The sequence below is a fragment of the Dipteris shenzhenensis genome, chromosome 6 (genome assembly GCF_047967505.1).
Source record: "Dipteris shenzhenensis isolate YYH24624 ecotype China chromosome 6, Dip_SZ_1.0, whole genome shotgun sequence".
Classification (NCBI taxonomy): Eukaryota; Viridiplantae; Streptophyta; class Polypodiopsida; order Gleicheniales; family Dipteridaceae; genus Dipteris; species Dipteris shenzhenensis.
In genome coordinates, this window is record NC_141601.1 from 34,583,060 (window position 1) to 34,655,148 (window position 72,089).

A 72,089-nucleotide genomic window follows, 5' to 3' on the forward strand; every position below is an offset into this window, starting at 1 on the left:
TGTCTAGGTGAGAGAGCAAGATTCTTGATTGTCACTGGAGGGGTGCTTGAAAATTTCTATGGGTTTGTGAAGCCGTCGATGAAATCAAGTAGGTGATTTTCAACATAAAAAAGGGAAGGGAGTAAGTTCTGTAGTATAAGGTAGGCTTGCGCAGTGAGTGAAACTTCATTTGAATGGGGATTGTATAATAATTACATTGAGAAAATCAACCAATTGGTTCGCGGATTTGCATGACAAGTTAGGCTTGCCAAATGAGGGGAACTTTTGCTTTGAATACGAATTGATTTGTGGAGAGGTGGTGATCTTTGTCTTGCACACATGGGGTGAATGTGTCGATGCACACAAATCTATGCATAAGCATAGATATGCATGTGTTTTGCATCATAACATGTGAGATTTCTTATGTCTTACTAGAAGCAACTTAACGAATAACATGCAAGGGAAAGGCTTGTGGTCTGAATTGTACTTGGGCTATTGTTCCTTAAACCCAGCGAAATGGGGGGCACGTCGGATTCGAGCTTAGGCCCTTTACAAACCACTCATGCCTGCCCAATCACTCCCCAATGTTGGGGCACCCCTATGACAGGAGCTTGGGCGGGGGTCTTTATAGACTGCCTAATGCGCATCAACAAAAAAGTATTAGAAAAGAAACTAATAAATTAATATGATTGGTGGAGGAGGAGGTGCCCAACCTTGGCTGTCTAAGAATTTCATTTTGATAGGTGTATAGCCAGTGGCATTTAAGCTAGGCAGTTTGTAAACACACTCTACCCGCCATCTTGCTCCTTACGCGCTCATTGGTTGTTGTTGAGCAGCGTCGAAACTTGTGCGCTTCAATCTGTAAGCAACCTTGGCACCTTTGCCTCTCTCGGTTTATAGATATTAAACCTCCTGCCCGGGTGCATGCTCATTGTCCATATCTCATGCTTTTATCTCTAGCTATCATGAAGATAGGCGCGCGGAGATGCTCACGTGGCCGCAAGCCTTCCCGAGTCACATGCAAAGAGGTGTATGTGTGCGCATGCATAATTTCACGTTCTCGAATAGTAAGATATGATTAACACGCGTACACAAGGATCGACATGAGCAAGTGTGGTCGAGGATGCTAGTGTGTGGCTTGCTACTCAAAAGCATAGCTTATGATGTGAGGCAATCAAAAGACTTTAACAAGTAAGGAGCCATGATCTTGGAAAAAGCTGATGGAGGGGACTTTCCCGCGCTTAAGATGAAACGTATAATTTAGAAAAAGGGCGTTGAAAGGGGGGGGAAGGGGGGAGGTCCGAGGCCACTTTCGAAGACGCAAAGCAAGGGTGGTGGGGTGACGTGGCGGGCCAAGGGAAGCTAGCGTGGCAGGGTGCTGAGTAAAAGGGTGGCGTGGCAGACCGGGGGAAGGGCGGTGGGCTGATGTGGCATTGAAACAATGGGGAAAGGGGAGGGTGGTGGGCTGGGCTGGCATCGAGGGCAGGAAAGGGCGCGTCCACGTGGACCTCGAGAGTGTGCCACGGGGGCGACAGGTAGCGCCACGTGGCGGTGGCGAGGGGGGCCAAAAAGGGTGATCGGGCAAGAGGGGAAGGGGCGAGGAGGCCACGTGGAGGGGACGCCCCTGTAAGGGCCAACAACAAAAGCACCTCTTTTAACAAACACCTACTTACCTGTCTTCTGCCAAAAAGGCCCTTTCGTTATCCTCCTCCTCGTTCTTTTTCGTCGTCTTTTTTCTTCTTAACAACACAACAAAAGCTCTGCGAGCTCCTGGCTATGGCGGACCTTCCTTTCATTGTCTTCTTCACAACTAAACCTTGCAAGCTCCTGGCTATGGCGGACCTCCCCCTCCCCCCTCACCAGCCTTAGCTTCGACCTCTCACCTCCCCCCCCCCCCCCTCTTCCATCTCTCCCTCCCTCTGTGCTTCCCTCCCTGCTTCGATCTTCCTTCTCCTCCTCTTCCGCACCCCGTTTCGCTCGATCCATGGACCTCCCCCCCGATCGCACCGATTTCCCCTCCTTCCAGGTCCATCAGCTCGATTCCCAGCCGGAGGAGCTCGAGGACGACGCCGCGGAGGACGGGGAGGAGCACCACGCGCTGGTGGAGAACGGGGACGAGCTCCCGCTCCACCACTGGCAGCGCCTGCCGGTGCAGCAGCAGCACGACGAGGAGGAGGGGGAGGAGGAGGAGGAGGGGGAGGAGTATGGCGCAGAGGAAGAGCAGCAGGAGTGGGACGGGGAGAATGCACATGATTCGCTGGAGCTGGAGGATGATGATGCTGCTGCTGCTGCACGCAATGGCGATGGCTATGGCGATGCAGAAGAGCACGCTTTTGATGATCACTTTGCTTCGTCGGAGAGCAACGAGCAGGGCGCGATCGAGTCCCCGTCGGAGGATCATCACACAAACGAAGCACCTCCTGTTACAGATGCTCCTCCTCTCCAGCAGCCTCTTGTGCCTCCTGTTGCTGTTGCTGCTGCTGCTGTGCCTTCGGCTATGGCGGGAGGAAGCAGCAATGGGAGCACCAGGAAGTCCGTTTCGACGAAGACAGTCGTCTCTCCCCCCGTTCGCGTTGCCAAGCCTGCAGTCAGCTACAAGCTCGCAGCTGCTCCTCCCAACAAACATGTCTCGCCATGCTCCGGGGAGCACTCGCACTCGCACTCGCACTCGCACTCGCACTCACATTCGCACTCTCACACCGGATCTCCAGCCTCCGTCAATCGCACTGGTTTCCTCAAATCGTCTTCCCCTGCAGCTCTCGCCAGAAGAATGGAAGCTGACAATGGCGATGGCTCCCCTTCCAGCAGCTCCATTTCCAAGCCTTCTCCCGTCCAAAAACGTCGCAACAGCATAGGCACTCCAGGGACCTCTTCTCCTTCCACTTCTTCCTCTCTCACCAGTCGGCGAGCCTCTCTCGATCCCAAGGCATTCAGCTCAGCTAAGGCAACACCCTCTCCTGGTGTTGATTCGCGAAGAGCCTCCATTTCTGGCTCTTTGTCGTCACCTCTCTCAAGGTCAGTTTCATCCGCATCCGAGCTTCACAGATGGAATGGATCACCATCGGCGTCGTCTTCTCTCAAAGGACCTTCCTTTGGAAAACCTTCCACTCTAACGTTGCAATCTCCCAGGTCTTCTTCGCGGCCTGCAACTCCTGATGGCTCGAAGCGCAGCAGTCCGTCTGGATCAGCTACCAGGCCTTCGGCAAAGTCTGCTTTATCATCGCCGAGGACCCCTAACGTTTCTACTTCGTCTCCGAGGGGCAGGATTTCTCCTTCAAACGGAGCCAGCGCAGCAATTGTCAACCGCAAGAAAATTAGTCCCGTGGGTACTGGTAGCATCAAGCGAAATTCAAATTCCTTGGAGAGTCCCAAAACCACGTCGAACAGGCAGTCCCCCACTTCGTCCAGCTCTTCAAGCAACATCGCCAAGCGCTCATCGTCGCCCTTGTCAGTTGATCGAGTCTCCGGAAACCTCGCCCGGAGGAAATCTTTAACGTTGGAAAGCCGAGACTCGCGGTTTATTGCTCTTCCTTCAGTGGATGTGAAGGCGGGAGACGACGTGGTATGGTTTCAGAATGAGCTAAGCGCTATCTTTTCGCAGGGGTCTTGAATTTGTAGGAGCGTTGCCAGGGAGAATTCCTGTTCATCTGAGTTGTCGTTACCCTTTAGCCGTCACCTTAGCTCGCAAAAATTGTAGTTGCTTGTAATGCGAACGTATCGCTTCTTTCTGTTTTGGTAGGACTCACTATCTCTCCTCGTTGATCGGATCACGAGTTTCACTGACATATTTCCATTCATTTCGTAGAGGCTGGATTTACGTGGCCAGAAAGTTCGAAGCTTGGACTGTAATCTTGTGAATTTGACACCGAAGCTAGAGGTAAGTTCTTGCATTCACTAATGCGAGGCTTTCAATTTACATATCGTTTCGCCACAGCGGTGTAGAGAGGAAGCTACACGTGTTGGGTTATTTCATTCGGGTTTCGTTTCAGTCCTAAGGTGGTGCCTTGCGACTCTTTTTCTGACGTTTGAATGTGTAGAAATTTGAAAGTTTATTTTCCCTCCACATTTCAATTTCCATGAGCCGACTCCATTCCAGCTCTCTCACGGGAAGGGGGGGTGGCACAAATTTAAAGACTTTGTACAGCATATCTACCTACAACCCTTAAAGACTTTAGAAATTAGCAATCCCATTACTTCTCAACTGCAATCCAAGGTCAGTGAAGATACTGTCGGGGTGTACTTTCGGGAGCATAAGTGTCTCTAAACAGGACGTTGAAGCCACCTCAACTGGAATTCTTAAAAATACCAAGAAGAATCCAGGATTCCTCAATAATACGTCTCAAGGAGCCCATCAATCTCGTACACCATGCTGAGTAGCATACTGATTGTCGTACTCTTTGTTCAGCATGATGTCTATCCAGCATCAATAGCCCATGGGATGATTGAGTAGTGCTATCCTTTTACCTAGCATGCCTTAGGGGATGAAGAGGCTTTAAGGGCTTTCGAGGTGGAAATAAGGCTTGCTAGAAAAGAAGTGCTAGCCTTTGTCATGGCTGAGTTTGCCCTTCAACTCTGGAGTGCCGACAGAAACTCAGTACGAAGCCTTTGTATAAATGGATGCTCAAGTATGTGTGGGGGTGTGGATTTGTATGTGTGAGAGTATATGTTTATACTATTGTCTACACCCACTGTTGGGCACTGATGATGTTAGTGGGGATGTCATAGTAGCTAGTCCCTGCTATGCGTGTGGAGTTTATGGTTTTCAACCTTATGAGTGACTATCATGAGATGGAAACTGCACTATGTTGTGTTTTTAGAGGATGAGTTTGGGCATGATCTTGGATTCGTGTAGGTATATATTTGCTAGAAAAGAAGCCATGGAGGCTCAGTCAAAGAGAGGCTACAAAATGACGCGGCATGCATGACGCATAGAAAGAAGTGGCCGATCAGCCCTTTAGGTCTAGCTGATACCATGGAGGCCATTTGGTGGAGAACAACAATCCATTAGGTAGATGAATAGTTGCAAGGCCACACCCATGCGAGTTTTTTTTACATTAATGTTTTAAATAAAGGTCTTTGGGGTAGATCCAAAAAATAGTTGCAGCTACCATCATCAAGTTGGCAAATTTGTAGCAACATGTGTCTGGCTTAAAATGTACATTCCCAATGTTGCCTTCATAATTGTATGATATCTTGGCAGCCCCATCCTCCTTTGTCCCAACATTGAAATGATTTCACGTCTTCATTGAATGTGAAGTGCTAGAACATGTTTAGGATAAAAAAGTCTCCTCTCTTTGGGGGACATTTATATGAAACATGTTTTGTTTGTCTCTCAAACATGTGTATGCTATTTTTGTCACACGAATTGAGTGCTTGTCAGTTTGTATGTCATGGTGCTTGCATACCATGCTTGTGCATGGGTGTAGTGCTTCTTGGAGAAGGAATATCTATTTTATAAAGAAAAAGATGAATTAGAAGGTCTACCTTTGACATCTTCTGTTTAAGGTCTCTAGGAGTTTTGCTTATGTACCACTTGCACCTTCTCTTTCAATGATGTAAGTTGCATATGTGGTTGTTGTTACCATAGCTGTTTCCACTCTTGTCTTCTAGTTAAGACATGTTAGACACTTAAGACATATATCTTAAAAAAAAAAAAATTGACTATTTTGTTTTTGGGAAGCCCTACATACTATAATATGCCATGGATTAGGTCGTCGTTATATTATTAACCTTCATCAATGGACACTACTCAGCTTGCTTCTTGACTTGTGAGACCTCAATACTCTTGTTACTTTTGCTTTTAGTTTTGTTTAGAGCCTATACTCTACTTAGACATTGTCAAATTATTAGTATTTGTTGGCAATTGTTGTTTTATCACTACTTGTCATGGTATGTTCAGTGTTCATGTTTGAACTTTGAAGATATAAACTTTGTACATTGTAGGTTGTAGAAAGTAGATATTGCCAAGTCTCAAAGCTTTTGATACTATACAATGGGATTTTATCTCGCAGACCATGCAATCCTTAGGATTTGGGCATTGATTGCAATATGCTATCCATTGGCTATATTGTGATAGTAAAGTAGCATGCATTTTATTTGGAGCTATTTTTGATTAGTGGACTTTATATCGTTTAGTAAGACAAAAATGCTCTTTTAGTGCTTTGCTTTATGCAATAGCTACTAATCCGATGCTTTGCTATATTGATCATCTTGTGGCCAATGATGTCTTACATGGTCTCGGAAGAAAGCCCATGATTGTGTAAGCTTATGCTGATGATTCATTCCTCACTCCAATGAACACAAAAATTGATCTTTCGCAACTCATGAGTGCTTTATCCTTATATGGAATAGCTGTTGGCTACAGGTGAACTTTCCAAAGTCCAAGCATCTGTCTGGTGAAATTGTTTTGCCTAATCAGCTTGTTCGTTATCTTGGCCATCCTTTCGGATGGACTATCACTGGCTGTCAACAAATAGATTGGATACTGCACAAGCTCAAGAAAAAACTAGAATATTGGAAGTTTTATGTTCGACTCCGAATCGTATAATCAATTTTGGTGGCCGATATACAGTTTTTCTTGCCTTTGATGATGTTTGACAAAAAGGACATTACTTCTTTCATGTCCAAACCTATGGAGACTTTATGGTGTTTAAAGCATGGCCATAAGAATATCAGATTACTCTCTAAGATGCATGGTGGCTTGAACATATTAAATATTCATATCCATATTTTGGCTCGTAAAGGAAAGATGCTGTTGTAATTTTTGCAGGCTGATTAGCCTTGGGCTGCCATGACGTGTCACTACGTTTACAATTGACTCCTGCTTTTGGGCAATGGCACCCCACTCCATGGGACTTCTGGGCTATATTGATGGCACGGTTAAAGGTTGTCCTTTTGTTTTCAAAATGTTATTGGCCTTGAAAGAGATTCTCTCATCTCAAACGGCATGGTCTGGATGGGAATTCCTTTGCTCGTTGGGAGTTTGCATTGGTCAAAGGTGTTTGATCGACCCCTTGCTTTGTAGGAACCCAAGCACTCATATTTTATTTCATAAAAAGGGATTACTTTGGTTGATGATGTGCTTCATGATGATGATACTTTATTACCTTTTCCTTTGATGGCTAGACAACACACACACACACACACACACACACACACACACATTAATAAATGCATACATATACATACATATACATATACATATACATATACACACACACACACACACACACACACTTTTTTTTTTTTTGGGTGAAATCATTGATTGATTATATTATATGAGTAGCAACCTCAAAAAAAGGTGCTACAATTACATCAACTGAAAATTTCAGTATATGCCAAAAAGACCTCATGATCTATGCAGCGGGTCTGCAAGCAATCAAAGAAAGATTGCTGTGCAGAGAACGCCTAAAAAAGTCAAACAGAGAGAAAGTAGGATCACCAAAGACTTTACAATTCCTATATGTCCATAAAGTCCATAGTGCCCAGTAGTGAAGCCAAACGAAGAAAAGATGAAACTCCGATTTGGATGCATGAAACCCAAATAGCCAGAAGAACTTCCCAAACGGAACAGATGGGAATCTCGCTCGCAGGTGCTGTCGAAGCAGATCAAAAAACTCACGAGAGCACGGACAATGCCAAAATAAGTGAGGCACAGTCTCCGAAGAAGCAGAACATCTATGGCAAAGTGCGGGAGCAATGCGTCGATGAGCTAATAGCTGTCCAGATGGAAACACTCTGAAAAGAACTCGCCAAAAGAAAACCTGTTGCCGAAGTGGTACTTTATAGGCCCAAAGTTGTTGTAATCTTTTCCTCCACCACTTGGCTGGGCGATGCATTCGCCAAATAGAATCATCTCTCTCTGAAACCCAAGGTTGAGGCAAAAGGATTTTATACAATGCAGGTACAGTAATCTGAGATAGCCTCAAAGGACGAGAAGAGGACCCTGGAGAAGTCAAGTCCAATCTTCCAGTCCGTCCTGGAGTTCCAAAGGAGGAATCGGAACAAAGGGCGAAAGCATAGAAGTAATTTGTCGCCACAAAAGATGATAATGAGACCTCAATCCATATGTAGTGGCTGCTAGAGAAAAGGGGAGCACAGTACCAGCATCATCAATAACATCAGCAACCGAGGTGATGGCTTTAAACGAGACAAAGTAAGAACGTCGAGGTTCCTGTAAAGCCAAGGGAGGCTGAAAGACTTTTGACCAGTGAATGCTTTCAGCTCTCAAAGAATTCCCAAGCAAAGATTGCCGTCCATTCCATTCCAGATGAGAAAGAACATGCTTCCAGTCAAGAAGCAAGCGGGAGACAAAAGGGCATCCAGGCAAAGTGCCATCAGTGCAGCCAAAAAAGAAATCCCAATGATCGAGTTGCCAATGACTAAACGCATAAATATTGATATGAGTGACGAGAGTCCTAATCATAAGAGGCCAAGGCTGATCACCTTGCAGAAATTGCAGCAACATTTTTCCCCTGTGGGCAAGAATATGCACATGAATATCCGTGATGTTCAATCCACCATGCATCTTGGGAGAACAAATGTGATGCATCGAAAGCAGCTTGAGACTTTTTCTGCCATGTTTGGATCGCCAGAAGAGTTCCATAAAGACAGACATGAAAGATGTAAGATCTACCTTAGTGAACATGATCAATGGCAAGTAAAATTGAATATATGCCACAAGGATGGAATGCATTATTCGAAGACGAACGTGCAAAGGCCAAGTTGCCAATTTCCAATATTCAAGCTTTTTCCGAAGCTTAGCCAAAACCCAATCAGTTTGTTGTCGGCGAGTGAGTTCCCACCCCAAAGGATAACCAAGATGACGAACAAATTGAGTGGGTGGAATGATATCCCCGGGCCATAATAGACTATGCCAGTCTTTGGAATGCAAAGGGAGCAGCTTAGACTTCTGAAAATTAACATGAAGACCAGCTGCCAAACCATAAATAGAGAGGGCCTGCATCAAGGCACCAAGATCATGGGGTGTATTCTTCGAGGTAAAGAAAGAATCATCAGCATAAGCTTGAGCAACCATGCTGCGATTAGCATCCAATTCCAAGCCATGAAGTGATCCTGTAGCCACAAGATGATCAATATATTGCAGCATAGGATGAGTAGCATACAGTAAAGCATTGAGAGGGCATCCTTGCGAACCGAACTACGAAGAGTTTACTCATCAGAGATATCCCCAGAGATAATGCAAGCCGCATTGCTATCTCTGTAAAGCGAGTAAATAATCTGCTGCATTTTTTGTCCAAACCCCAATGCTCGCATAGTTTGCGAGATGAAATCCCATTGAACTATGTCAAAGGCTTTTGCAATATCTACCTGCAAGAGTAGAACATCTTGTTGCGTGTATTTGGCATATTCAATCCCAATATAAGCATTGGCAATGTTATCTGTGATATGACGACGTGGAACAAAGCCATATTGGGAGGGATGCAACCCATCGTGCAAATAACCTTTACTCCGATCAACCACCATTTTGGCAATGATCTTGTAAATGATTGGCATGAGTGTGATTGGCCTCCAATCACCCAGTGAATCACATAGCTGCTTTTTTGGAAACACACACACACACACATTAATAAATGCATACATATACATACATGCATACATACATACATATATGTATATATGCATTTATCAATGTATGGGGGGACATACTCGCTCAACTTTATTATATTCCTATTTGGTTTTAACCATAGAAGTTATTTGTCCATGGATTAATGGATATATTTGGGTTAATTAATTAATTTTAAGCTATGTCTAAGAAGAGTGCACATTATTTAAGAGGGTAGTGTTGTCTTTCCCACATGTGAGCCCTACCACTAAGCTATAGAGTGGAAGAGCATGCCTAGTGCTAACTAAAATGGTCCCTCTTTCCCCTCTCCCTTTAGTACATGCCTTCTTCTTTAAAGCCTCCTTTAAAGGGTTCCTATTCCCTTGCCCCCTTTAGCATGTCTCCTTCTTTAACCCTCTTCTTAAGTGGTCTCTCTTTATTGAAACTTCTCCCTCTCTCCTTTATCCCTTAGTTTAATCATGTCCTTTTCCTTTCCTTTTCACCCCTCTTCTCTTCCTAACAACAACTAATTAATGGGAATTTTCCATTTTTCAATGTATGGGGGGACATATTGAATCGGGGATGCATTAATGACCCCTTTGGCACTATCTTTCTTAGATGCTTCGTTGCTTTTTACTGGCTCTCAAGTGAGAGCTTATGTATTGCCTTACTGATTGGACCTTACATCGCTAGGGCGTTGCTACTCGTCCTTTAAACTTGGCCGATATCTCAGTGGCTGGTCTATACAGGGTTTTGATGCCTCCTTGGATCATAGAAATCAGCTTTTATAAACTAACTCTTTGTCAACAGGTTTTTCTATGGCTAGTGATGCGTGGTGCTATTCCTCTTGGCCAACTCTTGGAACTTAGGCATATTGCTCCTACTTTATGTCACAGATGTTTGGCTCCTAGGGAATCCTTGCTCCATCTTTTCTGAAATTTCCGTCACCCATGACTTCTTGCTATTTCTTTAGCAGTGCCTCCAGGCCCGGTTTCCCATTGCTTGCTTTGGCAAGATTTTTTGGATCTTCGGCATCCACCCTCAGAGGGTGAAGTTAATCTTTTTTTCACATGGGTTCAATATTGGGGACTCTAGACTCTGTGGAAAGATAGGAAGTAGCGAGTCTTTAGAGAGTCTACTTCTTCCATGTTCTACTATTTTCGGATATAGCTCGGGCAATACATTTATGCTTGCTTGTCAATTTGTCAATAGATTGATTACACTGGCTACTTGTCTTACAATGAAATCTTTTGATCTTGTATTTGCTGGTCTCCACTTTGGGGACAGCCTCTTGTAATATAAAAATACATGGAATTGACCCAAAAGAAAAAATGTGCCCTTTGACTTCCCCTCCTTTCAATCCCTTTTTCTAAATTATACGTTTCATCTTAAGCGCAGGAGAGGACCCCCCAAAACCGGAAATCAGCTTTTTCCATGATCATGGCTCATTACTTGTAAAAGTCTATATCTCACACTCGTGCCTAACATAAGCTTGCATTGAGTAGTAGGCTACATATAGTAGGGTCTATCTCCACGCACACATTCATGTTGATTTTTGAGTACACATGTCAATTGTGTCTTGATATCAATTTTGCTCGAGAACACAAAATCGTGAATCTATGCACACTCATCCGGGCCAATTGATAACGTCGCGCGCCTATTTTGATGGGCTGTATAAGCATGAGATATGAACAGAGAGCATGCGCTTGCAAGAAGTTTCGGATGGCATGAACATTTGGATTATATCTCAAGATTTGTATCCAACAAAGACATCAAGCCATAAGAAGCCTTACTTTCCTTTCGTACAGTTGATACAGCTCAACATCTTGAACTTCTTGATATACATTCATCCTTGGGGTTGAGTTTTCATAAGTGGTGTAAAGATCGGAGATCCAATATGCCATCCTTGATACTACCACTCTTTCTAAGCAATAATTTTCAATGGTCTTTCAGGCATTTATGGAACCTACGGCTATATAAACTTGTGTGCTCGAGGATCGATGGAGTTCTTTAGCTAGATTATGGTAGATGGAACCTATGTGCAACATGATAGTGAAGAGCTAGACTACAAAAGCATAGACTCAAGTTCCATTACAAGATTGGGACTTGTAGAGTATAAATAGTCTTTAGAGCTTGCTTGATGACATTACTTAAATTGAACCTCCCTTTTGTTTTGTTCTTCATGTAGCTTTAATTCTTTATGTGTGGATGCCATGTTCTATGTTATGATCTTCTGATGTACTTGTGCTTTTATCATGCTTACGATAGTGATTTCTGCATTCATGCTTTTCTTTGTCATTTGTAATGTTGGCACTTTCTAATTGCATACAATGGTTTTGACTTGACAAGTACATAGAAGATTTTTTTTTTTTTGGAGTGTGAAAATTCTTTCTAGATTAGAAGTTATGATTTGTCAAAGTTATGATCAAGAATGGGTCCAATTGATAATGTGGCATGTGTGCTCACATGTTGTGTGACAACTATGCCTAGAAAGACGTAACTATGCTTGACTAGCACTATGATCCATGTGTCACTAGTGATGTGGCTTGATAACATAAATGTCCTATCCTACTACTACCACTCCTATGCTCCTCCTCCAAACTTTCCTCCTCCTCCTCGTCTTCCTTGCCCTCCTCGTGCTCTTTGCATAGTCCTGATCCCTTGCCCTCCTCTAGATCTTCTTCTTGAGGTCTAGTCTCCAAGTTTGGATCTTTAGATGGGTTGAAGTCGAAGTTTCGTCTCTAAGAACAAAACAAGTTTAAAAAAAAGATAAGAGCATCAATTGTAAGACAGGATTTACCCACGTCGAGACAAGAGTTTGATCTTTTTTTCACTTGATTTCATTATTGGGGACTCTGGACTCTGTGGAAAGAGAGAATCATAGTCTCCGGAGAGTCTACTTTTTCCAAGTTTCACTACTTCTGGATGTCACTTGGGCAATCTTTGTATGACTGCTTGTCTATTCTTTAGATAGATTACTATGTTTGCTTATCTTATATTGAAGTCTCTGACATTGTAATTGTATGTCCCCTCTTTGGGGACTGTTTCTTGTAATATAAGGATTCATGGATTTCATCGCCCCAGAGAGAGAGAGAGAGAGAGAGAGAGAGAGAGAAAGAGAGAGAGAGATTGCAGGCTCAGTTGTAAGTTTTTAATTACTGTTTTTAGTTATGAGTAATAGGTGTCCTACTTTGGGACAGCTCCAGAAGTGGTCATGGTAGAAATTGGATCTTGGTGGGGAACTCCCCTGCCCCCCAAGCCCTAGAAGTTGGAGGAGGTCCAATCAGATGATATAGTTGATATCATCTCGTGGGATCATCTCGGATGGTGCATCCATGCTGTATTGGAAGGGAGGAAGTCTGTCCGTTTGAATGCCGTGACTATCAAACCATGTGGATACTCGTGCATACCAAGCTGTATCACCACCGCTCAGTCTGCCAATCGCGTGGAAGACTCCACTGCTAGCCTTGATAATCTCCATTGAGGTAAGGCCTAGACTGTGTGGAGGAATCTCACTGTCCGAAATCAACTTGGAGAGGGGTCATGGCAAACTCTACCTGTATAATCGGGGACCGAGGGCTTACTCCGAATCATCCTAGATCCCATAGTTACATGTAGCCTCTCAAATCTCTTCCACTCTATCTTTGAAATGTCACTCCCTCAAAAAGGTGCTGCATACATGGCCGTTGGTCTCACCAGGGTATCAAAAAGCCAACCCTTCGTTGGAGGGTCTTGGAAGTTGGAAGTGTGCCTAGAAGCACTTCCTCCTAAGTTGGGCCAGAGCACACTACCCTTGTGTGAGTCGTGCTGTAGCTCCATGGGTCATCGCGAAGCTTGGCCCGGTGAACACTACCCCCAAATATGTGTAAGTCTGCGCTATCTCCACTGGCTCATCTTGGTACGTGAACCTAGGGAGCATCTACTGCGATTTGCTGGAGCCCATTCTGGCACAGATCTGCTGCTGTACGGCAGATTTTTCAGGCTGTACGGACTGACAAACAGTCTGTACAGACTGGACAGAATACCACCAGGCTGTGGGGACTGTGTACGGATTATACGGACAGGCTGTACAGCCTGTACGGACCTTGTTTCAGGTGTCCTGTGCTTGCACACAGCCCGAGGCTGGTTTTTCTGGCCGCGAATCTCTGTTTTGAGGTCTCTGGCGGGGTTTTGGATACCTTGGGAACCTGTTCTAGTGAGGAGCAAGTGTTTTTGGTTGCAACCCGTGCTGTGGGCACGCGATCCCGGATTTCCAGCCTAGTTTCTCTTTGTTTTTCACTTTGGGATTTATTTCTAGTTTCTCTATTTGGGATTCTCTACGGATTCCTTGGGTCTGTTGCAATCACCCAGTTACAGAGGGTGAACCCAGGTTGAGACCAGGTTGTTGAGGTCAGAGGATGCCTATGCCTTGCTCTAGCAGTTGGGATGCATATTTTGACAGTTCGATGCAGTGTGTGCCTAGTGTGGGCTGGTGAACAGTGATAGCCAGGGGGATCAGTTCAGGGTGTGCCTTGGTTGTAATTTTGCTATTGCTTCTCACTAAAGAAGAATACAGAAATACCGCAAGGGGCGCCAAGTGTTTGGGGCCAATCGGTGTCGCTGTGTGATCATTGAGCAGGGGCCTCACCTGTATTCCATTTTCTGCTGCTGCATTGTCTAACCCTAACCTCCATAGCCTTCCCTTCATCGATCCATGGCCCAAATTCAGTCCCGTGTTGTGTTTGATTGGGTGCTAAGTGGCTGTATTTGACGGTGTGATCAGAGATAGTTGTTGTGCCGGTTACACTAGGTGTTTCTGCAATCCCTTTGTTGAGGATGATACGAGGACTATGTTATCTACATACAACAATATCTGCACCATCAGGTCAGCCAAGAGTGAACCCTCTCCACCTAGACATCAACAAAGGATGTAATCTCATTGATATAGTCGGTGAGAGGGGGCAGCCTTGCTTCACTCCGATAGTGCTCTCAACCCAATTTGATAGAACTCCCGGGGCATGTACTTTCCCTCTGACGGACTCATATAGACTCATAACCCCCCAAATCATGATCTATGGGACTGCAACTCCTGTAACCTCTTGATCAAGGGGGAACATGGGACGGTATCAAATGCCATACGAAAGTCTACAAAGCAAGTGTAGACTTTCTAGTGCCTCGACTTCGCCTCCTCAATGATAGCCCTCAGGGTGAAGATGTGGTCCAAGGTGGAGTGCTGTCTCTGAAAACCTGCCTGCCCAAGAGCCCGTTGCTCATGACTCGGCTGTTGATCTCCCTCTCTACCCATATATCTTAGCCAGAGTTTGGCCAATCATAAGAGTACGGTAGTTCCCAGTGTCCATGGGATCACTTGCCTTGTGTATTGGTACTATGGTGGTAGTGCTCTAGGTAGGCGGGAAGCCATGGCATACGGCATGATTGAACAGCTGCGTTAGAACCAGGGTCAAGACCTCTTGCCCATGTGCAAAGTGCTTAGTGCATAGTCCCTCATGATCTAGTGATCTCTGGTTATGAAGCCGGAGAAGGGCAACCCGTACATTCTGCATAGTAAACAAGTGACATGTAGTGGGTCTAGGCATAGAGGACATATCAGGTGGTGTCTGACCCGGGACATCATAGAGGGAGCATGCATATGCGTGCAAAACAGCTGGATCTGTGATCGGCTTCCCCTCCGATAAAATCCCCCAGCCCGTAGTAGGATCCCCTCCGAGAGAGAGAGAGAGAGAGAGAGAGAGAGAGAGAGAGAGAGAGAGAGAGTACTACAAATATTGCATATTGTAATTTGTATATAAAGATTACATATTCATGTGTGTGTGTGTGTGCGCGCGCATGCGCTCATTATTCAAAGGGTGCGAGGGCCAGTTTCATACAGTTTGGTTAAAGCCTTCGCACATGATTCAAAGAGCTGACCAGCTCTATTCGACTGGCAGTACAAGGCACAGAATTCACACAATTTTTAAAATTGTTCATACTGAATTCAAGAGGTCACGTAATCCTCCTTGTTTCTGCCAACATCATGATGTTGATGCAATACATCAAGAAGGGTTGCAAATTCGTGAAGAGCTTGGTTTCAATTGCTTTTATGATAGCTGAAGGGAGTAGATTGTTTCACTATGGTTGACAGTCAGGATAAGTGATGTATGCAAACACATGTAACCTGAAATGCGGCTGCTGTTTTTTAAGAATTAATCGCATGTGTTTTATCACCTGATCAGGTTACTTTGTACTGATTATTCAGGAATTACAACAGAGTATGATTTTTTTTGTATTTCTTCTGCAGTTTGTGTACCTCAGGGATAACAAGCTTGCAACTTTAAATGGGATAGAAATCCTAAGGCGTGTAAAGGCAAGACTTACTTTTTGCGATACTCTTTCTGTGCAAAAGGCTATCTGCAGTGAGCAATTAGAAATGACTTTGGACCCCTGATAAGCAAACCATTATCCACATGCTTATTTTTGCCAGAAATGTTGTAAGCATAAGTGATCGGAAATGTGCTCTCAGCTGTGTAGTACCTAACCAAGTCCTTTCCCACAGGTTTTGGATCTGAGTTTTAATGAGTTCAAAGGAGGTGGGTTTGAGCCTTTGGCAAACTGCAAAGCTCTTCAGGTTAGTTAAATATAACCATTTGTTTTTAAGCACTTGTGCAAGAATGGGGTATTGCAAGGATCCAGTTTATTTTATGTGATTATTTTATTCCTGTGGCCATTGATTCAATGCTGCTGTCGTTTTATTTGCAGCAACTGTATCTTGCTGGCAACCAGATCACATCACTGAGTGGCTTGCCACAGCTTCCAAATCTCGAGGTCATCGTCGAGTTTACCTCATGTTCTGCGATTTTAAGTAATTTATGCATTCATTGTAGACTAGTATTGTAAAGGCGGGACTTTTTTATTTTTGTTCGTGAAATTCCTCTTTTTGGGAATTTTGAATTTAGCTGTCTTTTTCCATCAAAGTCTAGAGTTAGCATCTTTTGGGCTGTGATCATAAGATGGCTAAGCTGCCTATAGAGCACATGTAGCTTCTAGCTCGTAGACTCGAATTGATGTTCTATGAATAATCCTTCTAAGCTTCTTGTTATCATTGCCTTCATGAAACAAGCCTCATTTCACTTGGATTTTGCACACAGCTGGTTCGATATCATTCCCGATCTGTTCGGATTTTGACCCAGATTTGCTCGGTTCTTGATCCCGTTCGTCCGGTTCTTGCTTTAGAATTTGCAAGACTCTTGCTTTTGGTTTGGTCCTGTTTACCAATTTATTAGTTTGTTTGATTTTGCCTGGTTTAATTTTGAATTACACGGGTTGTCTTTGCACCCCAGATCCATTTCAGATCATCTTGCATCTAGATCCTTCTGCCTCAGATCATCTTGCTTCTCGGATCCTTTAGCCCCGGATGATTTTTTCTGGATTCTTCCTCAAATCATTCAGGTTGTGGATTCTTTCTCGATCTTGGACCTCATTCGATTCCTTGGGTTTTTGTTCGCTTTTGGATCTTGACTGACCCGGATTTTACACAAACATCCAAAATTTGCACAGACACTTGGATTTGTGGAGCTTTGTTGTCTGTGAATCATTTTTTGGAGCTTCGTTGAGCATTTTTGCAAGTAAAAGGACTCAAGGAAAGCTGGCATAAGAAAGCTTTTGCTTTATTTTATTACATTTTTGGCCCTCGTGCGAAGGCAAATTTTGTTTGCATGTGCTATCAGAATGCAAGCATCGGCTTGTTGGGTCAGTGTATTTATTTTATGTAGAAACCATTGATACGAAGTAAATGTTGTGGGCAATTCGTGCAATGGCTCAGAATGATGGTTTATTTAGTGGAGCTTTATTTCAAGAAAACAAGCTTAACGGCGCCAATTACTCCTTATGGAGTTTCATGGTTAAAAACCAATTGGTTGCAAAGGTTTATGGGAACTTGTAAGTGGGGACGATCCTTTTCTTACAGATGTCACTCCCAATGCGCTAGCCACGCTTGGCAGAAAGCACCTTGTAGTAATTTTTGGACCTACCGCTCTCGCAATTGCACCTGCTACAGTTGAACATAGAAGATGGAATGCTTGTGATGCATAAGCTCTTGCCTTGATTTCTTTGTCAATCAAGAGGTTTATCATTCCTCACATTAGGTCTTGTAGGATCTCTTTTGGGCCTGGCATGTCTTGTAGACAATGTACCAGGCTAAGAACCTGAGACAAGGGTCTCTTTTCTCAAGAAGGAGCTTATGAACTTGAGTATGCATGAAGGAGATAATATTTTTGAGCATCTAACTAAGATCCATGATCTTAAAGAGCATCTTCTCAATATTGACAAGATCATTTCAAAAAAAGACGATCTTAAGGACATTGTAATCATGGTCAGATCCTACCTAAGCTTTCACAAATCTCTCACTTATCCTTGACGTCGAGACTCTAGTTTTGAAGACAATAAATAATAAGTCTTCCTCATCTCATAGTAGTGATCAAGCACTTGTAGTCCCTGAGTAACGATGGTTTCTAGTTTAAAGATGCTGTTGGATAACCATCTCACAAGGCAAAGGATGAAGCAAGCAAAACAAAGAAGAAAGGAATATGCCATTATTGTAAGAAGTGAGATCATCATATTAAGGAATGCGGGAAAAGGTTGGAGAAAGAGAAAGAAGGAAGCTGGAATGTTTGTCTTAGTTTCCAATGCGCCAAATTGTGAGAAAGATAATGCTTCAGCAAATTGTGGTTGAAGAGTAGTTTTTTCTTATAAACAGATACGATCTCAATCTAGAGGGCAGTTGGGTCAATGTAAGTGATCATTGATACTACAAATATAATTTGGAATTTTGAGAGTGGTCCATCAAGACACAGCCTCCATAGAAACCCTTGTTTTTTGATTTGCAGCTTGCTCTTGTTGACAAAATTGTTTCTTGTCTTATGAAATGAGTTGGAAAGATTATTCCGTTGTCAATGGTATTGATTTGTGTCTTTTAGGCGTTCTTTATGTCTCAGGCATAAAAAATAATATGCTATCTGTTTCCTCTTTGACGAAAGAGGATATGCTATTATTTTTGAGGATGAACAATGCTTTGTCAGAGATAGAGGATAGGACTGTTAGATGGTCATTACAGGCACTCTTCATCACATCATTGCTTGTCTCAATTGTGTACACATGATAGTAGTAAGCAAAACGCTTGTGAGGTATCAGTTACATTTGCAATGATAAAAAGCAAAATCACGGGGCATGTCAGATCTGACTACGTAAACTATGGCAATTTGTAGCTTCTATGAAAATGCAATATAGTATTGAATATGCTTACACTAGAGACCCCTCCAAAACATGTTTGTGATGGATGCATATTGGGAAAGATGCATAGGAATGCCTTCCAAAGGATGGATTTGTTCAAGCTGTTAGAAAACTGCAGCTCATACATAGTAATTTGCGTGGTCCTATGCACATGTGCTTCAGCAAATTAGAGGTAAGGTGGATGACTAGGTTGTGAAATGCATATTTGTTGGCTATGATAGGGGAAGCAAGGGATACAGTCTTTGCAATACTCAGTCCAAGGATTTTTATCTGTAGAGATATGATCTTTGCAGAGTTTGAAAAACAGCTTTCTATAAGTTCACATGAAGTGTTTGAAGGGCTGCTCCCACTACCAGTTGATAGCAGTTTACAGGGCTGCTCACATTGCAAGTAAATGGCAAAGCAGAAAGTCAGCAGTTACAGACTTTGGATTCCGAACATGGTGATGAATAGCCCATAACATGAGGATGTGGAAGAAATTGTCAGAGAAAAGAGTGTTGCTATACGAGAAGCTAGAACAATTCCTAGGTGGCTGAAACAGACTTTATAAGACAGCAAGCTGTTGTCCTCTCTTCCGAGTAGAACAAGGGCTGATTTAAGAAGTTTTGAAAGAGCATGATATGTTGGTATTTCTTGGCTGAGTACACTTTGTGATGCAGATAAACTTGACAGCTTTGAGGATGTTTAAGAGAGTGAATGTTGGATGAGAGCCAGTTAGTTGAATTGGAGTCGATCCATAAGAACAACACATGGGTTCTGGTGGATTTTCCGCGAAAAGGCAATTGGAACAAAGTGTGTTTACAAAGGAGAGGATGGTACTATTGATAGGTATGAGGCAATGCTATTTGCTCACCAAAAGGAAATAGATTATGATTAAACCTCTGCTGCCACGTCTAGGATAATCACTATCGAGTGTACTGTTTCATTGGCTGCTCATTATGACTTGAAAGCATATCGGTTGGACATGTGGACTTGCAGAAGAGTCTATATATAAGTCAGCCCATTGGATTTTTGATGTGTGGACAGGAAGATAAAGTGTGTAAGCTGCATAAGGCACTTTAGGGGCTGAAAACAAGCTCCACATGCCTGATATGACTTCGAAATACACCCTTATTTGATCAGCCAAGGTCTCAACAACTGTCCAGCTGAAATATCCTCTATGTCAAGAGAGACAAGGGAAATTTTGTTAGTCAAGATGGCACTCCAATGAATACTTTCTTTCCTCATTGAGTTTGTCCCCGAGCAATTATCAGGAGCCCATTTGACCTTAGAAAGTACTTGTTTCCAATCAAGTATCAGAGCAGTAGAGAAAGGACAGCCAGATATCTTTCCTACAAATCTCCCAATGACAACCTCCCAATGATCAATAGTCCAATGACCATAAGCACAAGTCCTCATGTTGACACACATGGATGCTAGCATACAAGTCCAAGGCTGTTGTTGGTGGGAAAAAGTATGCAGCATAGTCACCTTCCTTGCAAGTACATGATATCTTATATTGAGGACATTAAGTCCACCATGCATCTTAGGAGAGCACACCATTTCCATCTTTATTAGTCCCAATGCTTTCACAACAGTTTTTGTCCTCCATAACATCTCCATAGCTTGAGACATAAAGGCTGAAATATCCTTGGAGGACCAATGCAGCAAAGGCAAATAGAACTGGACATAGGACATTACAATGGACTGTACTATTCTGAGCCTGACATGAAGAGGCCAAGTAGAGATCTTTTAGTATTCCAGTTTATGTTGAAGTCTTTGGAAGATCCATTTTAGCTGTTGCTTCCTGGTGATATGCCATCCTAGGGGATATCCCAAATGCTTGACTACATCTTTGGAATGCACCACCTGACCTGGCCAAAGAATAGAATGCCAGTCACATTGTTTCAGGGGAAGTAATTTAGATTTGTCAAAATTGACATGCAATCCCGCTGCCAAACCATATAATGAAAGAGTGGTCATAAGCATGTGAACTTCCCGGGGAGAATTTTGTGGCATAAAAAAGGAATCATCAGCATATGCTTGTGCCAAAAAAGATGCAGCCCCAGGGATTTTAAGACCAGTCATCTGTCTTGTGTTTGTAAGATGATCAAGATACATGAAAAGGGGATGGGTCGCAATGGCATAGAAGAGAGTACTAAGAGGGCAGCCCTGTTCAACTGATCGACCCAATGTCCATGATGGAGACAGATGACTCCCAAGAATGCACTGAGAAGTAGAGCCAGAATAAAGCGAGTAAATTGCATTTGCTATCTTGGGACCAAAGCCCAACTTTGGCATGATTTGAGAGATAAAATCCCATTGAACAGTGTCAAATGCCTTAGCAATATCCACCTGCAATATGAGCACATCTTGATGCGAATACTTAGCATATTCAATTGCAGTCAAGGCATATTGTCATGGATTTGTCTTCGCGGCACAAATCCATACTGATGAGGATGAAGTCCGCATCCAGTATTTTGTGAAGCCTATGCACAATCATTTTGGCAATGAGTTTGTAAACTACAGGCATCAAAGTAATAGGCCTCCAATCTGACATATGGTCACACAGATGTTTTTTGGGCACAAGTTTGACTATGCCATGCTTCCAAGAGTGCGGCAACTGATTTTCTTGCCAGGCAACATTGATCATTTGCAAGAGGACTTCTTTCAAATCATCCCAAAAAGAAATATAAAATTCCACCGTAAGGCCATCCTAGCCAGGGGACTTGTATTTGCTGAGGTGGAACAATGCATTATCAAGTTCTGTATCAGTAAAAGGTCTCTCCAAGATAAGAGCATCATCCATTTCCACTATTCCAGAAACATATTGGAGAAATTCAGTCCTAGCATCAATCATTTGATTTGATGGGGAACCAGGAGCGGAGAACAATTTCTAGAAATAATTTTGGCATTCATCTTGGAGATCAGAGAAAGAGTGCGTCCAAGAGCCATCAAGCTTCCTTACCCTCAGACATGAGTTTTTCTGTCGAGTAGCATGCAAGCCCTAGAAAAAGGCTTTTGGTGAGCAGCCCTTATCCATGAGGGGCTTCATTCTTGCCCTAATTTGCCATTTGTGCAATTTCCTCTGATCATTAACAGTCAATTTAATCTGAGCATGTGAAAGGGAATCGTTTTCTGAATCAGAGAGAGGCCTTAACTGAGAAAATTCAGTCAATTGTTGTGCTGTCCTTTTTGCCCATTTAACCTCATTCCTCCATTCAGTCATATGCCAGTTGCCATACTCCCTTATGACATTCTGCATACGAGAGACAAAACTGTCCCAAGCATAATTTATGTCCTCTTGGGCGAAAATGGGCCGTGCATTTATAGCATTTACATTGAAGTTGTATCCTTTTTCGTTCTCACAGACCCTTTTCATCTTTTGTAGACATTAACATTTATTTCTGGTAGCTTATGTCAGGACCTGTTTGTGCATGGAAATCATGTTGCAAACACATCAGAACCTCACCATCCTTGTTGAAAATCAAGGTATCTCTGTGCTGCTGCTGCATCATTGGAAGAGTTGGTCAATGGTACATACCACTGAGCACTGATTGATATGCCTATAGATCCCTGTTGAATTTTCTGGAGAGAGAAAGAGACAGACAGACAGAGACATGCAGATTTGGTCTACTCTTTGCGCGTTGGGTCTCACACTCTTTGCTCTGAAGGGGGGTGTTGGAGATATCATAGCTAAAGAGTGTGTTCATGTGATGTGTTGGTGTGTAGTACTAGGTGATCTAGTACTAGTCTGTGTGTGTGAGTCACGTGTGAGTGCCATGTGTCATCATGGGACTTATCCCATATGCACTAGGTGCTAGAGGTGTCAGTGTGTAGCTATATAAAGGCTTGTACTTCACTTGTCATGATATACTTGATGAATGAATGAAAGCCTTCATTATGTCTTTCTCTCTCTCTCTCTCTCTCTCTCTCTCTCTCCCTCACACCATGTTTCTAACATACCTTGTACTAATCTGAAATCTTTGTTGCTTTGATTTCCCGTATGCAAATCTATTTGTCAACTCCATCTCATGGCTCCAATGCAAGGTTGCACCAACAAGAAGCACAAAACCACCTTGCACATCAAAGTTGCACCTGAGTATGCCACAACTCATCAATGTAGTGGCGACAAGATTGTCGATAATTGTTGTTGTACCAATTCTTGGTGGTGTTAACAATTGTCAAAATTTTTGGTGGTTGTAACAATTTTTGACAATAAAAAGTTTTGTTGATCGATGTTCAGCCTCGTTGGAAGTAATTAAATTATTGTTTAATAGCAAAATTTTGAGATGTATTAAGCTTATTTCCATTTGTATTTTATTTTCTAGAGAGAGAGAGTGAGAGAGAAAGAAAGAAAGAAAAAAAGTCTATTAACGTCCATCGGAGACCAAAAGGTCTATAGGACAGCAAGAAACCCTCTAGTACATCTGCTTTATGGCAGCTCCCAAGGAGTGCAAAAAGCAACCCATATTAACTAGAGTACCTACATGATATTTTGGAAGAGTAAACAGCCATACATCAGTTTAAAACTGAGAGCCTTTTCGTTTTGACTTAAACTCTCTGATTAGTGCTAAGCCTTCACGGTAAAACTGCCTTAATCTTGAGTTGAGCTTGTGTAAGCTCCTCTGCTATCCATACTTTGGTGCCCTTCAACTTGTAAGATTGTCGAAGAAGCTTGATCCACATATCTTTTGACTTCAGTGTAACGATTGCATGACCTCTATAGTGCAAAATAGAAGCTAGCTTGGAGTCTTCATCATCTTGCTCATCATCATTCACGAGTTGCAATCTTGGCAAAATGTTTAAATAAAGCGCTTGTCCACAAAAGAATGCAATTGAGTTAGATTCTTAGGCTTTGACATTTGTTGAATAGCGTGAATTTTACTTGGCTGGGTGCATATACCATCTTGGGAAATAACATGGCCGAGAAAAATACCAACTCGGACACAGAACACACTCTTAGCTAGATTGAGGGGAGTACCCACTTGTCGACATCTCTAAAATACATTTTTCAAGTAGTAGAGATGATTTTTATCGGAAGAATAGACATAGAAATCATCCAAATAAATAGTAATGAATTTAGTTAGGTAGTCTTGTAAAGTTTTCTACCATAAACTTTTGGACAACGTCCTATCACTGATTTCACCCCTGAACAACACCAGCATTCACCAGAGCCATTGCCAATTGAGATTATTTTCAATCTTCTTTGTGGCCCAATGATTGTTGTTTCCCACATAGCGTACGAAGGACCGACACAATGTGTTGAAAGAAACAAATTATATTTCCAGAAGCGTTTGTCGAGTTATCTCTTGCTATGGGCGGGGGCATGGTCTTTGTGATGTGTGTATCTGATGAGCCGTATCAAGAGTGACACCTCGGCTTTGACGATCCCCTCGCAGAAGGGTTGAGATAGGTTGGAAGGCCCATGAGGCCTCTTGAAGATGTTAATACATCTTTCTTTTCTCTCATTGATGCCTTTTCAGTACAACATGGAGGCACTATCAATGTTGCTAGTTTTGCATAAACCTTAACTTCTACATGGATCATTGCCTACAAATCTCAAAGAAGGGTTCCATCAACTCTCGGAGCATGGTCTTGTCATCGGACCTCAGTATCTTGAGGACAAGAGAGTCTCACATCCATTGAGGATCGCCATCAGTCAGTTGCGAGTCTCATCACATCAGTTGAGGATTGAGACACAGAGAGCAGAGGACTTGCACACTATGCCAGATGGCAGAGATCGAGACAGAGGAGCACTTTCTATGTGTCTGCCCAGTCTATTATGAGGTCTGAGGACGATATCACTACCTCTTCCAGGAGGGGTATGGCTTTGGTCCACTTACACGATTGATCCATTTTTTCGATCAGGTCTGTGTTGGGCTCTATCTGATTGAGATGCGATGACAGAGAGATATATTGATGCGACAGACAAGAGAGTAGTCGAGATCGAGGCCATAGGTCACAGAGATCGACGGAGCACACACACTTGTTACAGATTTCTATGCATCTGAGTTAGTTGTCGTCAAAGTTGAGGAAGAGGAGCTTGTTGAGATGAGAGCATCATGGACTAGCAATGGGAGTCTCCACCATGATGCTACGAGACAAGAGACATGCGCTCCACATGCGACACGGAGAGGGCCACGCTCGATCGAGGTCCGCCCTTAGAGGTGACTGCCAGAGACGAGGAGTCAAGCTTGATGTAGCCCTTCTGATACAAAGATCGAGGAGACCATGCCCTCCATTGCATCGAGATACACGACATACACATATACGAGAGCCTCTCACATCTCATCAGAGAGCCACTAGGTTACTTGGATATATGGAATTTGGGCATGTGCTAGGAGCGTTAGCTCTGAGCACCTGATACTCTTCTGATATTTTGCTACTTCTACTTCTACTACTTTGTTCACTAGCTTAGCACTTTAGCTTTCAATTTTCAGCAAGGCCCTTAGTGTGCCCTTTGCTTCAGCCCTTAGTGGCTTGTATGAGCTACCTTTTGGCTTTGCATTTGTCTCATAGGCTTGCAAGGCCTCTCGCAGACGGTAATACATTTTTCTTTCTTTTTTCCTCTCTCTCTCTCTCTTTGCACTTACAGACCTAGGTGTTTGGCACACATACACGACATCACTCCATGATGCCCTGATCCATGCACTACATGATATGTTCTCCCTACCCAAGCCCACCGCATCCATCTTGCTCACCGAATGAAATGTGTGGGCTGCATTGCATCAGCTCCACAACCGGAGAGCCCATGACCACAAGGCCTTTGAGCATTTTGCACATGGACAGGAGGTCTTGGCCCCAATCTTAGCACAGATGTTCAATAATGCTGTATGCCATGTCTTCTCTGCTCGAAGTAATGCCATTCATAGACTGAATCAGTCTGTCCACCCCTACTTGGTCTGTCAGCTCTACTTGGCATATAAAATGCTGTTGCAAATCTGCCAGTACTTGCCTGCCTGCGTGGTCTTCTTTGAAGGCTGACCTGGGCTGTTTGCTACTAAATACTCCTGTGGATGATGTGGCATCCTTTGTGGCTGACACGTTGACCTCTTACTGCTATTCATCTGTTGCCATGTCTCTCGTGTCTGCATCTAGCCTTGGCTGATGGTTTGGCAGTCCTTAAGGCTACCCTATGGTCAACTAACAAAGTGATGCTGCCCTTGATGCTCGTTCGAGATTGACTAAAATGAAATCGTATAGTCTTCACAAGCAGTTGTAGCTTGAATGAAGAGATTGTGGACTACTTTTTGATTAACCTTCTCCACGTAGTGCTAGCGTTTGGCACGACTATGTCTGCCCTGATTACGTACACCGGCTTTGTGATTTCATGAAGCATACTCAATAGGTAGCATTCAAATTGTTTCTTATACCAATAAAAACAATCTATGAACAATTTACATCATGCTATCTGAAAAAGATTGGCTAACGATAAACAAGGTTTTCTGGGTGGAAATACTAAAAACCAATTCTATGAAAGACTCTCCAGTTCCGGTCCGTCATATTTCAGAAAACTTTTCTCCCTGAGATGCTCACATCAGCAGTTTGGAGCATTAGCAAATTAGACCAAGTGGTTTTTGAATGCATCCAAACCATTTGTTTTAAGTTTCACTTTTACACTTGAATTTTAAATCAAACTTTGACAATGAGCTTGGCATCTCATTGGTTTTACTAATTAGAGGAACTGGAATTTCTGCTTTCTATGGAGAAATAGACCTTTTTGATAATTCCAGTTTGTAGATGTTTTATGGAAAGTCCATGATATGCTTCTTTCCTGCCTTTTCAAGAGTGGATTTTAATCAACCCATGCTATTTCATTCTTCAAACTGAAATGGCAATATTAGCTCCAAGTATTGTTTTATTTAAGGAAAGATTCCATTTCTGGTCTGCTGACACTTCTGCTCGGTTTTCAGTTTCTCTCTGTTGCCCAAAACAAGCTGAAATCATTGGCCATGGCAACACAGCCCAGACTTCAGGTAGACAATGCCAACTTTAACAAAGTTTTTTCCCAGGTGAATCAAAGGAGATGATGCTTTTTCTAACCAATCATCAAAGAAGATTGGAAATGAACTACCTAAGGGTCCTGTCCAGTTTGTATCCTATTCTTGTTACTAATGCATATGCATTCTTGTTAACTGATTCTTTAATGTTTCTCTGTTGCAAAGGTCTTGGCTGCGAGCAAGAACAAGATTTCGACGTTCAAAGGCTTTCCTTCGCTACCCATGCTTGAGGTCTAAATGCTCAGCCTACATTGAATATCTACATCTGAATGCTTAAACAATAGCATAAAATATCAGGCATCGTCCTTTGTTTGCTGCTCACATTGTAATCAATACTAAAATAATATCATCGTTATCTCAAAGGTAACTGAGCCACATATGTTTTCTCGGTTGGTACAGCATTTGCGCCTAGAAGAGAATCCTATATTGGATATGCAACATGTTGAAGCAGCTGCGATTTTGTTGGCTGGACCAACATTGAAGAAATTCAACGACAAAGGTGAGAAGAAAGGAAAGCTGGTTGGTACCAATCCAGCTCTGCTTCTTTGATCTCGCCTTGCTACATCGTAACATATTCTACGTTGTCACAAGAATTCTGTACTATTATTTGCATAGGCAGAGGTCAACTTTACATTGTTGGTGGGACAAGTTTAATTTGTGCCATCTTTCAATTGATACTTTTTCATGCAAAGGAGGTGTGAAATATTCGTTGTGACACTCCATTGTGGCTCGTTCACTTGCTTTCCAGAGCTTGAAACCTATCTTTTCCCATTATGATACGGTGTTCATTTTCTCATCATTAAGTAACCGGTGCATGAAACAATGGCTGATAAGTAGTATAGAAACTGCCACTGAATTAAATTTGTCCGTATTCTGGGTTTTGATTGGGCATTAACAAAGGCCTAAGGTCAACGATTGTATTTCTGAGTAATCAGGGTTGAGGCTCTCCAACATTAGCTTGGGTCGCTGAGCTGAGAAAGGACAGATGGGCCATTTTGTACCCTGAAGCTGGGTCAGAAAATAATTCCAATACCTGTTAGTTGTATAATGTGACACGAGAGGCAGCCTGAAGCATTGCGGCAGATCAGCATCAATTTAGCTTTTCAACTTTTTTCACACTGTCATGAAGCTCCAGAACTCTGGTCACCTCTGCATTGGACCTTTTTCCCCTTTTTGTCTTTGGATATGCAAATGTTGTAATACTCATGGTACGCCAACAATTTCGAAGATAGAGGAAACTCCATAATTTTTTTAAAGGCTCTCCCCTTGTCGTGATAGTTTATCAATCCCTATGTGATTGCGAACCACTTCTATTATGTATGACCAAATATAATAAAACTAGGATGATCTTGTCAAAGCCTCATACAAAATCATGTAGAAAAAAACGTGAGGCTGTGTAACCAATCCGGAGAGTGGAAATGCCACTGTGGTAAATGCAAAAAATAGACCATGGTCTCACACACACTCTCTCTCTCTCTCTCTCTCTCTCTCTCTCTCTCTCTCTCATGAAATAAGCTCTTCTAGCCATTGCGATCCATGTGGAGAGAATGGCAAGATGTAAAGATGCAACATTTGCAAGTTAGATAGTGGCCACATGGATATTTTCTAAGAGGATGTAGTAGACATGCCTGCTTCTAGGCTCTATTGCAGTACTCGATAGAGTACTATATTTATGGCCCATTGTGAGTCCTCTTTAAAAGGGATGAAAAAGTCATGAGCAGTTACCCAAGGGTAAGTTTTGTCATTTTTGACCCTAGTATGGAGTCATCAAATACTTGACTTGTTTGCATTGGTTGGAAATGCCCAACAAGGAAGACCCTCCTATTTCGATGACAAAGGAGCTCTTAGTGTTTTTTTAGTCCATGTTCGGATGCAATCTAAGGTAGTGTTTCAGTCAGAGGGCAGCCCCTCGAGCCTATTAGCCAAGGCCTTTTATTTATTCGTTCGTATTTGCTCTTTGGTGAAAGCCTTCAATAGTCACCCCTAAGACGGTTTTGGAGCGGCCCTGGTGCAGCCAATTGAGAGCCAATTTGAGGAACAAGCTAGTCTTTAAATCTACACATTAAACTTCTTCACTTGAGACCATTGAGGTCATTTTGAGTGCTTTGTATTGCAACCTCTTGCCATTGTTTGACACTTGTATCAAAGGCTTGGAAATTGAAGTGCAAAGTATGAGAGGTAGGCCTAAGTGGCCTACAAGGGGAGAAATAATCCAATCATTATTCCTCTTGCTGCTCTTTTTCATTCCTACCCAAGTCAACATATCCATGGCATGAATTAAAAGTCTCCACATCCTTTAAGACTTGGATGGCCCATGAGCTGAATCATGTTGGATAAATAGGGTCAATCCCCCACCTGCTAGCTCCCATATGAGGAGTGCAAGCGGGCTTGATACCTGTAGAAGTATGGGGAATTATTGTGCCATTTGGGCATGTAAAGAGGGCACAGGGAAGATTGCCACGTGGGCCGCAGACATGCTGCCACCTGGTCAGCAACAGATCGTCCTTCTTAGGTTAAGTTTAGGGTAGCCAATGAAGCCACCCTATTCAGCAGACTTGGTCGACAGTAAGCACAATGTGTGGGCTGGGACTGGGGTGGGACAACAGCACAAGGGCCTGAGGTTTGGGGAGCTGCACAGCAGTTCTATATCTTGGAAAAAAGCAACATCTATGACTAAATCTCTAGCATCTGTTTTAATTACGAATGATTAATTATGATTCACAATACCTGATTCAGTATCATGACATAAATCTAATTTTTAGTCAATTTATTCATAAGGCAATTCGCTTGGAAATACACAAGGACATGAGATATCTACTGGAGTTCTTTTGCAAGGTCAAGAATCAGCCCATTGTGCTGTGGCAGCATGGCAGGCAGGTGACACTTTCATAGTTCTGTCAATCAAGTGGTTTGGCAGCCGGCTTGTTGACAGCCAGTCAGTTGGCCAATCCAAAGTCAGGCAGCAAGTATACAATTAGGCAAGCCTTTTTTGGACATTGGAGAAGAAAATGAGAGGCTTTGCTTCTACTGCCGTCATCCCTTGGAGTCATGTTGTGATAACTTTTCTGTACTTTAGGCTCTGCTTTTCTCTCTTCTGTGTGTGAAACCTCTTGCAGTCTTCCTTCTTCTCTTGTGCATACAAGCTTTCGCTTTCATCGACAAATTTCACTGAAGCAGTCCAAAAATTGCATTCTAGATGGGACTGCTCTGCCTATTATATCTGTTGCTGTTGTCATGAACTTGGTTGCAAGGGAAAGGAGAACCTTTGAAGCAGCAAGCCTGGTCTCAAATGAGATTAAAAGGCTAACATGGCAAATGGTTTGTCTGCCTGGTAGGTGGACACTCCCACAGGATCACTCTCTCTTAATCCCCTTAAAGCATCATAATCTCTTTGCCTCCCAAAAATTCCACTTACTTAACACTGGCACTTAATAAAGACACCGATTCTCCATTTTGTGACAAAAGATCTGAGTGGTATTGTTAAATTCCACTATGTTGAAACTTTCAGACATAGAATTTAAAGATAAGCTTGCTTGTTTTAGCAGATCAAGAAGGATGTCATCTAGTTTACTTTTAACTCGTGATAATTACTTCAAAGAAGTTTCTGTCCTTGTCTTTGAATTCAATCTAATTTGAATCTTCTAATGGCAGATCTGCCTTTAGAGGAACGGGAGCTTGCACGCATGTATCCTGCTCATACATCAATTTGTATCAGGGATGGCTGGGAGTTTTGTGATGTCGAAGAAGCCTTTGGTAAGTGACTATTTGACCTCAGGTAGTCCACGTCTAATTAAGTACACTGTTCAAAAGCTAGGGACCATTCGTTCTTCTCATAAGTATTCATATGATTCCTCAACTTAATACTCAAGGTGTATGCATGCTTGGATTTGCACTTCATGAGACAATTTAAGGTTTCAATGGACAGGAGAGAATTGTCCTTTTTTGTATTCAGCAAGAGCTTTTTCATGAGATCAGGAACGCAAGTGCGAGTGAATCACATGATGATTTGGTGGAAACAAATTTCTACTTACAAATGACAACCTTGGCACACAAGGAAGAAACAAGACAATTGGCTAAGAATATTGTCAAGTGCAAGCTTCACTTCCTGACCAACTCCAGAATGCTTGTGCAATTTTCACATCATGACAGTTTTCATTCACATCCAAGGAAGACAAAGTTTACATTGTTATGCATACGTTGGACTGCAAATGATGGCAATGTAGGGTTCGTGCAAACAAACTGGTAGAAATACGTCACTGGTTGTGAGACCAACTTTGTGTTTTTCCGTGCAACAGGCTCATGCATGCAGTTTCTTACATCACAGTGGGCAGATAGCATTCCACCCGGGTATACAGTGGATGAAGCCTCAATGAGTCTTCCTTCAGAGGAGGATCCTTGCAGTTGTCAGTTCACTTTCAGAAAACAGAATGATGTGCACGAGGAACCAGAACTCAATTTACAATATCGATGGTTCATTGGAGGAAAAACTCCATCAAATTTTGTGCTTATTGAAGGTGCTACAAAACAGGTACTTTGATGTAGCTTGTATTGTGTACCTTTGCATGGATTGGGTTATGGGAATCTCATATGTAAGGTGAACATAAATAAGGGAAATGTCCTATACACAGATTATTGATTAGACTATGGATATGTAGAAAATGTAACCAAAAGCTGGTTGGTGCTGATACTGCATGTGCATGCTTAATCTTCATAAACAATAGCCTTTAATCTGCTATTTTGAAGAGTCTATATTTGTTCTTGCAACAGTAATGCGATTTTTTTTCCCTGAATTCATTCCTTATTAGGAAATACCAGTTACATTTGTTTCTTTGATAAGCATTAAGATAAAGCGGCAGCTCTGTACATAGGGGGGCTTACTAGCATATGCGGTTTGATGTATCCTGATTGGACAGGTCTATTGGCCAAAACATGATGATGTGGACCACTGCTTAAAGGTGGAGTGTACTGCAGTTCTAGGAGCAACAGAATATCCTCCAATCTTTGCTGTTTCATTTCCAGTTTCACCAGGTACTGCCTTTAAGTAACAATTAGGTGATAAACTGGCTTCACTCAGTAGATCTTTGAATCTCTCTGTGTTTTCTCACAGATTTTGACAGTTCAGAAATGTTTTAATTATTACCTTTAGACTTCAGATGTTGAGAACTGCTACTCAATCTTTGCACATTACATTATTCTTCATAGCTTGTAAAATTAAATTTACGACTGCTTCAGCTAGGTTTTGAAGTGCGTAGGAATAGAGTTTGCTTTATCCGTATATAGGCAATTCACATATGAGCAATTGTTAATACATATTAGGTGGGCCCTTGGTGGTTATAGGAATCTTTCTCAATATCATTGTGGTCTCAGTGAGTTTCCCTGCAGGATTCATTGGGCAATTTGTATATAATAAAATACGGATGCGGGCTTGAAGTTCTGTAGTTTAAATTCATTACGATGCGGACTTTGTTAATATAATTCCCCTTGCGTCTCTTTTCAATCTTGCCGATTATTTTCATATACCCCACACCTCCCCCAACTATTTTCTCCCTTTTAATTGTGTGTCAATACCGAGGCAGTCAATAGAGCGAGCGAGAAAAAGTGAGCGAGCCCTAAAAAGCGAGCGACAATTAGTTGACATGATTGGAAAATCAAGCAAGCAAAGAAAGAATCTAAATTTTTTATAAAATAATTGCTTGAAGTATAAAGTATTCAAAAGAGTGGTTATGTGTCACATTTCTTGAAATCGAGTAGTCTAAAGCTAAGGACTATTGTAACATGACCCCATTTGGGTTTAGCAATTATCCTGGGGGGTCACTCATAAACATGTAACATAGCACTTTAGTGCATTGAGGGGCATTTTTTAGTGGGGGGACTTACATGTTGTTTGTGTGCATGAGGGGATTTATAAAATAGCAACTTAATGTAATTTATATATGTAGATTTTTTAAAATGTAAACACATACATGGGTTCAACCATTTACATGAGAAAATGTAAAATTGCAAGAATAGGGGTAATTTTTAATACATGCTTGCTTGCACATGCTTTATGGGTTTATGGAGAGTGATCCCCAGAGTGCAATAAAAAGGTAGAGGATGTTAAAATTTGTTTTTTTTTTTGCTAAAATAGACAGTGTCTTCTCGCTCCCCATTATGGAAAACCTTGCTTTAAACTTGGTGCAAAATTTCACAAAATTCATATTCTAATGCACACAATTTTTTTAGATGGTGCAAAAAGGCATGATATTGATCTAAATCATGCTTTGTCATTTGATTTGATATGTAACATTATGCCATTTATATTTGACAATAAAAAGATGTAGGGATGTTAAAAACTCATCTTTTGGGCCAAAAAAATCATATGTTGACATCTTGCAAAAATACAGGGATGTGAAAATGTCCTCTTTTGGGCCAAAACAGGGAGTGCGATATTATTATCGTGCTCCCTGTTTTGTTTGGCCCAAAAGAGGACATTTTCACATCCCTGTATTTTTGCAAGATGTTATCGCGCTCCCTGTTTTGGCTCAAAAGAGCACATTTTCACATCCTTGTATTTTTGCAAGATGTCAACATATGATTTTTTTGGCCCAAAAGATGAGTTTTTAACATCCCTACATCTTTTTATTGTCAAATATAAATGGCATAATGTTACATAATAAAAAAAATCATATGTTGACATCTTGCAAAACGCGCTCCCTGTTTTGGCCCAAAAGAGGACATTTTCACATCCTTGTATCTTTTGATTTACAAGTCCAAACAGGGTCATGCTACATATCAAATCAAATGGCAAGGCGTACTTTAGATGATTATCATGTCTTTGTGCACCATCTAGTAAAATTTAATGTACCAAAATATGAATTTGTGGTTAATTTGTTGCATTGGTTAGATTAGTGGGAGGTAAGAATAAATCATTAGGGAAGGATATTTTTGCAGTCACAAAGAAACATGGGTTTCATTCCAAGAGTGAACAGAGTTAAAAAAGCTAAGCATTTACATATGCATGGAATATAGACTAATCCATGCAAGGAGCCCTTCGAAACACCCCATCTGTGTGGAAGGTTGCATTGATGATCTCAATTACTCTAGTGGAAAGAGAGAACTTGATTGCAGTTATTGTAGTGGAAAGAGAGAACTTGATTGCAGTTATTGTTTGTCTTTAATACAAACAATGAATTGTAAATTGAACATACAAACTATCTCATGGATGATGTGAAATTAGTGTTAGTGGCTATATAAAGTTATATGCATATTTAACCTTCTAGCATTGAGGAAACATATGGACTTTTAAATAAGTTATTATTTTTTGCTATTGAAGTGGGGGAATTATAAATCTTTTATTGTTTTTAATTGCTCGCTATTTTTGGCTCGCTCGCTTTTTGTCGATCGCCTTTTGGTAATCCTCGTCAATACCATATGCATGTGTTATCATATATATTTGTCTCTGTGTGTAGATACAGTTTTGCATGCACATGCATGCTTACTTGGGCCGAATTTTATTTAATACCATCAGCTTTAACCTATAAGTGAGGAATACCAGAAAGAAAACACAAAGGAAAGTAGTTTGGTCATTTGCAAGGTCTTTGGATGCTGTCTCTCACACTTTCAATTTGTACTGATGTATTTGCCAGGCTGCTTGTTTGGTTGCTCCAAAAGCCTAGGGAGACTTATGATGACAGTTGTTAAATTTATTGGATGCATTTTTTTAATGTTGATATTTCGACAACATAAGAGTACACCTCTCATCTGTTATCTGTTAAGCTACACAACTTGCAAATCTTGTTTCCTTGTTATCCTTCTCCCATTTCCCAGTTTCTATTTCAGGTCACAAGATTCCCCCCTAAGCTTTGGTTTTACATTCTTCCTTCTACACATAAAGAAGTTGTCTTTGTATATTATTCCTTTGCTTTATTTATTTTATAAAAGACCATGCTTTTCTTTGAAGGAATTTTCTGAAGAGCAAATATCAGGAACGAGGCTATGTAAAATAGAATTTTAGCCAAGGCTTAGCCAGATCCTTGATCTGAACCCCACCTTTTGTGCACTCATTTTCAGCATTAGCTCAGGTGGAGTTGCATGCTTGTTTAGAGGCAAACATAGAGCAACTGTAACAGATGTAAGAATGGATGAGATGCAAATTACATGTATGTAAGACTTACTGCTTTCACACTCTCTCTGAATCTTTACATTGCCATCTGATATTTTTGTCTGGTTAAGTAAGATTATGCAGTGGCCTCCCACACATCATGTGCATGGAGGGGCCAAACTTTTGCTGGAGACTTTAATACTACGATGGCAGCCTGACATGTCCCCTCATATTCACAGAGTCACCGGTAGCGTTGTCCAGTTCGGATGACTGTACATTCTTAGGGACTCTGACTCTGAGCAGAAAGCATTTGCAGCATGGATTTGGGTGTTCTAACATAATATTAATTAGGAAGAGAACATAAGCATTATGTACGGTGCATGTTTCTTTATATGGACGATCCATCCTAAGGTTTCCTCATGCATTGTAAGATCCTTTGCTTTAATGATGCCTTCTGAAGTGAGTCATTATAAGCTGCTTACTGTTTGTCCTTCTTATTTTTCATATGCTCTGTAGTCTTTGTTAATCTGGTCTGATGTGGCATAACTCATGTAGGTACTGGATGCCCAAAGGTAATGAATCTTATAGTGGATGGTGAATTGAAGGAGGGCAATGTAATTCAAGGACATGCAGAAATAGCATGGTGTGGTGGGACCCCTAGTAAGGGCATAGTAAGGTGCGATTGACAAAGGACTTTGGAAGGATTTTACTGATGCACTACTTTACTAGTATCTTTGGCATGCGCTTGAAATCGATGATTATAAAGCGAATCTCCAGAGTATAGGCTCATGGATTTTGCATGCATGTGTCAGTTGGCTGAGACGATATGAAAACAATAGCCCAGTGGTGATCGTTGGTGCAGAGGAGCTGGAATATTTGTTGTCTTTGGATGATGTGGGAGCTAATTTACTCCTTATGTACACTCCTGTAACCAAAGAAGGTGTAAAGGGGGAACCACACTTTGCGACCACTGGTGTAATCCAAGCAGGTGAAGACCAATAGAACCGTTAAAAAAATACGCTTTTCACCTTTCCCCCTTCTTGTGTTTTCCCTTTGATGTCCAGCTATTTGGCTAATGCTAGTCGTACAATCATCCAAGGACCGTTATTGCATCAAATGTTTATTGCTTTCTGCAAGTTGAAATCCCTTAATAGTCCATTATCTGATTTAGATGGCTACTCTGTAACATGACACGTGAATGAAAGTATTGCAGAAGTCTGTCAGGGTAATGACACGACTTGCAACAATTCTAGATACCAATGTAACATGTGCCATGCATCTGCTTTTCTGCTTATGTAAATAAAAATTTCTTCTTTTCAGCCCTTCCATCTGTCAGCAGTGTGCATGTCCTTGGTGATGTGGTGGAGGGCAATACTATTAAAGGTTCAGGAAACTATTTTGGAGGCAGAGAAGGTTTAAGCAAGTTCGAATGGCTTCGAGAAGATATTGATTCTGGGTAAGAAAAACTTATTTTAGATATATGATCGTACACTTTCTGATAGGCTACAGTATTCCTGATGCAATTCGTCCTTTTTGGGTTCAGTAATTACGCTGAAGAGATTCCAAAAATTATTCAGAATCTAAATGGCAGCTTATGCTTGGATATTGATGACAACATAGATGTAGCCTTGTTTATTTAATAGTTTTCTTTCTCTCTCTCTCTCTATATATATATATATAATATATATATAGATATATATATATGTAGAGAGAGAGAGAGAGAGAGAGAGAGAAGAAAGTTTATGAGACTGATAAAAATACCTGATACAATGAGCGAAAGGGTGGAGCTACTAAGCGAGCATCCTAACCAATGCTAGAGAATACAAAACTGTGTAGACATAGTCAATGATGTCATCATACATGTCCATAAAACATCTTTGGCATCAGCATCCCCATGGACGATGCACTGTGCAGTCTGATCAAAATGTCAAGATATACCCGATGATGGACTAGATAGTGTAGGCAAAAAGCCCGTGGTAGGTCACTGTCTGCTATTTGGATGAGAGGTCTGTTGTGCCCTCCTGGTAGCAATCTGACGCTTGACAAGCGCCACGGTAACCCCAGCCGACCGTACCCCAGGTCTAAAAATGGAAGAAATGTCAGAGACAGTGATCTGTGTCTGTCCTCTGTCAGGTGTGTCGCATCTCGATCTCGGGGTCCCTGCCTCTCCTGCTATCTGTGGGGTAAGATGTTCCAACTGGAAGAGAGAGAGAGAGAGAGAGAGAGAGAGAGAGAGAGAGAGAGAGAGAGAGAGACGCTGTTGTACATAACTCTGTTGTGCGAACGTAGCAAGGTTTTTATATATATATATATATATATATATGCATACACCTACTGTTGGAATGGTCACCTCCCCATCTGTAAGCCCCATATGAGGAGAGCATGGGGGGGGGGGTTGAACCTAGGCAGAAAAGATAAGGGAGGGGGCTGCCACATGGGCAGTACCTCACAGGGAAAGGACAGCACATCAGCCTGTCAAAGGCGCGTTAAGGGCTACCTTTACGGGCTGGAACAGGCCCCGAATGATGGCGGACAGGTGGTTCAACTGTATGGCTGCAGTACGGCTGCATGGTGGGGGTCTATGGGCAGGCATAAGGCCTGCAAACAGGCCTGCAATAGGTGCAGGAATGGGCAAAGGCAGCAGCCCAAAAGGGGCTGCCAAAGGCCCTTATATAGGGCTGGTTGGACCAGCCAACCAGGTCGGCCAGCAAGCAGACTGGTCGGCCAGTCTGGTCGGACAGGATGAGGCTGGCTGGTCAGTCCATTCAAGGGGGCCTTGTGCCTTGTAAAAGGAGGGCCTCCAGCCCTCATTCATTATCACTTGGAGCAGCCCTCAGGACAGCAGACAGGAGCAGCAAAGGGGAAGCCTTAGGCCTACATTCAGGAGGACAAGGTGACCTAGGAGAAGCTGCAGACTGAGCTAGAGTGGCTGCCCACCTAGGCTGGCTTTCGGACAGCAAGGAAAGTCACGATTTACTTTCTCTTCCCCCTCCCTTTCGTAGAGATGTTTGACGAGCTGTATCCCATCGCTTTCCTCTCTTGAGGTTTGTTGCCATGCAATTTCATAAACAACTTTTCTGGGGCTTTGTTTTAGCCCCTTGAAACTTTCAAGCTGCTTGTCTTTAATATTTTTTTAAAAGTTTATTTTGTGTGGGGGAGGGGGGGGGTTGGGGGATTCTCACAATCTGTTTGTATGTGCGAGCTTTGCCCTCTTATCTCGGTTGTCTCTGCTGTTTGCCGGGCCCTATTTGCATTTCTGCATTCCTGGTCATACCAGTGATTGCATGGCCTTCCAATGCTCCTTCCCTTGCTCTTAACAAAGCGTTTTTGGACTGTTATCGGCAACAAATCTGCTATGTATTTGTTCACTAGTACATGTCATTTGACCTTGTAAAAGTGCTGCCTCAATATCCCCCACATAAATGTTAGCCTTTTTGTAATCCATTCTCAGCCTTGGTTGCGCAGCACCTCTCTGTTTTGAGCAGCATTCGTTGTTCCTATGATGCCTAGAGCCATTGCTCTACGATCGGATTCGAGAGTCTCTCTCTCAATCTTGAGCTATTCAAGTATGTGCCTTGCATATGGGCTCATGATCACATAGTCAATTACACGTGATCCTTGAGGAGTTTTGCAGGTGTATTCCTCTGTTTCTTTGAAATATTTACAAATTTGCAATCCAAACCATTCGCACATTGTGAGGAGGTGCTTGCTGGGCGATTTCCCCTGCATTCCTTGATGTTCTTTGCCAGCCCTTTCATTCTTCATCATCCTCTTCAGTTTCTTCCATCCATATGGGGTCTCTCTCCTCCTTTCTAATGATGCCCTGCATTGTACCATTCTCGCATTGAAGTCCCTTGTCAAGATAATTGCATGCTCTTTAGAGATCCTGGCTATGTCCTCCCCCAAATCCATAATGGGTCTTTGTTAGTGGTGTCTCCAAAAGAATGAAAAACACTTACACATATCCACTCCTGGCAATGGAAATGCCAGGGTCGGACTTAAATCTGACTAACGTCGGAAAAAGGAAAAGATAGTACAAAACATATAAAGAACTGAAACAATTGTTTGTAGAGTAGAAATGTTGCAAATAGTTTGTATTTCAGCAGATGGCAACAACAACCCCGATGCAGGATATGATGATCAGCTTATAACAACATCCGCTAGTGTTCCGACTTCAGTTGGGTAACAGTTAGTAATAGGCATAGTTCCAAAAATGATGTGGTGGATAAGGCCACTACTACTGGCTGTTAGGGACAGTTATAACTGTCCCTACAGTTACAAAATTATCCACTAATTACTATTGTAACTCCCTTTACTAGTGGTCTACTAACCCTCCTTGGTTGAGGTCCACGTGGGTGGAGAGGTCATCCTCAACAGTCTTCCTTGGATAGATGACTGTTGTGTATGTAGATCGGTGATTGCGGGGTGCAAAATAGCATGCTGGCAGCCTGCTCTTTTGCTGCTATTTCCAAACACATATATTGCTTATGTGGGTCTTCCCTTATGGCCTATGCTGTTTTTTCAAATGCCATATTGACATAGCATACTATCCCTCCAAACTCTCTTCTTCGTATGTATGTTTTTGGTTCCATAATGAAGTTTTCAGAACTCCCTTAATTTTTGTAGATCCATTTCGCTAATGTTCCCATGATTCCAAAATTCTAAGTATATGTGTCTCTGATATTTTATCTTCCAATGCTATGACCTTGTCCAAAGTCTAGCCTCCCACATTATCCTGAGGGTCTCGAATCCCTATTTATGCTTCTCTCGCCTTGCTCTTTGAATGTAATAACAGCTTCCGATCCCTCATGTATTCAAATTTTCTTCTTTCTTTGCATTTCTGATTATTCTAGCTCTTTGAGCGTTTGGGATTAACTCATGTCAAATCTTCATTGACCCATATCGAGTTCCCCTTGAGATGGTGCTTATGGTTCAACACATTGGGACAGGACTCGTTATCTTGGAATTCGACTATGATTTGCCTTAGTTCGTCCCCCTTTCTTGCCATCTAAAGGCCTCTTGCCATTTAGTGGCTGAAATGTGCATTGTTTTTTGAAAGACATCGGGTGGAACCTCATCTATATCCTTGTCCTCTTTATCTTCTACTCCCAGAATTCGGAGATTAAGTGCCTTCTCATGCTGCTCCTTGTACAACGGGATTTCATCTCACAGACCATGAAATCTCTGGGATTTGGTTGGGAGGAGGAAGGGAGGGGGGGATGCAGCATGTTATTTACTGGTTATATCAAGACACCAAAGTTGTTGGCATATTGGGAGGTGATACTACTAATCAATGGACTTTTTTGGTTTGGTATGGCAGGGCTGTCCTCCTAGTGCTGTCTTATGTCATAGCTACTCATCCTATGTTTCAATATATGGATCACTTAGTGGCTACATGTGCTTTGCACGGTTTGGAGATATATGGCAGCAGGCCATTGATTGCGCAAGATATGCTGATGATTCATTTTTTTTGCCTCAGAACACAGAGAGGGCTCTTTCATGCTTCAAGCGTGCTTTATCTTTATATGGCCTGGCTGCTGGTCTACAAGCAAATTTTTAGAAGTCTAACCTTAGCACTCTCCATGAGAGTAAGTTCCTACGTCAAGTTTTATTTGCCCTTGATGATGTTTCCCAAGCAAGGCATTGCTTCTTTTATGTCTAATATTATGGAGAATTTTTGGCATGTTGCTTTCCTTTGCTTACCTAAAATGCATGGCGGATTGAATATCCACAATATTCACATGCATCTTCTTGCTCAAAAAGGGAAAATAATGTTGCAATTCGTGAAGGATGATCAGCCATGGATTTATATGATACGACATTTGATTTTGCATATATCTTCCACTGCCTTTTGTCACTTGCAGCCTACACAATTGGACTTTCCCTTGGGTCATATTGATGGCAAAGTAAAGTGATGCATGTTTGTCACGTGCTTGCTTTCAAGACTAAAAATCACCGTCTAAGTGAGGCAAAAACAATACGAGAATACTGGCGCCTGGTCCGCCAACAGAAGTAGGCTTTCATTCGCCAAAGCAAGGAGAAAAAAATAAACGTTATGTTTAGTAAGAACTCTAAGGACTTCTAGAGCAAGTTTCTGGAGTGACAAGCCCTATCTCCTCTCACAGACACCACACTCTGACACTCCTATGCACGGATGCTATATGACATTCCTCACCAGGCCTCCCCTAACCTCTCATACCTAAACCGTCCTAATTCTTACACACTCCTCATAACGAGAGATGTCAACATGCAGACTTGAAGCATTATAACAGCCGAGCTAAAGACACTAAGAGACTATGTACATAATTCATTGCATATGGAATAAATAATATGGCCCCGATCTTATCAAAGGCTTTAGCAATGCCCACTTGTAATAATAGAACGTCTTGCTCAGTGTATTTTGCATATTCAATCCCCACATATGCATTGGAGATATTATCTATAATATGTCTATAGGGAATAAAACCATACTGAGTAGGGTGCTAAATGGATAGTCACTTGACAAGGCAATTGTTGATTGATTTCTGGCATTCTGGATCGTCTTGGTCAGCAGGAGTAATCCATTTATTTTTTGTCATCAGTCACTCCTAATGAAGCTTCTTTTTGAGGATGATTGTGTGCTTTGATGAGTCTTCTGATCTTTTGTGTTTTGTGAAGGAGTGGGGAATTTTTTTAAATTAGCTTTTCTTGTAACAGTAAGTCATAATTTCAGGAGCTAACTTGCCATTCTGGTGACTGCTGCCAGGGAGTTCAAACTTGTGTCAAGGGGGACAGCTGAGTATACTCTGTCTCAGGAAGATGTTGGCCTGCGGATGATGTTCATATACACTCCTGTAAATTTTGAAGGTTGCTCTGAACATCTTGCTAAATGGAACAAGTAGTTCTTGATGCATATTCAAGAACATTAGTTTTTGTGTTTGACTTTGTTTATCCCCAACTATGTCACAATTAGATAAAAGAACAGTCCAAAGAAAAGCTACATAATGTATTGTTCATATTGCAGGACGTCAAGGGGATCCTGTTTCTACAATCACTGGAAAAACGGCACTTGGTAGTATTCGTGTGCTTTAGAAACATGTGTGCATGCCATGTATAAATTTGTGCTTCTAAATATCACTTGTTCCTTTGACACACAATAGTCTAAAAAGATCATCATTGCTAGGCCAGCCCCACCAAAAGTTACTGAACTGCGGATCATTGGAGACATACGAGAAGGTAACAAGGTAGCAATCAGTGCAACCATTTGTAACGGAGTAGAGGGCACGAGTCGTGTACAATGGTTTAAGGCAAACACACCAGATACATCTTTGGGAGATCCAAACTTGGAAGCAATCAGTACCTCAAAAATATCAAAGGTCTGTATACATAATAGTGCCGCAGATGCATCTGGCCTGCTCTTGTGGATAGTATTGTAAATCTCCCAAACTAATCTATTTCGTTATTAGATGTCTGATGGTATGCATAGTTGGAGTGATGTTGGAATGAAGTTGTTTCTGTACCAGAATCCTGATGGTTAGTTTTTAAAGGTGGAGTGATATTTGAGATGGGTTTCCAAGCCTTACCAATCATAGATGCATCTAAGTTTGTTTGTGACCTTACTGTCAATCTAACATCCATCAATTCACCTTCTTATTGTTTACATTCAGGCTTTTCGTATACCACTTGGAGCTGTGGGATTTTTTTTGGCAGCAAAGTACACCCCTGTACGCGCAGATGGTGAAAGTGGAGAACCTGCCCTGGTCTTCTCTGATGTTCCTGTTGAGAGTAAGTAGAGTCTGGTTTACCTCCCTCACACGGTGTCCGCTGTGTTCCGTAGTGTAGTAAACTGATTATACCTCAAACAGCCGCAAGTTGCAGTGTTTTATGTGCAGGGAACCTATTGTCAATCTTGTAACTTAATAATTACAGCACTTTGTGTTCGCATGCATGGGGTGGTATTGGACCTTGTGGCTTACATTTCAAGTTTTTCACTGCAAACAGATTAATTGTATTGTCTGTGCAGTGCTGCCTCCAAGTCTGAGTTTCCTCTCTATAACTGGAGAGTTCACAGAAGGTGAGACTTTGACAGCATCTTATGGTTACATGGGAGGCCATGAAGGCAGCAGTCAGTATAGCTGGTATCTACACGAGGTAGAGATTAGTGTATATACAATGTGTTCCTTTGTTGACTAAAATTTTGTTCTTTTGTTAATGTTGAGTTTGCCTTTGTTTAGAATGAGAGCGACATTGGGACGCCTATACCGGAATCAGCAGGGCTTCTACAGTATCACATTACAAAAGAAGCTGTGAATAAGTTAGTCTCTTTCAAGTGTGTGCCAATTCGGGGTGATGGATCAATTGGAGAAGCAAGGACTGTAGTTGGGCAAGAAATCATCCAGCCAGGTATTGACCTATTGTGAGGTGTAGTGTTCAACACTATCATCATTCTGGCCATATTTGTATCTTTAAAGGTTTAAAAGTCTTCATCATTTCTGGACAGGTTCGCCAAAACTACTCTCCCTTCAAATAATAGGTGACCCTGTTGAGGGAGATAAGCTGCATGCCAAGAAGGCATATTGGGGTGGTGAGGAAGGTCCTTCCCAGCTGCAATGGTTTGTTGTAAGAAGTTAAACCTTTCTTCAGAGGTTGTGTCCATCTTGTTTCAAATCTGTTGAAAGTATATGCACAAGCTTTTAAACCTTCGAAGTGAGAAGAGCAGCCCTTTGTTTTGGCATTCTCAGAAATTTATATCAATTTCGAGATCTTGTTTGCCCAGAAACAGCAGTGTACTTTGTTTACCTCATAGCTCATGTGCACTTAGTCCTCTAACTGTGGCTAATGTAATTCTCTTATGTGAACACCAACACATTGGTATATAACAGCAGACTGTGGTTCTACTATCTAGTGTATTGTTCTATCTGGAATCAACCCTATGAGACATCTCGAATTGCTATAGGTCTACTGACTGAGTTTTTGGTAACTTGTAGTAATTGTGTCTCTTAAAATTTGAAATTAACATAGTTTCCTTTTATTGACCACAGACAAGGCCTCATGGGACACCACAGGAAATCAAAGGAGCAACAAATCATACCTACACAATTCAGACAGAAGATATAGATGGCCTTATTTGTGTTTCATGTGAACCTATCCGTTCAGATGGTTCAAAGGGTCCAGTTGAAGTCTCTCAGCCTATTGGACCTGTGTTGCCTGGTATGTTAATATTGTTGAGTGCATTGTGGTATATAATTTCTTATAGGCTGTAAAGGAGGAGATCCATTTGTGCTAAACACTTCCATTGATGCTATGATTGTTTAGACAGCTGAGCTTTGGACTCTGAACATGGCTCAAGGAAGATTCAGTTGACGTTATTACAGATGCTTCTTATTTATGTAAATGAAATGAAAGAGAGCATTGCAGAAATGAACAAATTTGGTGGTTTTATTCAAGTGGGTCTATCTTTGTTAATAAAAATTTCCACCTGAACCAGAAGTAAATACGGACTTCAGTTGAACATGCTGGCTTTTTGTGAAGTTTCTCCTTATTTTTATCGTCTTTAGTGAAATTCACAGCTCCAAGTCATTTCAGGGTGAGACCTAGAGGGTGACAAGATTTGCCTTACTCATTGCCAATCTTGCAGGGAGCCTACTTGCCCCACATGTCAGACTATCTCTTGGCAGATTGTGTTATGGCATCCACGAGTGAGACCAATGGTGAAGACACCTCTTAGCCATGTTTCAAAGACGTGTAGGGTCGGGTTATCATAATCCATCTCCTTTGCATCCTCCATCTTTTAGATGAATACTGTTTCTTTAGCTTACATATTGTATAGGTGTCTAGGCACCTATAGTTCCCAAGGTTGTATGAGCATGATGATGGACTTAGAGGTTGATGGATACTTCGTGCATTCATGCCTGGGAACTTGTTGGAAAAAATATATCTCATGGTAAGCATGAAGACAAATATGCTCTGTTGGGCATGCATGAGTGCTAGTCCTGGATTCATCTAGGTATATGCATGAGAGCTAGTCCTTGCCATAAGAAGTTTAGCTTGCTGTAAGAGCTAGTCAATTTTATCGCTAATGGGCTTGATGTTTCCCAACCTTATGGGTGATAGTCATGAGATCGAATCGATATGAGTTCAGGCATGTACAAACATCAAACTGCTCATCTATCTTGAGGCTTGTCGTTTATAGAGTTTGTATGCTCCATGCTTATCAAGCTTCTTTAAAATGGCCGCAAGCTTGTCAATTTGTAAGCCATAGAAGGTAGTAGACAAAGGATGTTCATGCTTACCCCCAATGTTGTAAGCCTTTCCCTAGTCTACTTAGTTTCTTCATTTCTAGAGCAAACTTTGCTAGTAGATGGACCTTACTTGCGAGCCAGGTCCTAGAAGTTTGCGAATAGAAGCATAATCTAATTGCAAGTTTGCTAGCACTAGATTAGGCATAAAGCTTAAGCGAGAGAGAGGGGAAATGATTTTGGTTTTTACAGACAAACTGTCCAGCAGGTGCTGCAGCTGCGATTTTGTTACCTATTGAGACTGCATGTCCATTTTAACAAAGATTTTGTTTTATAATTACATGTTTTACTTCACCCTCGTGGAGATAAATGGTTAGGATTATTGAATGGTTTTGAGAGTGGTAGCTAGACTTTAGGTCCTAGGTGGTCCATTTATGACTTTGTGTCATTGTTAGTTAGAGATTTTAAGGGGCCGCTTAGGTACATAATCCCATATGCATCTATGAAGGTGAAGGGTGTCGCATGGCACCAGGTCGTTGGTCTAATCTAGGTGGCTTTGCCAAGCATCATATAGGCATGCACTTACTACCTCACACACTCTTGGGCAGCCAATCAGGTGTTAGCATTTCATCCAGCTTGTGTGTTTGTGCATTCTGTGTGGACGTACTACATCATTGCCATTGGGGGGGCATAGCTATCGTAGTTGTTTAAGAATTGTCAGTCTGCATGTATCTAACACCTGATTCTGTTTTTCTGATTTTGTTTGACTTCATCACACTATCTTAAAAATAAACTCTAACAATGGCGGAGAGTTCCGCAATGCTTCATTCTCAATCTGCATCCTTGCTATGCGTGATGGAGTTTATGGTTTGCAACCTTATGAGTGACTATCATGAGATTGAAGCTGCATTATGTTGTGTTTTTAGAGGATGAGTTTGGACATGTTCCTGGACTCATCTAGATATTTGCTTTCTTGTAAGTTTTGAACATTAAAAGTTGTGTTGAATGTTCTGAATGAGTTAATTTCTGAAAGGACAGTTAAGGATTATTTAAGGAGGGTGCAGGCTTCCTTTTGGGGTAAAAGCTTCCTTTCAAGGGTGCATTCAAAAATTTCTTTCAAATATGCAGTATAGATCCCTTTGATTTCACCATGATATAAAAATGATTTGTCACATTGAAACTTGATGCTGTGCAGCTGCTCCAGCTTGCGAGTCTCTTGAATTGTGTGGTGATCCAATTGAAGGAGAGTGCCTCAGATTTACAGCACTTTACAGAGGCGGGTATGTTTCTAGCTACACAATTTTCATTCTCAGAGATATTTTGCTGAAATTCCTGCTGCAGGCCAGGGGTATCTTGGGGGGAGGGGGGGATCAGAGACTCTACTCTCGAAGATTGGCAGCTTGTAGACTGTTAAGTACCTATGATTTGATTACAACTTGCAAATTTTGGGGGGTGAGAACTGTAAGGACTGATTGTGTTTTAAAACAAAAGCTGGTAGCACCATTAAACACAAAGGTGTTTTATTATTGCCCGACATATCTTATCAATTAGATTTTGACCTTAAACATTGCATGGGCTTAGAAATTAAATTCTTTCTTTCTTCTAAGTGGGAGGGGGGGGGGGGGGGAAACGACAAGAGTTTTTCTTTGCTTTGTGTAGTCTTTTCACTGATTTATAGTCATAATGAGAATATGTTCCTTTTTCCAGCTAATTGGCTTGTCATACTATCAAGTACAGGATTCTAAAATTCCTGAGCTCCACAGAGGAAATGGTCTACTTATCCTTTTTAGTTATGATAATAAAACGTGTGAGCAAATGTGAAGTCCTTATTGCATGAAAAAAGCCGTTCTATTCTAGATTCGGAGTTAAGACTGCTGTTTTTTCCTGCTACAGTTGTTTTGAAGTCTTGTTAACCAAAAGCTCCACTCCATTCCCAACTTGAATCGGACTCCTGGGTTTTTTTTGTTAACTTTTGGCTCTCCTATTTAAAATTCGTTTTAGTGCGTCCTTCCCTAGCACTAGATTGATCGTTTCTTGCTTCATGTCTTCTTCTCAGTGCGTTGTTACATTTGCTTCAAGAGCTTACTGCACACTACAATATTCTGTAATGGACAAAACTGAACGGAAAGTATGTTTTGGACCAACATGAGATTGCTAATTTTTTTTCTAGTTTCAATGGCTTGCTAAGCTGTGAGATGAGAGTGCTTAATGTAAGTATTGAAGACTCTTTTCCACAGTAATTGTATCAGTCTACGTTGCAAGCCTTCCTTTGTGTTATTGATGTAAAGCTGCAATTATGTCCTTGGCTGTCCTTGTGGCAATGCTATTTTCCATGCATGGCTCTGTGTTGGGAGTGTTAGTAGAACGCAGTAACGCTAAGACGGATTTGGAATCGTGCATTTGACCTATTTCTTCAGTGGCATAATCTCCAGTCAGGCTAATAGTTAGGCTTCAGGCTGACTGTGTTACTATAATAAACCTTATCCATCAATAGTTTTAAATTTACCATATACAATATATTATTATAGAACAAGATTTATTTCCAGTATGACCCATTGTTATTATAGAGTTAGCACGCTTCCTTCCGATAGTGATAGCAGCTCCTCATGTTGTATGAGGGTGACAGCTAAATTGAATGTTTGCGTGCATCTATTTGGGCATTGGCAACGTAAGCAGAGACATCCCAGCTTGCAATCCATGCTTTACGTGTTAACGTTTTTCCCTGTGCATGTGGAGTCTGCACATGTTTTGTTTGTTTTTTGATTCTAGGTTTGGATGTAAGTTCTACATGGTATTCTTTCTCAACTTAACAAGCTGTAACCTAAGGTTTATTTGTAATGTGAAATAGAATGGTGTCTTTGTTTTGTATTGCATGGGTGGTTGTGGGCTGGCAATTTTCATAATTGCTGACAGCATTGCCTAGTTTGATTTTCCTTTATACAAATGGTAATTCTGTTCAGAGAGAAAGGGGCTTGTACGTGTGTGTGGACTCGACAAAGCTCAGATGGAGTGGAAAAGGAGCTGGGCTATGGAGGTATTGTTCCCTATTCATTTCAATGCGATGAGATGATGTGCCATCTTTTGGCAAATGAAATACATGCTCCATGTATCCTGGAAGGGATTGACCTGCCTGATGTTTGATTGCAGATAGCTTAGGTTTGACAGGTGAAGATGTTGGCTCCTGCATCAAACTAGTCTACACACCTGTGAGGAGAGATGGTGTCACTGGCATTCCCAAGAAAGTGGTCTCTGATGTAGTTGTGGAGGGTATGCCAAACATCCATACTGTGCTGGTGATTTATCTGAGTAGTCTCTATACATGGGTTGCAGATCTTAACATTCTTACCTTTTATTTTGCTTATTGATGAGAATGCGTTTGCTTTGAAAACGATGTCCATGACATTGCTTTTTGCTGTTGATTTATGTTTTCTGAAACTACTTACAGCGGATCCAGTTGGTATTAGCTTGAAAATTCCAGATTGCTTTGAGGATGTGGAAGTGATACCTCAAAAATTGTACTTTGGAGGGACCGAAGGTGACAGCGATTTCACTTGGTTCCGGTTACCCGACAAGATGCAAGGGTCCGAACTTCCTGATGAAGCTCAAATTCTTGGGTATTCCAAGTGCGTCACTTTTTGTCTTATCTTAATTGTATCTTAATTGTTCCTATCTTTGTGATAGGTGATAAAATTGGGTACATTTTCTAACAAAAATGTATTTCTCATGGATGTTTCCAAAAATCAATGAATGGCTAGGTGCATGTGGCATAACTGATGGAAAAGCAGCATTGCTTCCATTCTACTGCTTTCTCATGTCAGGCCATTAAATATTTGCATGATTCTGAATTGTTTGCATTTTCGAACACCGAGCATTTATTAACTCACAAGAGAATGTTCCCCATTGTCTACACGCTGCAAAAGCATGTAAGGATGCTCCCTCTCTCGTGACCATACATTCACGGAATGTGGGTGGATAGGATACAAACAAGGTGTGTGGGTGCATTTACTCAAAAAAATTAAACAAAACGAAAGTATATATTTAGGTCTTGCTGACTCCTGGACACCTTTACTCGCATCTAGCACCATTCAAATTGGTTATCCATTGGGCATGATAAATAATACTTATGGACACACGTGTTCTTGGTGAGTTTTAGTATCAATTCTAAAGTGTTCTTAGAACTTGTATGCCACGTATAGACTATCATGACATACTTTGAGAATTGTATACAACTTGTTTTGTCATGGGCACATGATCTCACGTTTCTAGAGCATATCCTGATATCGACATATCTCAAATAGATGCAATGATTTGGTAATCTCTAGGCTGATGCTTTGGTTTGTTTCATTTCTTTTATCATGCTCTATTTTTAGAAACTTGACCTTTTATGCCCTTTGTTGTGGGTCTTATAGTATAGCTTTTGTGATATATCGATATGGACAATGAGTTAGCAACCTTATTTTTTGAGTACGCTTTTAGGCTCCAATCTTTCTAGATATGTTACCCCATTTTGAGCCTGATGCTTCCAAGGTTAGGTTGGGGACGAAAAGGTTCATGTACAAAGTTGCATGCTATCAATATCGTCACGATATTTTTAGAGCATGACTAATTCTCTCTTGTGGGGTCAATGTTTGGTTAAAATGGAGAGAAGCTTGCAAGCTATTGGTATGCCACGCTGGATTAACATGGAGTGGAATTGAACTTTCAATAGAATCGGTCACTAAAATGTGCCAGCTTCCAAATATGGATGTAATGTTATACCATTCAAGTGGCTTAAGTGAGGGGTTGGGGATACATGATTGGATTGACATGGCACATGCTTACCATGATTCATGTATTCTCAAGCAATACATCGCCGTTGGGCTTTCATCTACCTTGCCACAAAAGACGATGGCATATGCCATATTCTCTCTATCAAATATTACGATCATGAGAATTCTAGAATTTATTTGCTAAGCACATAGCAGGATGCTCCGACTTGATTGCTCTATATTGGTTGAAATTGTGACATCATCCATTCAACATTACCAATGGCTCCATGTTATGCTTTCTGAAAAAAATGACATCACCAACAAATAGGGCTTGCAAAGACACATAAAATTTCCTTCTCATAGTTGTGGAATCCAACATCCTTGTAGAAAGGTAAGTGAACTTGCAAAGTGTCCTCGGTGACGCACCTTTGAACTAGCATTACTTCCAAAATTTGCTCCCAGAAATGTGAATCTTGAAAAACTAGGCCTTTTTTTGTTTTGGACTCATCTCGAAATTCACTTTCTTCTCAGAGATATGGCTGATAGAAGTGGCCGCACGCTTTTTTCACAAATTTGATCAAATTGCATGACAACAAACTCACAAGACCTTGACTTCGCAAACATGACTATATAAAAATCTTGCCAATTAGATTTTGGAATCAAAAGATATGGCCGTTTTTGGTGCGAGGAAGTAAAGACAAAGATGCAGGTTCATTGGACCGAATATATTTTCACAGAGTTCACCATACGGCTTAAGATTAGTGTCAAATGTGTGCTTGCCAGATGCATAAAATGCTTTCCAGTTGAACATCTGAATCCAAAGATTTGGCTATTTTAGTACAAGGGGTCAAAACAAGGGAAAAGAAAGGAGCGGCTAAACTAGATTGAATATCTTTTTACATATTTTGCCAAATGGTATGAGAGTAGACTAAAAAGATGCTACTTTACTTGTTGAACACAGCCATATAAAAATCCTTCCAACGAGACCTTTGAGTCAAAAGATATGATCATTTTAGTAAGGGGGGGATTGTTGACAGGAAAAAGCTCAGCCCTTTTGTTCTATAAATGCATATTTAGAGTCGCTCTCTTTGATTCCTCCCCCATCTTTAGGTATTTGACTTTCTCAGAATTTGCTTTTGGTTTGAGCTATTTCTTACTCTATTTTTTGGTAGCTTAACTCATCCTTTGGTGCTTCTAGTATAATTTATCAAAGTGTGTTTAGGTCATCTGTCCCTTGGAATTGACAGCTGGCATGGTAGATGTTCTGGTAACGTTCGTTAGGATATATGAGCAGCAGTGTGTGTTGTCTGTAATCTTTTATGCTCGGTAAAAAAAAGTTGCAATACATTTCATTGAGCATTAAAAGAATGCACCATGAAAAAAGGTGTAGTAGCTTCTTGGAGCAAATGCTGGGTATACCAATTAGGAGTTTTAGACAACATTCGATTGAAGAGAAGGGGGATTGAATGTTGAAAGACCAAGGGCCTCTAGGCTCTACCCCTGACCTAGATAGGAAAGTCAACAATTGTTGCAGAGAGCTCATTTGAGTCAAGATACTGTAAAGAAACGCTTGGATGTCATAGAATCCTTGAATGGCAGCCACGTGTCCCTGTTTGCCGCCCTGACAGTCATCTCTTCCCTGAGTGCTTAGATGCTTTTTCTCTCCTCTTCTGTCCCAACCTCCTCAAAGAGCTGGAGATGATCAAGGCACATGTTGAGCTGACTCACAGATCTGGCTTGATGCTACTGCAGCATAGACAATTGATAGTGGTTTGAGTTGGTCACAAGTAGAGGAGGTAGAGGGGTCTCTAATTAAGGACAATGCATGATGTGGCTTTAATGGAATTTTTATACATGCTGACAAGAGAGATTGTATGGTTGAGATTGAGACAAGATGGGAATGTGCATATTGGTCAACTTTTCATCGTTAAGTAGCAAAGAGTGCATCTGTTAACAATGTTATCTTTTTGCATGAGTGGTTGCTAAGTATGCAGGAATGTGGTGTTGCATTGTCTTCTGCTAAGATATTTCTGTCTGATTTGCATATCAATCAACATAGATTGCCTTGAAAAAGCTCAGTACCTCTGAATGTACACCTTGGAATAGTTAGTTTATGATGTGTTGCTATGCCATCTCACCAGTTGCTTTGTCTAAAGTATGTGTGTGCTGTTACATTGATCACTACGGTCTTAAAAGAACATATACTCCCAACCTGGAAGATGTGGGGACATATTTGGCTCTTCGTTGGATACCAACTCGCAATGACAGAAAGCAAGGAAAAGCTTGTATCACCTGCAGCAGCTATGCAGTTGCAGCAGGTTGTAATACGTTCTCCTCCTGTTATAAATCCATTTTAATGTTACAGCTGCAATGACTGGAGCTATCAGTTTATCCATTTCTTACCTATGGTAAAATATATTGCATGCGGTGAAGGAAAGCATTTCTTTTAGTAATTGACAGATGCTTTCTTGAAATTCTCCATTCAGCTCCTCCCTCAGTACACCATGTTATTGTAAAGGAGATATCACCGGAAACCTTTTTTGGAGAGGGGACATACTATGGTGGGCTGGAAGGAGAGAGCCAAATGAGCTGGTACAGGCTAGCAGCAGACGGGACGATGACTTTAATTGCAGGAGCCACCTCAAAACTTTATACTGTCACCGATGAGGATTACAACTGCTCGTTGATTTTTGGGTAAGATAGTCAGGCTTCAGATCATCTTATGATTTGTTTTACTGTTAAGTCTATGTTATTTTTTTTGGAAGAATGCACATTATCAATTATCTGTATCTGACCATCTGGATTCTACATCAGGTACACTCCAGTCCGTCAAGATGAGGTGGTTGGAAGACTGGTGCTGTCTGAACCAAGTGCTATAGTTTTCCCTGGTGAGCACATGTGGCATGTGTAGAGTAACCTCAAACAATGTTAGAAGTTGCTTGTGTTGTGGATCCAATATGTTTTGGCATCTTATGATCAAGTACTTACAGATGCTGCCTATGACTGTTTTCTTTTATCCAGAACTACCAAGAGTGCAGAAATTGGTTCTGACAGGAAAGGCTGTTGAGGGAGAAGTACTGACTGCCTTGGAAGTGATGCCAAAGAGTGAAAAACAACAGCATGTTTGGGAGAAATATAAAAAAGATGTCAAATATCAATGGTAAGTCTGTCATTTTATCTTCTGCTTGCCTTTTAGTTTCCTGTCAAACCTGCATCTGAATTCCTTATTTCGAATGTATGTGTAGGTCACGGTCAAGTGCACCAAGTGCAGTTGACACCTTTGAGGAATTACCTTTGCAGCGAGGGTGCTCATACAAAGTTCGATCTGAGGACATAGGGGTTTCCATGCGTTGCGAGTGTGTTGTTACTGACATCTTTGGCAGATCGGGCTCCCCAGTCTCAGCTGTATCTTCAACTGTGGGCCCAGGCAAGCAAGTTGTGTGTGTGCGCGTCCGCGCGCGCGAGTGTGCATGCGTGTTTCTTATGGACAAATTACACTACTGTCCAGGCTAAAAGCCCTGATGTTTACACTGGGATTCAGCATGGATGCCCTCTGTAAGGGATTCAAAATCATTGGGATGTCCAATATGGCATAAGGGGGCCTTGCATTGTACCTGCATGATTCTTTGCTATCTAGATTTTGTGATACATTGGTACATCAAACATTTTTATGCACTGGGGGCCACCGTTAACATATACTAGTGTGTTAATAGTCTCTAACTGTTTTTTGTATGAGTGTTCTCAATCCATCTGTTCTTGGCATGGATAGGGATGCCAAAGGTGAACAAATTAGAGATTGAAGGTCAAGGGTATCATACAAATGTTTATGCGGTTCGGGGCATCTACAGTGGAGGCAAAGAAGGAAAAAGTATGATTCAGTGGTTTCGAGCGATGGCTGGTAGCCCGGACCTTATTCCTATTGCTGGTAATCTGTGATTCTTCTCTTTTCCTTCCTAAATATCCTGCTCATACGTCCTTCAGTAAATGAGATTTGTCTGAGTGCCAAATTAAAATCTGTAATCATTCATTTTGTATCTTTATGTGGCCTTGGGAACAAACCCAACTTTCTATCGATCATCTTTGTTTCTGTATTAGTGGTTAGGTAATCCTCTTTTTGGGATACTTGTCTGAGGTCGAGCTCCTAGTTCATGTTATTTGTCCTCCTTTTCATTTGCAATGTGCATAGCTGTCATCATGAATGAGTGTTTCTTTCTTCTCTGCACAACACATTCTTGCCTGAGCTTGGGCTCCGTCTCAGTAGCCGTGAAAGTACTTTGCTCTTTAGCCATAGCTTTCAGCATGGCTGAGTGTTTCTTTTGACTCTGCACATTCCGCTTCTTGTTTTGAAAATATACATGAATATCAAAGTGGCATTATCCTTGTGCATTGGCTTGGGCACTTCTGAATGTATGTAGTTATGGATGTCGCAGTGTGTAGTAAATGCTATGGATGATGAAAGTTCTGGAATGAAGTCAACTTTATGTTGTGCTTGTAGTATTAACTGTGGAAGCGTGCCCGATTTTTGCATTCATAATCTCTGAAAGTCTCTTTCATTTGTGATTTGGATTGCACAGGTGAAGTTGGGCGAATGTATGAAGCAAATGTTGATGATGTTGGTTACAGACTTGTAGCAGTATACACTCCAGTCCGTGAAGATGGAGTAGAGGGTGCACCAGTTTCGGCTTCAACCGAGCCCATTGCAGTCGGTTTGTCTCTAGTCCAAAAATCTGCTCCTATTGTCACTACTGAAAGGTTGTATATCTGGTTTTGTGATGAAGTGAAGTCTGTAGTCAAATTTCTTGCACTTTAATGCTTCAGAACCAGAGGTTGCGAAAGAGGTGAAGCAAAAGCTGGAGTTGGGTGCTGTAAAGTTCGAGGTAGGTCAATTACCTAGACTTCAAACTATTGGTCAGACTAACATGTAGTAGTTTACTGCTATTTGTACTAAAATGCATTGCGGAACAATTGCAGGCATTGCGGGATCGAGACCGTTCTCCAATGAAGGTGATAGAAAATACTGATCCCAAATATATTTCCAATTGATCGATTCCTTCATCCTCCATGCTCAAAGAAAATTTATGCTTAACGTAAGTCACTTTTGAACAGGTACAACAACAGCAGGGTCTGGGAAGCCTAGAAAGACGGGTCTTAGATGTCAACAGGAAAAGGGTAAAAGTAATGAAGCCTGGCTCAAAGACATCATTTCCCAGTACAGAGATCCGTGGAACATATGCCCCTCCGTTTCATGTAAGGATCTATTACTAGCGGTCAAATTTAAGATAAGGCATAGGGAAAACTAAATCTGATAAAATGCATAAATAGGGTACCTAAAGTTGGATGGTTTTAAGTCTGACCTTTCTCACTTTTCCACAGATGGAACTCTTTCGTAACGACCAGCATCGATTTAAAATAGTTATTGACAGCGAAAGCGAGGTTGATTTGATGGTGCAAACACGGCACATTCGGGATGTAATTGTGCTTGTTATAAGAGGTCTGGCTCAGAGATTCAACAGCACTCCTCTGAACTTGCTGCTAAAGATGTGACCACCAAGATGAGTATATACACATTTTGTATGATAATATAATTTCCTTTCCAAAGGGTTTGTCCAGAGGAATTTTCCTTCCATCATTTCCTGGTTCGAATCCACGCCAGAGGAATTGCATTTGATTAGAGGTCTGGGTTTCAATATGGCAGATTTTCTAGTCATAACGTTGCCAGCCTTGGGTGGCTCTTGTATTTCCAGTGTACATTATATGAGTTGTTGATATTTGTAAGGGGTTTACAAGCATTTTTGTCATCTATCAATAAAGCTTCACAGGACGACGATTTTCGAGGATAAATCCAAATTATGGGCAACTTGGAGGTTTCCACTCTTCGTAATTGTCCAAATGGTCTTTGGCTTGAAAATCAAGCCATATTTTTTGATATCCAAAGCTCTTACATCTTTGTCGTCTCTGGTGTTTCTTGTTCAGGGCATAAAGTTTGCCCTAGGAATTCTGTGTACGAGTAAGCTGGCTTCCGAGCCACTTAAAGCTGTTGGAAATTGGAAACTCCTTTGACCTCTCAAAGCCATGGTTATTTGAATGTTTGAATCGCTAAATGAGGGATTCTTCCATCCTACTAAGTGTTCACGTCTTCTAGGCCTCCTGCAGGCAAGAATTTGCGCAACTCTTGAAACGCAATGGTGTGTATACCTTCTCTTTTCTACGTCTTGAATGAAGTGAAACTTTTGTGTTGTCATAATCATTTAATGATCTGGATCAGGTGGGGGTAATTGGATTCCAACTTTTACTTGTAGCTGTTTAACAACTTAATCAATGGTTATCTAATAAGCTTCTGTAGCACTTGATCATTTATTGGCTTGGTAGAGATGGTGGAGAGACTTTGAAACTAATATTCCCGGTTGTAAATACACATATATTGTACTGTATTTGAGGAAGCCCCCCCAAATTTACCTGGGAGCCCCTTTCAGCTAAATTGTTGAAATGATCCAATGGGAGATAGACAGCTCTGTTTTGTGTGCCTTCTAAGGTTTGGCTTGAACCCTCAATTCATGGCCTGTTCCTGTCAAACTTGAAATCAACAGATTCGTGGTTAGATTCTGATCAAATTTTGTTAATAACGTGGCTGGAAAATTGCAGATTTTAGTTGGAATTGAAATTGCTGCTATCCATTTTGTAGATGAATCATGCTTCATGTTCATCATTTTTGGGAGCAGTACCAGAACCTTGATGCCATATATAGATACAATTGAAGTGTGGCATATATGTGTCTCCATCATGTAAGGTATATGAGAGAGAGAGAGAGAGAGAGAGAGAGAGAGAGAGAGAGAGCACCTCTTGATGATTAGATTTATCTGGGATGGTTGCAACTGCTTGAGCGGCAGCTGTTTGCATGCCAGTGTGATCTCAGATCAGGCTGCTCCCACATCAGCACCCTTGGCATACATACTGGATGGGTTTGAGTCAGACACTGTAGTCATATTTATAGAACTGTTTGGTTTCTCAAAATGAAGCTGGTGGTGCCTGATGAACGTACAATAATATGGGATCAGAAAACTTAAGAAGGAAATTGAGTAACAGAAAATAAGTAGATGACCAAAGCCTTAACTTTTAAAGATCAGTCTAATTGCTACCCAAAGTAAAAATAGAAATCACAGATCACATCCTGCTTCTAGGGTCTGTTATCGACAAATAAGCATCTCACTCCTTGATTGTTGTCAGCCGAAGAATTACAGAAGGGGTGACCATTAAACAGAAACGAAAGAAATGTTGAACATTAAGCTCAGGGTTCTGGATATGACACCTGTGTTGCTGTCCTTCAAGACACCCAAATTTTGTTGATGCAGGTGGTCAGCACTTTCGGTTCAAGGTATTGCTCAGTTTCAAAAACATCTTCATGGACATTCACATACTGGGCTTTTTGAGCAAAAGAAGAGAGCCCTATCTTGTAGTTTATGTATGTGCCAGAGGCCCTTCCTGCATAAGTGCCATGTTGGAGTCATGCCCCCACATTGTATGGCTAATTTGAAATGCCAAAGCTTGTATCAATGTAATGAGTGGGACACATTTTTAGAAGTGGAAGGTGGGAGGGTGCCAAAAATCATATCAGGTGCGAGTATCAGTATTGAAGGGGATTCTAAGCCTTTGTGAGAAGTAAAATGGCAGCTTTCATTAATATAGAAAATGGATATTGCCACTCCTACTAAAGAAATGTAAGGTCTACTCAATCTCCATCCCACCCTATACCCTCTTTTGGTTGAAAATTGTGAGCTAGGAGTTTTTTTACTGATCATGTGCATGAACCTCACCAAATCCTACAATGAACTTGGAGGCTAAAATGTTTCTATATTACATTTTGAGATGATATGTAAGAATGGGGTCTTCTAATTATATCATACGGTGTATCCTTATGTAGAGTATCATGGCAAGTATAAAAATGTGTAATTTGTATGTTAAACAAGATTTTTTTTGAAAAGCTTGATATATCTTGTACGGTTTACTCCATCTAACCTTTCAAAGGCTTCAACTTTACGACTACATGATAGGAGTATGGACATGTATTCGATAGATCAATCAAGTAGGTATCATGTGCATATCCCACTCTAGATTGACTTAAAGAATGTGATCCCACTCCAGATCAACTTAAAGAGCGGGCAAAACAGTACATCTTCAAATGAAACAATTTTTTTCAATGAATACTTAATCCCTAATGATGGCATGAATTGGAACTCAAGTTATGCATTGAATTCTTCCCATACCCACGAATCACTGTCTGCATTTGAGGGGTAAAGGCATTCTGTGCCTAACAATCATGAATTCAGCAGTTCCCAAAGAGGGGCAATGGCAGCATGCACCACTTCCTTGTATGCAACATGCTCCAAGTAACTATTGTTTACCATAAGGAGTCTTTTGCATGGCAACCTGTCACTATCATGAAAGGACAGACAACCATATAGGAGCATAATCCAAGTGCGGGGAAAGTATAATCTAGCCACAGCTTGCAAGTGAGCATCATATTGCCATGCATGAACCATATACTAGTGATATAACTGCTCTCAATGAGAGTATTGAACATTATGTTGTAAAGTATAGCTTGGAAGCGTAGGCTTCGTTTCCTTCTAAAGGTCAGCCAAGCTAAGCTGAAATAAAATTGAGACCAAAGTTGACGAGCCTCCCCCCCCACACTTTGTTTTTTTTTGGGTGAATTTTTTTGTTGCTTTATATTACAGAGTCACTACGGCACAATGGGATGTGCCAAAATACATCAAGAAAAGATCTAGTATATGACGAGTATACATCAAAGTCTACGTACTGAGTTTGTAGACAATCATAGAAAGATTGCTGCAAGGAGTGCTTGAAAAAAGAGAAAGTAGGATCACCAAAGGCTCTATGATTCCTATCCTTCCGTAGAGTCGGTAGCGAACCCAAGTGAAAAAGAAATCAAACTCTTGTCTAGGTGGGCGATAAAAACTTCCCAAAAGTAGCATTTGGAAATCTGGTCCTCAAACGTTGCCCAAGTAAGTCCAAGAAATCATGGGGCTAGGAGCAATGCCAAAGAAGATGAGGAGTTGATTCCCGTGGAGCCAGACATCTACGGCAAATACTCGTGTGTCAAAAGCTGCCGAGATGGAAGAATTGCTAGCAAGAATCTCCACAAGAAAACTTATTGTCGAAGATGGATTTTAGAAGTCTTGCTAGGAGTTCTTCCATCTCGGTAGCTTTTGGCACGCAGACATAATGCTCCACACACATTTTTTTTAAATTTTAGTGAAAACTTTGAGTGCTTTATATTACAAGATAGCTATCCAGAAAAAAAACTGGTAAGCTGAAATAGTACATCTAGCAAAAATGTCCACACACTATTTTGTGAAAACTTTTGATTGATTATATAACAAGAGTAGCGACCTCAAAATGAGGCGGTTGAAATTACATCAGTTGAAAATCTCAGTGTATGCTAGATATTAATCATGATTTATGCAGCGCGTCTGCAAGCAATCAAAGGAGGATTGTTACAGAGAACGCTTAAAAAAACCAAACAAGGAAAATATAGGATCACCCTGTTTGTCCATAAAGTCCCAAGTGTCCAATAGCGAACCCAAACAAAGAAAAGATGAGACCTCGGTCTGGGTGGATGAAAACCAAAGAGCCAAAAAGACTTCCCAAAAGGAACCGTCGGGAATCTCGCTCGCAGGCGTCGTCGAAGAAGATCAACGAATTCATGAGAACATGGACAAAACCAGAATAAATGAGGAATAGTCTCCTGAGAACTCAAACATCTGTGGCAACGAGCAGGAGCAATGTATCTACAAGCCAACATCTGTCGAGATGGAAAAATGCTTAGAAGCACTCGCCAACAGAAAACCTGTTGCCGAATAGGGGTTTTGTAGGCCCAAAGCTGCTGTAATCTCTTTCTCCACCACTTGGTTGGGTGATGCATTCGCCAAATAGAATTCACACACTTTTTTTGTTGAAATCTTTGATTGATTATATTATATGAGTAGCAACCTCAAAATAAGGTGCTACATTTACATCAACTAAAAATTTCAGTATATGCCAAAAACACCTCATGATCTATGCAGCGGGTCTGCAAGCAATCAAAGAAAGATTGCTACAGAGAACGCCTAAAAAAGCCAAACAGAGAGAAAGTAGGATCACCAAAGACTTTACAATTCCTATATGTCCATAAAGTCCATAGTGCCCAGTAGCGAACCCAAACGAAGAAAAGATGATACTCTAGTCTGGATGGATGAAACCCAAATAGCCAGAGGAACTTCCCAAACGGAACAGATGGGAATCTCGCTCGCAGGCACTGTCGAAGCAGATCAAAAAACTCATGAGAGCATGGACAATGCCAAAACAAGTTAGGCACAGTCTCCGAAGAAGCAAAACATATGTGGCAAAGTGCAGGAGCAATGTGTCGATGAGCTAATAGCTGTCCAGATGGCAACACTCCCAAATAACTCGCCAAAAGAAAACCTGTTGCTGAAGTGGTACTTTGTAGGCCTAAAGTTGTTGTAATCTTTTCCTCCACCACTTGGCTGGGCGATGCATTCGCCAAACAGAATCACCTCTCTCTGAAACCCCAGGTTGAGGCAAAAGGATTTTATACAATGCAAGTACAGTAATCTGAGATAGCCTCAAAGGACGAGAAGAGGACCTTGGAGAAGTCAAAGTCCAATCTTCCAGTCGGTCCTGGAGTTTCAAAGGAGGAATTGGAACAAAAGCCGAACACACACAGATACTTTTTTTTTTGGGTGAAAAACACAAACACACACACAAACACACACATGTATACTTTCCCAACTATGAATTATTCTTTCATTTATCCTCCCCTTTATACTCTCTTTTTAACCACCCCACAAACCAAGCCCACTAATCATCCCATTGGTCCTCTAATCCCATCTCAAGCCATGCACTCATTCACTCCTCCACTTGTGAGTTAAACTTCACTTGTGGCTTAAATTTTTTTAAATTATCTAAGAATCCATATGGTTGTCTATATTCCTAGGTAAAGCGATAACAAGCCGGGGAAAATAGGCATTACTTGTCTACCCAAACGTAACTATGATGTTCTAACACCTAGTTTATTTGGATGGTGGTAGGTAAGTAGACCTCAACCTTGGAACCTGGATTGCCTGAGGATTCGACATCTTTTTTCAATATTATGTTTATCAACTTCAATATTATTACAAATTCTTAATTTTGATCAAAATTTTTGCAAACTCTAGGTGTTGCATTTTTCAACTTGGATGTCTCAAACATTGTTTCCTTATATGTTTCTCTTTTTTTACTTTTTATCTATTTGATGGAATTAATTGTATGGCTCATTTATTGATGGGACTTTTTAATCTAAACACACACTGTGATTTCCCAACTAGCCTTGGCTAGTGCCATACAGTTAATTCACATCCACTGAATAATTCTTTAGCATCGGATAATCCCTAGTCATTTTGTGATATGCCTTATTTTTGACTAACTTTTATATCTATTGTGCAGAAGTGGTTTACACATTTACTATTGGCATCATTTTTTGATTTTGACACTTATCATACAGATCCACTTTTATTCACTTATTGTTAGTAGGTGGGAAGTAAGTTCTTCATGGTGGGCTTACTTCCCACCATGTGGCCTTACCCTCTGGGTTGGGGATGGGGGACACACACACACACACACACACACACACACACACACACATTTGATTGATAAATGTATCTCACGCACACAAACACTTATTTTTTTACACACACACACACACACACACACACACACACACACACAAACTTTTTCAATTATGAATTATTCTTTCATTTACCCTCGTGAAATCTTTCCTTTACACTTTCTTTTTAACCACCCTACACACCAAGCCCACTAATTGTCCCATCCTTCCTGTAATCCAGTCCCAACCCATGCACTCATTCGCTCCTTCTCCACTTGTGACTCAAACTTCAATTGTGGCTTAATGTTTTTTAAAATTATCTAAGAATCCATATGGTTGTCTATATTCCTAGGTAAAGCAATAACAAGCTGGGGAAAACTGGCATTACATGTCTACCCAAACAAAACTATGATGTTCTAATCCCTATATCGTTTGGATGGTGGGCAGGTAAGTGGACCCGGACCTTGGAGCATGGACTGCTTGAGGATTCGACATATTTTTTCAATATTATGTTTATCAAACTCAATATTATTACAAATTCTTAATTTTGATCGAAATTTTTGCAAACTCTAGTTGTTGCATTTTTAAACTTAGATGTCTCAAACATTTTTTCCTTATATGTTTTCCTTTTTTTACTTTTTATCCAATTGATGGAATTAATTGTATGGCACAATTATTGATGGGAATTTTTAAGCTAAACACACACACTTTTTTTCTTTGGGTGAAATCTTTGATTGATTATATTATATGAGTAGCAGCCTCAAAATAAGGTGCTACAATTACATCAATTGAAAATTTCAGTATGTGCCAAAAAGACCTCATGATCTATGCAGCGGGTCTGCAAGCAATCAAAGAAAGATTGCTGTAGAGAACGCCTAAAAAAGCCAAATAGAGAGAAAGTAGGATCACCAAAGACTTTACAATTCCTATATGTCCATAAAGTCCATAATGCCCAGTATAGCCAACCCAAATGAAGAAAAGATGAAACTTCGGTCTAGATGGATGAAACCCAAATGGCCAGAAGAACTTCCCAAATAGAACAGATGGGAATCTCGCTCGCAGGCACTGTTGAAGCAGTTAAAAAAACTCACGAGAGCATCGACAATTCCGTAATCTTTTCCTCCACGACTTGCGCGATGCATTCGCCAAACAAAATCACCTCTCTCTGAAACCCAAGGTTGAGGCAAAAGGATTTTATACAATGCAGGTATAGTAATCTGAGATAGCCTCAAAGGATGAGAAGAGGACCCTTGCGTGTGTTCATTTGAGAAAAGCACTCTCTTGCCTTGATAGAAGATAATTCATTAAAATTTGAACCATCATGCTCTATTAATCCACATGGAATGCAAGCAAAGAGTGGTGTGTCGTCAATAGAAGAACTTGCTTCTATTAGATCATACGACCTTATGAAAGGAAACTCATCAAAATAGGTTTTAAGATAGCAATCATAGGTCTCATGTTTCAGCTCCAACCTTCATGTGGATTCCTTCCTTGGGGTTTTTCTTATCTGTAACTATTCTTTGGAATTAATCATTGACATGGTGGTTGTTTGCATGGGCATGTGTTGAAGTCTCCAGGCCAAACTGAGCATACTACTACTTTTATAAGTTTTTCATAAATGCCGACAATAATTGAGAGGTCTATTCCATAGGATCTCTCTCGCTCTCTCTCTCTCTCTCTCTCTCTAATGCACCATCTTGTCAGATATAATGGTCTTAAACTATGGCGCTCCTCAGGTGGCTTCACTTTCTTTCCCCATGGGGGAGCGTCTAGTGTAGTTGACTACATCATGGGATCCCTTGCTTTCACATCATCACCAATTCTAGGTTTCACCACCTCTCTTAGGGGTAGATCACACCTACCTCTTCTTCAGCATCTCCACACCCTATCTCATGGTACCACCCACCACATCGACCACACACACACCACTTATCATGATATACACTTTGGCCATGATCTAGCACCCGTATACTTTGTACAATTGTATACACTACTCACATACATTGATCACATACCTCTACTAGAGGACTACGCTACCTTGATTAGTCACTCAGTCCACGAAGCTTCCCTTCATGCCTTCCCACTACAAATTCTCTTGCTCTCATGGATAATCTAAGGGAAACCATTGGTGCCACATCTCATCATTCAGACCAAATTCGGCGCTCCCCATTGCACATAGATGCGGCATTCCATACCTTTACTTATTTACATTGTGTTAGACAGAATGGAGATTGCACATCGAGGAGACGTAGGTTGCCATGGATGGCTCTAGCTTCGGGGATGGGAGAGGTTGGTATGCATAGACAAGTAGGTGGTTTGAGATATTAGGACTCTACATGGATAGACTACCCCCCTTCCAGTAAAATTTAGACGCTCCATCTATCCCACTTGGGTACCACGAGAACCAAGTCATTTGAGAAGATCTCTTATAGCTACACACATTCAGGACCTGGTTGGAGCCAAGAGAGCTTTCAGTGAAGCTCAACTTCTATAGAGATTACTGGCTTTGCATCTTTGAGGAGGGCATCATTGTCCCACCAAAGTACATTTGGATTCACTTACCACACTCATTACGGATCTCCATCGGCCAGTTTCAAGTATCATCACACCGCCTCCATATCAAGAGCGCATATCAAGAGCGCACAAGCTAGAGGGAGGGCCGCATATTTACGCTATGCAATCAGCAAGAGGTTGAGTCAGAGGAGCATTTTGCACTTAAATGCCTCGTATTCTACAAGATCCGTGATCACTATCATTGTCTCTTTCGAGATGGCTTTCGACCCCTCTCTAGACTACTATCATACCCAGACCAGGGATGCCTTGCTGCATTCATTCATGAGGCAGTTCGACATAGAGAGCACTTACTCATTAGGATATAGAGACATGGATTAGATATACTGCCCTACTCTTCTCAAAGAAGGATCATAGAGTTCTTCTAGTCAGATCGTATGGACCACACAGTCATTGATGGCAAATGTAGTAGGGATCTAGAGCCTAAGACACAATATACTCGGCAATGGATAGACATGCAAATCACACTGAGTGACCTTCCATCCTTTTTTCTGACCTAGGACACGACCCACGGGGTGTTACCATAGCCTTGGTTAGGCGCACAACGATTGCTAAGATATGGAGACGAATAATGCCCATAGATAGTCCTCAGTGCTCCATCATTGGCTATGCTTTAGCACGACCCCACATCCTCTTGATCTCCCCTTTATATTTACACCATACGGGGCCTCATTGCACTAGCTAGAGCTAGCATGCCCTGGTGATGTGGATTGATTGACATGACGTTGAGGGTTGTGATCATGATCATGATGATGATGATAGGACGAGGTGATGATGATGCCACTATTGGTGATATGACTATGTACTACTTAGGCCTTAGCATTCAGCATGGGTGATGATGCTCGTTTAGTAGCTTCATCCTTTATCCTTGTTGTATCAGGTTTTCTACTAGTCTAATAGACTTATCGGTCTTTCGTAGACTATAATAAACTTTCTTTCTTTTCTCTCTCTCTCTCACACACACACACACACACACACACACACACACACACACACACACACACACACATACACACACACACACACACACACACACACACACACACACACACACACACACACACACACACACACACACACACACACACACACACACACACACACACACACACATACACACACACACACCTACCTTCATGCACTTGTGCATGTACCCAATGGAGATGAGAAAAATGCATAGCTTGAAATAAAATTTCCACTTGCATTCAATGATGAAAAATCAAAACTATATTAGCATTTTGTTAGAACTAAGGAAAGACTATGGAGAAGACAATAATAAAAGCCATGGCTAACCTAAATTGCTATGCACATAGAACAATTCAACCATGCAATGCACTTAAGTGGGTAATCTACTCCATACATGTCCCTCAGCCAATTGATTCAAATAAGAAGATGCATTAGTCATCTCACTCAAGCACTTAGACTTTCTCCTTGCCAAAAGCTTGGCACATACTTTAGCACCACAATAATTAGTCATCATTACACCATGACTAGCAACTGTCCATTGTTTTGCATAGTGCCACTAGAAAGCACTCCAAAAAGCATTTATACCCATCACATATAACTCTATAATTGCGATGGCTTCCTTTTGATTTGTAATACGTGCCATGGTTCATTGACTTGTCATCAAATGCAAACCTTTTAAGTTACAATCAAATTACATTAGACATCTTAAATTTGATCATACCAAACTTTGATTTCATTCTACAATGAGCCATGGTTAGTAGCACACTGATGACCCTACACCCACAATGAAGCCACGATCAGAGCTACCACCCTAATGGATGCTCTTGATAGTCTTGCCTTACAAGGGTATGTAAAGTTAGATCTGTAAATAATTAATTAAAAGCTTTGTAGAAAGTCTTAGTTCCACTTACTTTACTTGGCCAAAAAACAATGAAGCTATCTTGATTATAAGAAATGGAATTTGGCAGAAGACACCCAACAAAGGAGGAAGCCTAATAAACAAGACAAATTAGAATTAATTTCATAGTGGTGAAAGGAATAGGACTACTAAATGAGGAAAACAACGTAGAAGACAACCAAGAGAGCATGGACCAAAGCCATAAGGCATTTTTTAAGGTGAAGGATGGCTAGAGGAAGACAAGGGATTGTTTGAAGTCATCAAGGAAGATGGTGGGAATAAACTACCTTACCTTATGGATATGCTTAACTTTGGGAAAACTTTGCCTACGTATGCATCAAAAACTTTGGAAGATCCAATTAGGGATACCTTCCAAACGTAATTAGAGTCTCCTCTCATGGATACTTATAGCTGCTGCTATAGATGCGAGTCATAATTGATTGTTTTCATCAACTTGCATGCTCCTACTCATTTTCTTTTGCATGATAAGATTTTGTGCTTTTACCATTTGTAGCAAAACTTCCTTACTTTGGTAGGAAAGTGATTCACTTTCTACTTGTTGATGAGAGGTTTTTTCATGTTCTGATTGGTTTTTGGATTTGCTTGTATGTATTTCATGTGCATATTGAATGGTTGTTCTGATTTTGATGGGTTGATGATACTTTAGGTCAATAGCCATGGAGGTCAAGGCCAGAAACAGGTTCATATTCATGGCTTGCAAAACAAAAACAAGCAGAGGGCATTAAATTTCAAACATGCATAGTACAATTAGAAACCCAAAAAGATCAAAATAAATTATGGTGGCTGAGTCATCGATCTTTTTCAATTCACGACTTAATTGTCCCGTCTTCTCAAGCATTGCAGAGATATCGAATGACCACCACACATCAACCCAACAAAAAGCACAAATGAATGCAGTGTAGCATAGAAATCATCCTTGTGACATAGACCTCATAAAATAGAAATTTAGATTATAACACCAGACAAAAAATAGAAACCTTTATAAAATAGAGATACTTACACCAAAAAAGGCTTCATATTAGAGCACCAAACATAAAATAGAAACCTTCATAAAATAGAGATACTCACACCATGGAAATTCAGATTATAACATCGAACAAAAAATAGAAACCTTCATAAAATAGAGATACTCACACCAAAAAGGTTATAGCCATAGCTAAAGGTAAACAATGGGCACAAGAAATAAACCATGACTTGATGTAGATAAGAGTCCCACTTAGGGTTTGACGAATTTGTAGAGGGAACAAGGCCATGGGATGCAAGTGCATCTCCAAGCTAAGACACGGGCCAGATGGAACTATCAACTACCACAAAAATGAAAAGTTGAGCAGATAACCTAAGCTAAAACGTGAGGATTGGGGCAAAGGAGTTGATCCAAGAGTGGACTTTGTAGTAGGAGGGGTAGCAGTGGTGGAAGAGGGAATCAAGGGCATGGTGAAAGTGTGTCCATGTCTATTATAAGATAAAATATTCAAAAATCAAATGATTTACCAACAAATATCATGCCGATGTTCCAACTTAGTACATGTCACCCATAACCTCAGCTCAGAGGGAATCTCAACCATCCAATTTGTTTGTGAATAAGTGCAAAGAGCATAAATAACATTTTCTTTCAAGTTCTTTGCATTACAAACATGTGAGAATGCACTTCATCTCCTCATGTAGAATTATTTTTACCAGAGGGCTACCTTGAACGTTCGATCAAGCTCATATCGAGAAATTGTAATGCCCCACCTTTTTTCTCCATTAAATTGTTTTATTTTGTTTTGAGTGCTGGTTTTTTCTATGTAAGACATCATGACTTAAGAACCATATTGTAAACCACCATGTATTGGTGCTGTTGTTGAGTGACCACAAAGATAAACGGTGAATCACTCTTTTATCTCTCTCTCTCTTAGCTTGCAATTCGCCCCCTTTTCTCGACGGGCAGGCCACATAAATGAAATTCATCTTTGTTTTCTCCTCTCTCTCTCTCTCTCTCTCTCTTACTCTCTCTCTCTCTCTCTCTCTCTCTCTCTCTCTCTCTCTCTCTCTCTCTCTCTCTCTCTTCCCCCTAGTCCCTACCTCCACTCTTGCATCTTTTGTGATGCATTGAAAGGCCTATTGAATGTACATTCATCTTGCTTTTGTGTGATATCAAGTGGAGAATCACTCACAAGCCATCATTCCTTCCTTTACTAACATGACTTGCTGCTTCGTCAATCCTCTCACAGCATCTTTTGCCACCCTGTGCACTCCACCCCCTTTTGTTACCCATATAATTATTCCTCCTACCTTGTCGTGGATCACCTCCATTGCCTTATCCCCAACCCCCAGCCATAGCAACCCCTACAGCTTTGCAAATGTTGTCTTCTTCTATAGCTCCGAGATCCTATAAAAGTAGCCCCTCTCCACATCACAAGCTGATAACCCAGTGTGTCTGCTTGCCTCCTCTCTATGATCTAATGATGGTAGCCAATAGAGCAAGCCATTGGAGCAAGCAAGTGCATTGGAGTTGATGTACCCCATTACAAGTAGCGCATTGCCATGTAGCTCCCCATCATCGCCCAAGTCTGCAGGAACATCTAGGGAGTAAATCTTGTAGCTTGGTCTATTGTCTATTTGTGCAAAAATAGAAAATTTTTGCAACTTCCATTGTGTGTGTGGGAGAACTCGGAGACTCTTTGTGGGGCATCATACACAATAGTCTCTCATGGGGCTCAGAAGAGCAAGAGCAAACCATTGAGAGTTGCAACAACATGTAGCAAACCAGTGTGGAGAGTACAATTTGGATTTTCAATTAGTAATCTAGTGCTTGTTAGCCTTGTAAGGCGAGCAAGGAGAAAAACCAATGATCACTGTGATCAGGAAGTGGGTGAGACAAATTGAGAAAGAGGAGGGCTTCGATCTTGTCTAGCAAAGTAGGCCTATATAATTCTTAACGACCTTAAACTTGAGGTCATGCCCTTGAAACTCATAGTTGTCTACTCAACATACATTATGCTTGCCGACCATTTGTTCAACTGAATTCTGTAAACATACAACCTATTGCACCTAGTGCTCGTGAAAGTTCTAGATATAGATTATTATGGCTGGAGGTGGCTAAACAAATCAACCATCTTTTTTTTGGAAGAAATTTCATAGAATCCATTTTTTAAAAGCAAAAAAATTGGCCAAGGCTTGTCTATTCTATTCTATATGGATGCTATTACCAGACCTGATGATGTGGCAACCATTTGGAGGTTTGAGGATGAATTCTAGAGGTTCGGGGAGCGTTTGGGGAGAGAGAAGGTTTGAGGATGAATTCTAGAGGTTCGGGGAGCGTTTGGGGGGAGAGAAGGAGAAGGAGAAGGAGACTGCCACATGGTAGTGAAAAGAGCACAGAGCAGATAGAGTTGCCATCAAGAGTGCACAGAGTAGACACTAACAGTGCACACTCCAACAGATGACATGGCATGATGCAACAGAAGGTGGCCAGTCTCATCATAGATGATGTGGCACGGTGCGACATGCAGATGACAAGGTGCAATCAAGGTAGTCGGGGCAATGGCACACATGTCATAGTGCTATTCGCTACCGCAGAGGTTGGTCGTGTCACCACATGTTGTGCATGAGGCTCCAGAGCTTGGTGGATTGTGCAGCATGCTCAGTGGTATTATCTAGGGTTTTGTTGATTAATTTTGGATATATGACAGTTAGACTTGAGAGCTCAATGAAGCTTCATCGAAGAGTAGCATTTATTTTGCCAATAGGGTCCTAGCCTATGGTGGTAAGAAAGTGTGTGTGTGTGTGAATGTGCATGTGTGTGTGTATGTGTTGTGTGTGTGTGCATGCGTTTGTTTGTTTGTTTGTGTGTGTGTGTGCATGTTTGTTTGTTTGTCTCTCTATGTGTGTGTGTGGACGTGCATGTGCGTGCATTGCTTGTGTGTGTGTGAGCATGTATGCTTGAGTTCAACCCCCAACTAGGCCTTTGTGGCACTACAATAAAAAATAAGTAAGAAAAGCATTTATTTAGTGTTTTCTTTCAAGAGGGGGGGTGATGATGTAGATGAATGCACAAAGATTGGTTTCCTAGGAGAGATTGCAAGTTGAACATTTTTTCTCTTTTATATTCTTTATTATATGCATATGTGCGATGTCTTGGAAAGTCTTCCTTCTTGATGAATCATAGAACACTAATCACTTGGGTGATACTTGACTTTGATCTATTGTCTATCTATGTCATTCACTTGGTAACATGAGTTCAACCCCCAACTAGAACTTAGCGGCACCACAATTGAAAAAAATAAAAGAAGCATTTATTTTTCCTGGGGGTGGGGATGCAGATGGATGCACAAAGATTGGTTTGCTAGGAGAGATTACAAACTGAAATTTCTTTCCCTTTTTATGTTCTTTATTATACGCATGTGTGTGTGTGTGTAACTCATTTTCTATTACTTTAATTAAAATTGGAGACAAAGTACAATGAAATCCTTGAATCAACTACCTCTCCCTATGTAATAGCTGTAAGAAAAAATCAACTTTATTTTTACCAAAAAAATTGTCTGAGCTCATATACTTTTTTTGTGATTTTGTTTGACAAAGATTATAGTGAAATGATTATTTAATTTCTATCTATATTTTCTTTTTCTTGAGGTGCCATATCTCAAACTAGTAGAATTGTCCCCTCTAAGCCATATAAGCCTGCCCATATGCCTCCCAATAGAGGTTATGTGCAACCCCATTTGTTGGCAGCATCATCATAGTCCCCACTTGGGCAAATCTTCCCTAAAGGGTATGTTTATATGTTTGCTACAAGAGCAATCACATAGTCAAGCTCTATGCATACTCGATGTATTTTTGAGCATCTAATCATTAAATTCATATGTGTCCTTCAATTTGATATGCAATCAAACAATCGATTTAATACATATATCGAACACCTCTATGCTATGTGAAACTGGACCTAGACCTCAAAATTTTGCATTGGGAACAATATTTTAGCAACTATTGGTGCTTTGGACTAGCTGGCATGAAATTGGAGCACTAGGGTAGCTCCTAGAAGCCAGAAATTGAATTGCAATCATGGCAAGAATACTCTGGGGCAAATCACAATCATCTGGGGAAGAAGCTTGGCATTGGTGTGGGGGTTAAAGTTCACTGTGCCTTAACCCCGGTTATGTACAATACTCAAACACATATATAAATGAATGAAAAAGAAGATTAGGGTGGTTCTGCACCCACCAAACTTGTGTGGCTCTCTGTCTCTCTCTCTCTCCTTCTTCCGTTCTTGCTTCCGTTGAGAGCACTCTCAACTGGTATCAGACTCTCAACTGGTATCAGAGCCCGAGTGATCTAGCTGAGCGTGCGTGAATGCTTGAAGCTCAGTAGCTCTGTGGGAGGAAGGAGAAGCTTTGTGGGAAGCTTTGTGGGTGACTTTACTTGCATCCGAGTGTGCAGAGACCTTGGAGGAACCTTTGGAAAAGTCACTTTGGCTTTACGAAGTGGTTTTGAGAGCCTGTTAAGAGCTTTCAAAGAAAAAGTCGTTTTTTGAGCTTTTCCCTGTTCCGTTCGATGACAGAGACTCCGTATTGACTTGTGGAGGCAACTATTGCTTGCTTTTGGTGTCCACATTACTTCAAGAGCTTGGAAACACCTTCATTCTTGAATCTGAGATCATTTCAGTGGATTTCTGACTCACTGTGTCAATTCCTGCGTTTTTTGCCCGGGTGTTGGAACTCAAGATTGGAGCAACCATTTGCAGATCTGTCAGTTCCGGTGGACTCAGGAGGTCCTAAAACTTCTATGTTGCTCATCATTCGCACTCCGGTGGAGTTTACAGATAGCTCTGTTTCCAAAAACGTTTTTCAGTCCGTGTGTTGGACCCAGTGATTGAGGCCACGGTTTCCAAAACCGTCTGTCCCATTGCGTTCCGGACGCCCAAAAACCCCTACCTGTCAGTCCTTGTGCGATTCGGTGGAGGATTTTCAGAGTTATAAATCTCTGTGTATTCGATTTCGTCTCTCTGTTATGCATTTTTCATACTAAGGTTTTGAAACCTTAGATTTATGCCACATGGCAGTGGATAAGTGTTGACTCCCATTTCTCACTCATCGGTTGGGATTTTGGAGTTCTGGCAGAAGAAAGATATTTGCAGATTTTCTTGCTGATTCCGATTATG

The 72,089-nt window shown here is 41.3% G+C and overlaps 1 protein-coding gene across 2 annotated transcripts; it reads left to right on the forward strand.

Annotated features, from left to right (window-relative positions):
• The first annotated feature begins 1,687 nt into the window (after window positions 1-1,687).
• On the forward strand, window positions 1,688-55,991 carry LOC147901099 (187-kDa microtubule-associated protein AIR9-like). Of its 2 annotated transcripts, XM_087375568.1 has the most exons (38): window positions 1,688-2,994; window positions 3,109-3,541; window positions 3,785-3,856; window positions 15,822-15,887; window positions 16,077-16,148; window positions 16,280-16,345; window positions 26,704-26,766; window positions 26,956-27,021; window positions 27,190-27,289; window positions 30,442-30,543; window positions 31,086-31,318; window positions 31,704-31,818; window positions 35,426-35,546; window positions 35,683-35,858; window positions 36,191-36,326; window positions 41,616-41,716; window positions 41,874-41,921; window positions 42,038-42,225; window positions 42,517-42,634; window positions 42,873-43,000; window positions 43,084-43,252; window positions 43,350-43,468; window positions 43,891-44,059; window positions 46,283-46,367; window positions 48,048-48,121; window positions 48,235-48,354; window positions 48,533-48,710; window positions 52,032-52,153; window positions 52,322-52,529; window positions 52,650-52,723; window positions 52,857-52,995; window positions 53,081-53,262; window positions 53,605-53,760; window positions 54,410-54,541; window positions 54,654-54,712; window positions 54,807-54,839; window positions 54,942-55,082; window positions 55,209-55,991. In XM_087375568.1, exons 1-38 carry the CDS (start codon window positions 1,964-1,966, stop codon window positions 55,377-55,379), a joined length of 5,766 nt encoding a protein of 1,921 aa, XP_087231694.1. In that variant the 5' UTR covers window positions 1,688-1,963; the 3' UTR covers window positions 55,380-55,991. The 2 variants fall into 2 exon arrangements, with proteins under 2 accessions (XP_087231694.1, XP_087231693.1); XM_087375567.1 differs by having other exon boundaries at window positions 1,688-3,541.
• The last annotated feature ends 16,098 nt before the right edge of the window (window positions 55,992-72,089 follow it).

Coding starts and splice junctions, on each gene's coding strand:
- LOC147901099 (XM_087375567.1), top strand. CDS start 1,964: ATGGACCTCCCCCCCGATCGCACCGATTTCCCCTCCTTCCAGGTCCAT. Junction 27,290..30,441: donor GAAGAAATTCAACGACAAAG/GTGAGAAGAAAG, acceptor TTCTAATGGCAG/ATCTGCCTTTAGAGGAACGG. Junction 41,922..42,037: donor CACTGGAAAAACGGCACTTG/GTAGTATTCGTG, acceptor TTGCTAGGCCAG/CCCCACCAAAAGTTACTGAA.